The following is a 72,089-nucleotide window of genomic DNA, read 5'->3' as shown; positions in this document are numbered from 1 at the left end:
GTCTAGGTGGGGCTTTGCAAAGAAAAAGGAAAATTGCAGAGAGTAAAAATAACTTCCCAGTGCCAGACAGTAGCTTGCTGGGAACTCCACGATGCAATGCGTCTTTCCCTTGTGCTGTTGGTAGACCAGCCAGTTCCTATACCCTCATATGTATGCATATACAATAGTAAATATTGTCATAAAAAGGTGGCCAAAGAACATGTGTGTTTTCTGTCCTCTCTTGAGAGAACATATCACAAGTGACAAAATGCACTTTTGATTATTGCTAGAAATTATTAGGCAAAAAAAAAAAAACCCAAACCCAAAAAGCCAAGAAGTCTTTTAGAGGCTTCTTTGAAATTGTAAATATTCTCTTCATTTCCTCAGTTCTTTTTGCAGAGTAGTAACTTGTCATTTCCTAGCTCTGACTGTCCCAAGAACAGAATAATAAAGGGTCTTTTTTGCTTCTAAATCAGCAAATAATTATTTTGGCAGTGCGCTACCTGCTACTGTGCAAACAAAGACTATATCTAAAGCTATCGAGTCTTTTAGAGAAAGAAGAGGCAAACCATTGATGTCTTATGCTGCAACGTCACCCGTCTGGAAGAGTCACATGAAGAAAGCTGAGTATTTACCCTAGTGAATGAGGACAAAAATTCAGGTCACTTGAATCCTAGTCCAGGCTCTGCCACAGAGTCACTCCTCGCCCCCGTCCAGCCCTTTGCCTCCCACAGTCTCTCTTCTGTTCACCTCCAGTGGGAATTTCTGCTAGGTAGTAACCAACTCTAACATGCCAGTACAATGTTCAGCAGAATAAACCTTTCAGTCCCAAGGGCCCAGAGCTGTTGTCGTATTACAAAAGCACAATACCACGTCTCAATGCTGAGGCACATCTCCATGTATGCAACCGCCCACCCTGAACAGCCCTCAGGACCAGGGATTTGCAGAGGGTTTCCTGGCTCATTGCACCCTTCTGCAGCCCCCTGACAGACACAAACTTGGGCTGGTGGATCTGTTTCCTTTTCTCCGTCTGTACAGGAACCAGCAACCTCTATGCCCAGGAAGCCATTATCATGTAACATTTTAGTATCTACTCATCAGTGCTGGGGGACTGAGGAGCCCCTGTTCCCACACAGCTTGGTGGTATCTGACTTGGACCCAGCAGAAGTGCAGACACTGCTTTCATCAGTTCAGGAAACCCCACTTGCAGCCAGAAGCCTTTGCACTGGAGGGCATCTTTTATCCCTGCAACGACAGAAGCTCAGTACTAGTCTCAGTCAAGCAGTCTTAAAATTCCCTGTCAGTTACAGGAATTCAGAGCAGCTGGATATGCTGTTTAATTGAAGTTACCCAGGGAAGAAGCACACCTCCATGGGTGCAGGTTTCTCCTTAAGAAGTTGAGGAATCAAATATTGTTTATGGATATCTCAGCGTTTTTGATAAACATGGTTTGAGAATAATCAGCCTAACTTATGACATTCCCACAGCTGCCTTATTAGGAGGCTGTGGATCCACATCTGGATTCATCTTGAAGTAAAGATTCTTTTATTTCCACCCCTTGTTATCCTCAGGAGTAATGCCACTGAAGTCAACTGAATTGCAACTGTGTAAAGCCAGCGTAAGCAAAACCAGACAGAGAATAACTCACTAGCTCGGGAGCAGACCAGTGCCTTGTGTAAAAACTGATAAAGAATGAGGAACAATGCAGAGATACCCAAACTAGTTTGGGTGGTGGGAGCAGCTTACTCAAGCAGAGAAAACTGGCCAGAAGGGAGCCCTGTGCTGCACCGGCTGGGCTATTTCTGGTACCAGGCGACCTTGCTTGGAGAAGGCTGGGGGATCCCTGCATGAGCCACTGCCATGGATATGCCACAACAGGAAAGTGTGAGGGGAAGCAAAGTAAGATTCTCTCTAAGCTGGGATTCAGGACTTGGCTATTTTTTTCCGGTTTATAAATGTATCTGGAATGAGTGATAAGGCAAAGCACATTCCAGTCTTTAGGGCATCTATTTTAAAGCATCTGCCAGAGTTTTTTCTGACCTAGAAAGTGAAAAAGAATAAAACAGGACTAACTATCCCTACTGCACAAGACCTTCATTGGGTTGAAAGTATCCATGTTCTCAGGCATTCGGATGAGGATAATAGTATATGAAGTAAGAGAAATAGGCAGAGAACACAGCTTCTCACATCTTTCACTATACGAAGCTCTGACATTTTCCACTACATTTTTAATTATCTGTTTTTCAAATATTTATGTTTACCTTTAACGCCAAATCTGGATTTTGGAACGGCTCATTTTCAAACGAGTCTGAAATCACCTCATAAAACAAATAATGATGTAATATAAATTCTGCATCTCCCTGAAAGTATTTATAATTCCAGGGAAAAAATCCTGTGTTTTCTTGAAAAATGTAAAATTGCTTTTGGAAGGCAGAAATCCCCTCTGCTTATTAAGGAATCTTGTAGAAACACTTTGACATTGCACATGCTCCAGTGACTGATTATGCTGCAACACCAGGGTATTATCAGTTCCATGGAATTCTGATAATGAATTAGCGTTAGGTCACTGGTGCTAATGTGCAGATTTTCCTTTATGAAAATTAAGGTGTGATATATAACTCCAAAATATGTACCAGGAAGGATATGCTAGTTACAACTGAAAGTATGGGAGGAAGAAAGCCTGTCACATCATTCTAATATTTTCTGATACATATTTAAAGCAAGTTCCTATTTTTAGCAAGCCTCTGGAAACTACCAGTTTCCCTGAAGGTATAGTAATCATATAACACAGCCAAGTCATGGAAGAAAACATGTTATTGCTCTTAGCTGGCATAGTTCATATATTTTACAGCAAAGGAAGGAGTTAAAATCGCAGTATCAGAGCACAGTAGGAGTTGGAAGGGAAGGGACCTCTGGAGATCATCTAGTCCAACTCCCCCTGCTAAAGCAGGTTCACCTACAGCAGGTTGACCAGGACTGCATCCAGGCAGGTTTTGAATATCTCCAGGGTAGGAGACTCCACAACCTCCCTGGGCAGCAATGTCACCCTCAAAGGAAAGTTTTTCCTCATGCTGAGGCAGAACTTCTTGTGCTCCAGTTTGTGCCCGTTGCCCCTTGTCCTGTTGCTGAGCACCACTGAAAAGAGCCTGGCCCCGTCCTCTTGACACCCGCCCTTTAGGTATCTGTAAGCGTTGATAAGATCCCCTCTCAGTCTTCTCTTCTCCAGGCTAAACAGCCCCAGGTGTCTCAGCCTTTCATCGTAGGGGAGATGCTCCAGTCCCCTCATCAACTTAGGAACCCTCCGCTGGACTCTCTCTGGTAGTTCCCTGTCCCCCTTGAACAGGGGAGCCCAGAACTGGGCACAACACTCCAGGTGTGGCCTCACCAGGGCAGAGTAGAGGGGGAGGAGAACCTCCCTCGACCTGCTGGCCACACTCTTCTTAATGCACCCCAGGGTGCTATTTGCCTTCTTGGCCACAAGGGCACATTGCTGGCTCATGGGCAACTTGTTGTCTACCAGAACTCCCAGGTCCTTCTCTGCAGAGCTGCTCTCCAGCAGGTCAGTCCCTAGCCTGTATTGTGCATGGGGTTATTCCTCCCCAAGTGCAAGACCCTGCACTTGCCCTTGTTGAACCTCATTACGTTCCTCTCTGCACAGCTCTCCAGCCTGTCCAGGTCTTGCTGAATGGCAGCACAGCCTTCTGGCGTGTCAGCCACTCCTCCCAGTTTAGTATCATCAGCAAACTTGCTGAGAGTGCACTCTGTCCCTTCATCCAGGTCATCGATGAATATGTTGAACAAGACCAGACCCCTGGGGAACACTGCTAGCCACAGGCCTCCAGCTGGACTCTGCACCACTGATCACAACGCTCTGAGATCTGTCCTTCAGTCAGTTCTCTATCCACCTCATTGTCCACTCATCTATCCCACACTTCCGAAGCTTACCTATGAGGATGTGGCAGGACAATGTCAGAAGCTTTGCTAAAGTCAGGATCAACAACATCCACTGCTCTCCCCTCATCCATCCAGCCAGTCATGCCATCATAGAGGGCCATCAGGTTGTTTAGGCATGATTTCCCCTTGGTGAATCCATGCTGACTACTGATGACTTTCTTTTCCTCCACAGAATGAGCTTTCAAGGGACGGAGGTGAGCCTGACTGGCCTGTAGCTCTCCGGATCCTCCTTCTTGCCCTTTTTGAAGACTGGAGTGACATTGGCTTTTCTCCAATCATCAGGTACCTCTCCTGTCATCCATGACCTGTCAAAGGTGATAAAGAGCAGCTTAGCGATAACATCTGCCAGCTCCCTCAGCACTTGCAGATGCATCCCATTGGGGCACATGGATTTGTGAGTGTCCAGTCCGGTTAAGACATCTCTAACGCAATCTTCCTTGACCAAGGGGCAGTCTTCCTTCCTCCAGACTTCCTTGCCTACTTCCTGGGTCTGGGAATCCTGAGGACCAGTCTTAGCAGTAAAGACTGAGGCAAAGAAGGCATTCAGTAACTCTCCCTTCTCTGTATCCTCAGTCACCAGGTCACCCACCTCATTCAGCAGGGGGCCCACATTTTCCCTGGTCTTCCTTTTGCCACTGATGTATTTGAACGTCCCTAGCCAGACTTAATTCCAAACGGACCTTAGCCTTCCTCATTGCACCCCTGAATACTCTGACAGTATTTCTATATTCCTCCCAAATGGCCAGTCCCTTTTCCCACATATTCTAAACTTCTTTTTTCCCTTTGAGTGCTTCCAGGAGATCCTTGCTCATCCAAGCAAGCTTCCTGCCTCCTTTGCTTGCTTTCTTCCTCATAGGGATGCATTGGTTTCAGGCTTGGAGAACCATTGCATGCCTATATATGAAAAAAAATCCATCGATTTATGTATGGTCAGATCATGATCAGTACACCTAGACTGTGTGCTTAACAGAAAACATGGTGGAGAACAAAAGAAAATGACAGCTGTGGTTGCCCATGCTGAACCTCTGCCTTTCACTCGTGAGGTGGGTGCCTTTTTCTTGTCTGAAGTGCTGGGATGTGATCGCTTCAGCAGCGTCACCTTATCCTGCCACTGGCTTCTTGCCTATGGCAGCAGGCCTCCCCTCTGGACTGTTCACTTGCTGTACTAGAGACTTTTCGTTTCAGAGCCTTTCATCTCTAGGCAGACTTCAGCAGCTAAGTTTTCTACCAGGTTCATTTGCATTAAACGCTAAAATCCACCAGCTGTTATATAGTAAAAAAGTCAGCAGGACAGTGCAACTAACTTTGTTGAACTAAGTGATTTCATAGGAGGCTTCCCCCTGAAGAGTTAGCACAGAAAAAATATCAAGGAGAGTGATCAGCTGCCCAGAGGGTTGTTTTAATGGATAAGACACATGATGAGTGGCTGGGAAATTGTTATCTCATCCTGAAATAACCCTTATTGGACTACATACTGATCTCAAGCTGCTGTGGAATAACCTGTGAAATAGCACAGGAACTAGACTCAGATCTATTTTCCCAAAAGGATAAAAATACACCTCTGTGAGATTCAGGTCTGGTACTCTTTCTTCAAGCTGGAGGTGATTGTGAAGGCACACCTTCCTGAGGCTGAGGGAGTGGACACTGTCTTTTGTGGAGAAGAACTAACACAGGAGATGTTAGGACCACATGCACATGTGCAGCGGCAGCATGGCTGGTGGCTGACACACGGCTTTTATACCAGAGACAGGAGAGGAGAATAATTTCATCATTGAGAAACGGACTCTACCATGGACAACATACGGTCACTCAAGTCGACCAGCACTGTGATCCTGAAAGCTTTAGCAGTAGACAGGCTAGTGTGCCTGGATCCCTGGGCTACAACAGGCATTAGACACAAGCTAATGGAAGCGGCGGCTTTTCTTCTGGCTGAATTAAGAAGAAATTAAGTACTTTCTCCTTTATGGAGTCTGAACTGAAGAACTACTGCAGCCACAAGGGTCTGGGCACAAAGTGTCTCGGGGATAAAAGGCAGGAACTTCTTCAAGCACAAACTGCAAAGGCAGGGGTTGGGAACTGCGTGGATGAAGCCACATGCAGGGGAACAGAGGAGTCACTGAGAGGGAGTGGACAAAGCACTTGGAGAGGACCCAAAGGAGATGGCATGACAGAGCTCTTCCAGGCACTGGCAGCAGCAGAGGCTGGCTCAGACCTGAGAAGCAAGGAAACCATCCTCACTTAGTTCTGTCATACTCAGGGGAAAGGATATTTTTTGCTAAATAATACATTGTCTCAAGAAATACCTGACTGCTGTTACCTCCACAAGAGAATCAGCTGGGGCATACATACTGAATAAAAACCAAAAGTTAATAAGCTACAGTTTCATAAAACTGGGTAAAGTTTGTGCATTTTAGCAATACTTAAAATACTAGCTTCTGCATTTTTTAGACATGCCTTCGGTGCCACAGCTGCTGAAACTACCTAAGCACTGGCTGCCATGAAAACAGACATACTTAGATTGTTACACAGCTTGACAAAGAGTCATGGTGTCAGATTTTAGTTTGTATAAATTGACATCTTTCTATTAAAATTAATGGAGCTGCACAGCTTTGCACCAGTTGAAGATGTAGCCCATTAGTTTCAGTTTCTAAAGAGAAAGAACAGTGCTCTGGTACAGAAAATGTCGATCATGGGCTTTTTCCATATTGCTTTCTAGTATTTTAGAATAACATGGTAAGGACAAAGTCTTTTATAGAATAACCAACATTATTTCTCTACTCTAGCACTAAACATTAAGACAGTACTGGACCATGTATTTTTTTCTATAGTAATCAAAAGAAGCGTCTTAAGTCTTAAGGAAGAAAAATACATTAAAGAAGACGTGCAAGTCCAATTGTACAATGAAGTCCTTCTGTTTGCCATAACACATACATTTTTAAACTTATCTATGTGCAGAGATCCTTTTTAACAGTGCAAGGAGCTAATCAGAGAAACCACAGGGGCTCTTTCTCAGTGAGTTTCTTTTTGAAGAGTTTTATTTTGAGCACCATGTTTTTTTCAAACTCTGTTGGTATCTTCCCGAGGATACTGATGCTTTGCAGAGAGAATTTGCACCAAAGTGAGATATGGATCACAAAGAGGAACACTATTTTATAGTATGCAGCTCAGCAACACCATACTCGTCCATACTTAACTGGCTGTATCCAAAACCTTATTTTTAAAAACTTGCTATGTTCCTTACACACGTTCCCACTATATCAAGAATCAGGAAGTGAAACAGTGCTCTGAGAAGGCAAAAAAAGGTATACCAAACCTGAGCACTACTTATGAGCCTTCTAAGTACGATCATGAAATGCTGCAAAAAAATGTACGTGTTTTGTATTTCATGAGTTTGTATGTGGAAAGTTTAGCTGACAAAGGATTAAGCTGAACTACTAGACACAAAGCAATTTTGTTCTCCAAAATACAAAAATATATTGGATATGGGAGCATATATGTTATAGGTATTTCTGCCTTATTAGTTCAAGATTATTTTTCTATATATATTTTAGGGTGGTGTATTAAAGAGTTGATATCTGCCTACCACTTTTCTACCTTATTTCGAAGTCTTCTGATACAATACACCAGAAGAACACCCCATCATACCTATATTTCACAGGAGATAACCTGGCGGGGTGGTATAAATTAGAACCACGACCCCTTTGAAATGCCAGCGCACTGTTTTTTTTATCCAGATCAGTGGAAAAGTCTAATTAATTTGGCAGAATTCTTGGGTCCTCAATTACAACATCTGCTCTGCTGTGGAATGATCCAGCACAACCATCTGTCTTTCACCATGCAAAGCAAGTGGCTGAGAGAAGATTTAATATTTTTCGACAGCAAAGGATAGAAATGCACACGATATCAAATTTAAAGCCGTGTTCTTCAGACCGTCAAGGTTAACTGCTGGAGTTATGCACAGACCAGCATATTGGATTGGGGAGAGGTGGTTTGTGCCAGAACGTTATTAAAGGACGAACAGCAAATGCACTCTATTGGAGCTCACAGGGTTCATTACAATTTTTGTCTCGACTAACTAATCAGGATCAATCCCAATATTATGCCTGAGGCATTCCTTTTTGAGGCTCGCTCAAGCGAAGTATAATCTTGCCGTCATAAATGTGGTCTTCACTGTGAAATTTGCCAACAGCTCAATATCAATGAAAACAGTGAGAAAAAAATCCTTCTCCCCGTCATGACAGCCATGCCAGCACCCCCCCCAGTGTATATCTAATTATGCTGACAGAATAGTACTTCTGTCAGCTTGAATAACCTTGTTCTGAGAGAGAGCTTTACCCCTACCAATTTAGGGTGTTTCTCCTGTGGCTGCCAAGGTTGCATTACCCAGCAGAGCTGCATGTCCAACGGACAGGACATGTCTGAGAGACAAGCCCATGTCGCTCCTAGCTGTGCCCTTCCAGAGCAGGCCTTGTGGCTCCCTTGTCTCCAGACACGAGTGGTCAAGCGTTGTGGTGTCAGTGCATGCAGTTTAACAGCCCATGTCAGAATGAACAAGTGTGCTTATTCCTTCTTTTAGAGGCCCAAACCCCAGTTTTCAGGGGCTATCAAGATCTAATGTTTCCAGTGGGAAAGTGGTGTTTGCAGTCTGGCTGGAACAAGTCCATTGTAAAATTACTGGTGCAAAATACCTCTCTGACTGAGGTGAAAACTTCTGCAACCTGTAGGGCTAACTTTCAAGTGGATCCATTCATTTCACTGATAAAAAATGTTGACTGTTCAAAGGGCAGCAGCATCACAGACAGGTGTTCTGCAATCATTTCATGACTTGCAGCTCCAGTCTGGCATTGGATAGCATATGTAAAATGCATTAGTCTTAAGGAAACTGCATCTCATTCTGCCTGTCCATTGAAGGTGAACAGTGGCTTTAGTAATAGTACCTAACTTTAATAATGGTGTCTTCTTTACCGTGTAAGGCTGGTGACAGCCAACTGTCAAGACACTGTGCTATGATGCCGGAACAAGAGGTAAAGTCGGGCTTAAGGTGAGGGAAAGCAATACGACATAGCTCCCTGGTGTATCAGTACTGACCAGAAGGTACTGATATGGAAGAACAGCCTGTGGCTTATTTTGTCCATAGATTCAGTACTGTAACAAGTTCCACAGAAATATAGATCCTGTGTCCTCCTTTGATCGTTCTACTTTCACATTCAATTTGCAATAGTGGGAAATTTTGTCTATGTAGTTCATTGGTCTTTTTCCACGCATCACATTTTCTTTCCTCTTCTCATTTCACAGTTGTGCCTGTCTGTACTTTACTCTCTTATGCTGTGAGATTTCTTTGGTTGTTGGAGATTTTCTTTATTTGTTTGGCTTTTTAAGAGTGCTAGCAGCTTTCCTCAGTGGCTGCAGGGGAGGCAACATGGGAAGATGAAGGCAGCAGCCTGCCATGGTGTGTTTGCTGAAAGCCATTGGATTTTTTTCCTACTCAGACACCCACTTTCTTGCATTTTGGCTCCAAAATGGCAGTTCTAGCAGCCATTTGCTGCTGCCCAGACTAAAGAGAGACGTGTTAACTGGCATATACTGCACCTTCCTAATCACATTATAGACATCATCCAATGCCCACTGAAGTCAGCTCCTACTAACTTCATTGGTCTTTAGGGCACACGGCAAGGTTGTCACACCCAAGAGCGAGAGATGCGCACATATGTCCCCTACATACTCAGCCTCACATTTCCCCTCCCCTTCCCAAAATGAGGGAGACCCTACAGGCCTTGCTGCGTGTTAAAGTGCTGGGTTAACATTCTGTGGTAATTTGTTTGGCCTGAAAGGCAGCTACAGTAAATATGTTAGTGGGAACATGCTCCTTTTATTCCCTCCCTCCCTAATGCCTCTGTAGAGCTGTGGTTTGCACAGACTTTAATTAGAAAAGAGGAATTTTGCATGCTTTCCAGCTGGGCTTTCTTGGATTTAATTGTCATTTTAGCTTTTATTTTTATTGATTTTGTAGCAAAACAAATTGGTGTAATCCTCCAAGCCAAAACAGATATAATCCTCCAAGTCAGCAGGGAATGTACTAGTGGAAAGAGAGTTATGATAAAAATAACCCACTTCAACCTGGCAAATATCTCCATCATTCAACAGAAGCTACCTGCTGTCATGAAGACCAAAATCCCTTATTTCCACAGCACTATTTTGATTTCATGAGATTCAGAGTTTTCTAAAACTGATTGAATGACACACTTTATTTAATTTTTTTAATTTATTTTTTAAAAAAGTAATAACACTGGTTTCAGTCCAGACTCCAGGGTCATTGCTGACAGCCACAGACTTCACCAAGAACTGGGCTTAGCTCTTTTGTTCATTCTCAGATATTAAAATTCCCCCTTATCCCAGATGATCACTGGTCTTGACCATCAAGCTACTTCAGTGGAAGAGGCTGATGTCTGCATCAGTGGCCCATCTGGCAAGAATGAATGGGCTTCATTAAGGAACATCGTCTGACAGGTGACATGCCAAAGCCATGACACATAGATTAGTTGTGCCCGATGTCAATTCTCTACACTGCCAGTTCAAATACATGTCCTCCTCAGGATGGGGGTGATGCACATTGACGTCTGGCATATGGCAGCAAAGCTTCTGCAGTCCCAAGGAAGAAAAGGTGAAAACGCATATGTCAGCTATGGTGGAGGTAAATCAAAACTATTGGGAGAAGACATTGTAGCACTGACAAAAAGGAAATAAACCTGATTTTCTAATGTGGATGAGAAACGTATCTTTAGTGGGCAAGATCTTGCTCAACAACATTTCCCCTTGCAGTGAGGCTTAGGAAGAATTTAGGCACCTAGGCCCCAGGCAGATTTCCAGATCACCCAAAATGCACTCCTTTAACCACAGTGGTTGCATTGTGGGTGTACACACACATGAACACACACAGAGTCATCTGTCTGTCCATCTTGCAGCCCTGGGTACCTGATGGCCCAAGTTGACACGAAGAGTGTCCACTGTCCCAACAGCCCAAAGCCTGCAGACTGATCTTCTGGGTGTGGGATCTGCGTCTGCTTTGGTTCAGGAATACCTTGGTCATAGTATCACATGTCTGGACAAATCCTGCAGTCACTAGGGTATTGTGCAAGAGATATATTGTTGGGGTTAGGAGTGGGCTCATTACAACTGAGGTTGAAAGGCAAGGTTGTTTAGTGTGTGTTGAGTCCCTCAGCCTACACAAAGGCTCTAATACCAAATAACACCTCCCACAAATCCAACCGTGGGACCCTGTTAACTAACCTACTCAATCCCTTCCACCCCCTATCCTAAGTCTGACTGAAGTTTAAAGACTCATTAGATCTTTACTCAAGGTGTTCAGAGACTTATTGTACACCTTAAAGTGTTGAGATTTTTTAAAAGATCTTAGACCAACAAGTCTGAGTGGGGTTTTTTAATTATTTTTAGCCAGATCCTGGGAGGCAACCTGAGCTGCAATGGCAGGGGTTTTTTTCAACAGTGTTTCAAAGATACCAGGCATGAAGCCGTCAATGATTTATGGCTATGTTTCTCATTTCAATCCATGGAGACTGCTTTTTTATGAGTTCATTTGAGACTAGTACTGCTGTTACCACACACGGTTAAATATGTCTTGATTTTGGTGGGATTTAGGTCACTATTCAGGATAAAAGGACCTGAAGAACAATTTCCTTTGTGACTCCTCAAATTTTGGCAACATGACAAATGGAATAGTGTTGGGTTGGAGTTTTCTAGATAAAACAGTAATGTTGCAAGGTTAGAAAATGGGGAAACAGGGTTAAATAACATGGTACTTAGTCATGTTAGGGTCTATAGCCAAAGGCTGTGGTTAAGGGAATATTTTGAGAAAGTATGCACAGAAAAGCAATTCTGATATTGTTCAAGATTGTTCAGCCCATTAGGGCAGGCCAGGGGGTTAGTTTTCTATGGGTCATAATAGAAGCACTATTTTAAGATAAGGTAGATTTCAGATTCATATTTAGACTTGCTTTTGTTTGAACAGCATACATCAATATTTTTTGTCCCCTAGGATAAGGCAAAGGGCTAGTGCTGGCAAGGGTGAACAATGTTTTGGTAACCTGGCATTGACTGTAATCTGTGGTTTTGCAGTTAGGTTTTGATTTGGAACTTCGTTTGAGATATGCTACTAACCCTTGATGGCATCATGTCGCCTATTGCCCTGATCATCTTGAAGGATAAGCTCTGAACACTACCCCTAACCCTAACAGTGACTAGTGTCCGGTGGAACTGCAGGCCTGGGCTGTTAGAGCAATACAATTTACTCTTCAAATTTATCTTGCCCTCATATTCCATTCCATTCCCTCCTGCAAAGTCTAAAAATTAGGCTAGCTGTTATACCTCACTGTCCTAAACTTAGTCCTAATCCCAAAGATGACTCAGTCACAGGACCACAGAAGCACAGAACGGTAAGGGTTGGAAGGGACCTATGGAGATCGTCTAGTCCAACCCTGCTGCTAAAGCAGGTTCACCTAGAGCAGGTCATACAGGATCATGTCCAGGTGGGTTTTGAATATCTCCAGAGGTCTGTTGGCTTCTTTGTATTATATCACTTCAAAAATCCTTACTTCCTTATTCTGCATGTATAACCAACACCAAAACTAATTTCCATACTCTTTCCCCGACATATGATTTGCACTGTTAAGATGTATCTATAATCAATCCCTTAAGACCAAAGAAGGAATGGATTTGGGGATCTTGCTGTAAGCATCCTGTTAGTTAATGCCTAAGAAAGCTTTTTAACTTTCAACTGAAGGGGAATCAGTTCAACGATGTAAATGAAATTGTAGTAGGTTTGGGCTGCTGCTATTATCTAGCCTAGATGCTTGTTTCCCAGGTGAATAAGAAGTTGAATCACTGTTCACATTGCCTAATGACAGCTGGGAAATAGGCCTAGGGCCTTTATGCTTTAGTAAAATAAGATTTCAATTTTCATCTTTCTTACCTAATTTTGGGGACAAATGACTGCTGCATGGCTATTGTGGAGAATATTCAACAAAAAGCTGCTTAAATACTCTCACTCTGGACTGATAAACAATTTTTGAAAGACCAGAGGGAGTCCCTGTGGATTGAAGACCAGGTGGCTGGCACTGGCTGAAGTGCCTAGTACCCTTGTGGTACTGAAAGAATATGTATGGTACCAAAAGGGACTGCTTTTCTGTGTGCTGTATCTTTCAAATTAAAACTATCACTGCACACTGCAAATGTAATGCACAATAGATATCACTTCTTACTCCAGTTCATATGCAGAGGGGTTCCAGGTGGCTATCTTCTTTCCCTAGAGATGCTTTGCATTTTCTCTTTGCTTCAAACTTTATGATTTTGAAACAAAAGCTGTATTTTGTTCTGTGCATCTAAAATGGGAGACAATATTGCTTGTAAAACAAAGAATCAGAGGAAATCTCTGTGGAGGACAAGACATCCTCCTCCCCTGTTGTGGTACAGGGTGTACGTCCGGACTCTGTGTGCTAATGCGTATGGATGGTAAGGGATGCTGCTGTTGTTACAGTGATAAACTGCACATCCACACAGTTCACGTGCACCTGGTTCGTGAAAGCTCGTGCCTTCCTCAGGGAAGCCGCGAGGCATGAGCCACACTCCCTGCACACACAAGTATCTCTTTGCTACCTAAGACAAAAGCACTTTTTAGACGAATTGTAGTGCCTGTTTCCACTGGTGGTTTTAAACTGTTGAACACCACCTCAGCTACTGTGTGGTGGGAAGCCAAATAAATCATTATACAATTAATGTAAGTCTGACACTCATGGGAGAAACAGTGTAATTAATTGTGACTAATGCAACTGTTACACTACAGAGGAGAAATTAGCAATGTTTTGCCATTTATTGTAAAGAATTACCAGAAGGCAGCTTATTACCGTACTAACTACTGTCATTTAGTCATCAAGTCACAAACTGTCTGCAGTCTGGTTTAGACATTTTCCAATTTAATGCACCAATCCCGCTATGCAGATGCCAAATACTGTTTTGTAATTATTTAGATGAAATTCTTCAAAACTCCACAGATTACATTATCATTGAGGACTCAGTCCCACATAGTTCTCTCAAGACAATAAATTAATTTAATGACATTTTCTATCACTAGGAGAACTGACTGGAGTTATTAACCCTTTTATAATAGGGACACATTCAGAATTGGGAACATTTCCTGTGCATGAGCAGGCATTACCCACACCCCAGCTTTTCTGTACTTACTGTTACATGGATACTTAGGTGAAGACATGGAAATTTAAGCACACCCCAGAACCTTCCACTCAGATGTATTACTTTAGCTAACCTTTAAATTAAGTTTATTGGTATGTATACTAATGATAGCATGGCTGAATATGGTAGTAACTGATGAGAAAAGATCTATCTCTGTAATAAGTGATGAGTAAATGTGAGGTCATCACCTGAGGAGGGAAAGAGAGAGGAAAATGAGGAGGTCAGGGCACGCCAATATGCACAGCTGGAGGTGAGAGCTCCGAAGCATTGCTGTGTGCCCCTCTGCACTCCTCTGGGGATGTCCCAAGACACTTCAGCTACTGGAAAAACTTCTGCTGGTTGATAACATTTATTTGTTGCTCCCATGGCTATGCTGCTTCTCTCACTGAAGGGCCTAACAATATCCAAACATCTTCTGATATAGGAAATATTAGAGAAGGCAGAAGCCTGTAAATGAACAAAGCCTTGCAAGACAAGAGCAATGGGACTCAGTCCTAGTGTTTCCACTTAATCACCATGGTATCTTATTGTATCTAGTTATTGCAGGTTGTCAATGGATCTCTGCCGTGGAGAACTCCAGTTACGCAAGCATGAGCATGCTGTTACAGTTTTAAAAGACCCCTATTGTGTGTGTTTTCTTTGTATTTTAATAAGATCTTTTCTCCTCCTCCCTCCTCACAAAATCCTGTGCAGATGGAGAACTCCCTATGCACGGAGTCAGCTGGCCTATGACAGCACATAATATCTCATTTATATCTTCAGCTACTTGTCCAAATCCTCTACTGTGATTAGTAGTGCTTGAAACCTATATCTTCATACACAGGGCACAATTCAGTTGCCAAAACACAGGCTTCATGGGGTCCCTGCCTGGCCCCCAGCTCTCTCTCCCTGAGGACATGGGTGTCCCACATGACTTCTGTAATGTGTCCCCATTTTGTGCCACAAAATCCTGGATACCTTGGCTCATCTCCAAGAGCATCCTCATGTAGTCAACAGACTCTCACCAAAAGTTTTGGTGTCCCTGCGCTGGTGATACTATGGCCATGAGCAGCAGATGCTGCTGGGATCGCAGCCCAGCCATGCTGGGTAGCTCTGCCACTCATGGAGGTGGGACCCAGCCTCCTTAGATGGCCATGCTTGCCTGGCTCCACAGCCTTGCCTCACGCTGCCTTAAAAATGTTGCTTGCATGCCAGGCAGCCATGATGGAGCCCCAACTCCCCCTGACCAGCTGCACTTCCCCACCAAGGGTGCTGGGACCATGAGCCAGGCAGAGCAAGGTGACTTGCAATGCTGCCCTACAATCTGTGTGCCTTGACCTCTGTATACTGATTACACAAGAGCACTTCAAACTGAGTTCCTGCACACATCTGTGTTGCACCTCACAACATAATCAAAACCGAAGCATCATTGTTACAACATACATTAACAAAATAAATGGATATAAAAAACCCAATTATCAATAGTGTGGGTAGAGTTGTTATGGTCTAAGGGTAAAGGTAAATCTTTTTAGACTGATTCCTTTAAAGCAATAGCAATACAGTTACATCAATATTTAAAAAAATATCCTATGACTTTATTTTTCAAAATCTTAAATATGCCTTTATCAATGAGGTGCAACTTTGCTGTTGGATGAGCTTCCTGTTATAAAAGTTTCCTGTGATTTTTCTCAAGTCCAGTAGTTCATTCTCTTATACATTTTCCTTACCATGACTTCAGGCCTGCACATTGTTGAGGAAAATATCCAATATTAACAAAATTTTCATGCCCCTAGTTGTGCATACCAGATGTTACTTCTACTAGATATAGCACACATGTTTACCATTGCATGCTACTAATGAATAGAGTCTGTTTGATCCCTCATGATCAAAGGACTTATAATATTTTTTTGAGTTTGTATAACGTCTAACCTACCTCTCAGGAATATTAAGGAGCCATGAATGGGTGAGACATTTGTCTCTCCATTCTCAAATTAAGCTCATGTAACGACTGTCTGGATTTTTTTAAAGATAACAGTATTAAAAAAATTAATTATGCTTAGTACTTAGATACACAGTGATATGATGAGCAGTGCATGCAATTTCCAATATTTTACATTAAAAATAAAATTAATTTCAGTTCTTTGTTACTACATATGAATGAGTCATTGACAAGTTAATCCAGCCCAAAGTTTCACAAATTTTGTTCTTTGTGTCTCCTTTTCTTTATCCTCAACAGTGGACAAAGTTACTTCAAGGTGTTTTCACTGAAGCCATCAAGGCTTTTTGCAGGCATAGTTTTGTGATGACAAAGACCTGCAGTCAAGAAACACTGACATTACAGTGTGCAGTCATTGTTATTTACCATCTTTGCTGTAAGCCTGGTGAAAGCAGCTCCTAAAAATGATAGCAGTTGTTGTTACAAAAGTCAGTGACATATCCCACAGGGTACTGCCTAGGAAAACTCTCCCTCTGATCCTGTTAATATAAATCAACCTGACAATCAATGTCAAGTATGACTGTCAGTCACAAACTAGCATACAAGGGAAAGAAAGTCATCTTAGGAAAAAAAAAGGTTGAGATGGAAAATTTAACTAATCTTGATACTATACCTAAGGACAGTTATTGACAAGGCTAAGGTCAGGCATCTTGAGTAAAAAATATTGGGAAATGCAGCTTTTATTGGTGGTGTCAAATCTTGCTTTTTCTTTAGGGAATAAACAGATTTTCACAGATAGAGTTAAAACTGCATGACAGCTAAAATGTGGGAAGTAGCAAAGTTTTTGTTTATATTACTATGGGTTATTTGGTGTTTTTATTGCTAGTTATATAATAAAATAACAAAGTGATATCACTTTATTTGTGTTCAGTTGTCAAGGAGAAGGAACGGTACTCACCAAACCATCCAGCATGCCTCCCAGCCTTTGTGATTAACAAAGCCAATTGCCTTCCTCAAGATTTGTGCAAACACCTCACCACCTGTTTTATGAAATCTCACCCTATAAAAACTTCCATTGTGAAACAATTTCCATTAAGAAATACATTCTCCCTCTTTTCCAAAGAGATTGAGTTGCTAAATGAGGACAGGTTGCAACCTTTGTTCTGTACCTTGTGCACTGTTTCTGCTCCAGAAGGTTTTCACTTCCAGTTGTGAGGCTGTTTATGGCTTGTGAACTAGATAACTCTGTAGCAGCACAGATTAGTCTGCTCCTTTGCCATCTCTCAATACTATAAAAAATAATATCATTTGATAATAATAAATGCAGATCCTTGGTTTGCAATACTGTCAAAGATTTATTGTGAATGTCAGCCAACAGAGATTCATCCAGATGTAGGACAGATTTCCAAGCAACAAGTCACAAAAGGCAAAAGTGTACAAAGAAGAAATTATGGCATTTTTCACAATGTAGCTAATAAACAGAGGGGATTTGAGCTTTGAAACTTGCATTTCTATGCCATTATCTGAAATCAAATGGCTGATGCTTGTATATGCCTGTATTTTCATATTATGAGTCTACCTTTTGGGCTGTCCTTGTAGAAGACATTGGACCAATTATTCATCTGTGTAACCATGAAGGGCAACAGCTGCCTCATATTTAGAACAATGCAGTAAACAGGCCTCTAGTCTAGGAACCAGGGATCTGTGGGGCAGGTGATTAGAGGCAGCGAATAACTACAGTTCCATTGGCTGTGACAATCTACAAGTGTCCATCTCCTAGAGACTGTTCTTACCTCTTACTTTGATCTGGGACAGTGGATGTCACGTCTGTAAGCTCATCTCAGTCCTTTTCTCCTTTATTGACAAGAGGTCAAACTGCATCCCGGGGTGCATTAAACACGGCATAACGAGCCAGTCAAAAGATGTGATTGTCCCGCTGTTGTGGTGCAGCCTCACCTCCAGTACTGTGTGCAGCTCTGGGCCCCACAATTTAAAAGGTCCTTGAGTGCATCCAAAGGAGCATTACAAAGATGGTGAAAGGGCTGGAAGGAATGTCCTGTGAGGGGCAGCTGAGGACTCTGGGTTATTCTAGTTTTGGAGAAAAGGAGGCTGAGGGTGGACCTCATTGCTCTCTAGAGCTTCCTGAGGAGGGGACGGGGAGAGGGAGGTGCTGATCTCTTCTTCCTGGAATTCAGTGACAGGACATGTGGGAATAGCTCAAAGCTGTGCCAGGGGCAGTTTAGACTGGGAAAAATTTCTTTAACTGAGAGGGTGGTGAAACCCTGGAACGGGCTTTTTAGAGAAGTGGCCCATGCCCCAAGCCTGTCAGTGTTTAAGAGACATTTGGACAATGCTCTTAATAACACGGTTTAACTTTTGGTCAGCCCTAAATTAGTCAGGCAGTTCGACTAGATGATTGTTGTAGGTCCCTTCCAACTGAAATAGTTCTATTCTATTCTATTCTATTCTATTCTATTCTATTCTATTCTATTCTATTACCATAGCTGAATTATCTGAGTTACGGTCTTTTACCAAGCAGCTGGCAGCATTCTTCACAGTGAGGTTTTCCTATTATGTGTAAAGATATTTCATAAAGGAGTACAGATCTGATGTTAGCTGTCTTTAATATGCTTTTTACTGTGGTGCAATTCAGTCAGGAAGCCTGGATTTTGCTTCCTGCTGTCTTTTACTCAGTGTTTGAAGACTGCATTATTGCCACAGTACATGATTTTTCAAAGTTATTACACTGTGAATTTTTGAATTTATTTTCGTCTTAAAGATTTTAGAATATCATAAAAATACTTTGCACAACTATCGTTCTCACTTATTTCAAAGTTAGATAGACTTTGTGCTACTTCATCACACACCAAAGTTATCTGCACATCCTTCATGCCAACAGGACAGCGGGCAAGACTGGCATCGTCAGAAAAGGTTGGGAAATTCGCCTCCACTTATGCACTGAAAATGGAGTTCAGCTTTAAATTACACTCCTACTTCAAGCTTGTGAATCCAAAAATCACCAATGACCATAAAATGCCTAAGCAGTTTGCAGAGCAGACCCCATAGACCAGTCCCTACTGAGAGTTTAGGGGAAGGGCTTTCCATAGTACTTTCACCATCAAGCTGCCGGCAAAGACTTTAGAGATGTTTCTCCTCTGTTTTTGTACTGCAAAGCTGGAGATAGATACTCTTGGTATGACAAGGGGGCTTACTCTGTCTGGTGCCCCATGAATTTAGGGGGCCTCCTTTGCAAATCTCAACAACTTGAAATAAACCTTCTTGACTAACTACTCTAGATGCTCACAATTTCTCATCATAGGAAGATCTGACAGCACCATCTTTTACAAATGTGTTTCCTAAAAGAGAGGATTTATTACCAAGTTTCAATCAATTAAAGTTTTGCACTTTTCAAAAGATTTCAAAAAGATCTAGTGACAAAGGTGATATCCAGGAAAGGTGGAAGCCGGAACACAGAGATGAAATAACCTCAGGAAGGTCTCACAAGGAGACAAAGGTAATAGGTGCAGAGGTTCCTGATGTGCAGCCCTGTGGTCTGATCTCTTGATGACATTGCATTCATCTTTCTTGACCCGATGTCATTTTCAAAGCACCCTATCAGTTCCTTCTCTTCTAAAACTGAAAACTATCGTATCCTACACAAATCAATTAAAATTAAGATAGGAACACAAGACAAAGCCTTACTGATACCCAATGTATATTCTTTTTTTACAAAAACATGGTTATCCCGTGCCCAATGAGTTGTTCCTCAGTTTACACTTGTTATTTTTAAAAATGGTGTGTAAAATTATCCTATTTGTCTGAGTCATGTTGCCCCAGCCTATAGTGTTGTCTGGGCTAATAATGTCAACTGCATGTTTTTATTGGCAGTCCAGACCATACATCAGTGACAAATGCGAGCCTCTTAAATAATTTGTTTCTTAATCTTTCTCTAATTCTGCATATAATTCTGCATGTATAACGTGCTTATTATTTTCTATATTTTGACACATGTAGTACATAGGGTACCTGGACTACTCTTTTCCCTCACTTTTCGTGACCAGAGAGGGTTATACACATATCCAGGTGATAACAAAAAATTTATTCTATAGCCTCCTTTCCCTTGTTGGCATCCGTTTTTCTCATATTGTTCATCTCTGATTTTATATTTGTTACCTGATAACTTGCATCAAAACCAGTACTTTTAAAAGGCTGTAAGATGTCTGAAGTATGAGTTATATGCATCAGGATATAGAATTTTCCACTATTTTACTAAAAAAAGTAAGAAAATATAAGTGTGTTACACAATTTACATCACCTTACTCTTTTTGAAGCGCTGTTTTGGGAAAGTGTTAACTCCTTTAACCACTAGCTTGTTAATAGCTCCTGTCATCTGTGATTTCCGCCTGCGCAAAACATGGGCACTGAAGAAAAGCAATACACTATTGGACTTACTTGTGTAAATACAAGTCACAGGCTGTCAGCCAACCAATACAGATACTGAAGGATCATTAAAATTATCATTAAAAGGATCACTATAAACAAGCTCAAGTAAGCACCACAATTGCACCTTTATATTAAAATTCAAGTTTAAAATCTTCTTATCCAGTAGATACTTTCCACATCTTTTTTATCAATTTAGTTCTTGTATCAGTAACAAGTATTTCTAAATAGAAAATTAAATATACTTTTCTTTCACTCATCAACATAAAATTCTGCCACATTATGAGTATCAGCAAGGGTATGACTCGTCCCCACTGCATTTGACACAGTTGTCGTTCTGCTGTGCTTATACACACACACACACACATGCACACACACACACACTCCTTTTATATTTCTTTTCCTTTCCTTTTCCCCATCAACTCTGAGCACAGGGGCTGCTTTTAGCAGTGCTTTTAATGATTCCTTTGAAGTCTGACACTTCTATTATACAAGCTAAATTGGGTGACATTTAACACCCCCTATTTCATTTTCACTATAAAAAATTGAGTGCTAAATGCAGGAAAGCACCAATGAAAACCGTATCTAGACCCACAGGGGACTGATTTTATTGATGGCTGCTCTGTGAGGTGTCAGTTCACCACCCCAACTCCCTCCTGAACCTGCTGGGGGATGCAGGAGGCAGCTCTGGCCATATCCATTGACTTCCTGCAGCTTCTGCTGCCCTAGCTGCTCTACTGTTTTGTCCACACTAATAGTAAAAATATTTCCCGGTTAAATTTTTTTCATCCCAGGTGGCCTAGCACATTGTTTGTGACTCCTTCCCTGTCTCAGACCATGTCCCACAGCATCCTTCTGTCTGCAGTGAAACATCCTGCTCCGAGCAGCCAGGCTCTGCACCTCACTCTGATGCTGGAGACAAGCCTGAGAAGAGGCTGCTGCAGTGCAGCACTGTACACCTCTTCAACTGACAGATCTTCTGTGATCAGTTCAAACATCTGATGCTCAGTTTTTCCCAGTAAATCCTCACTTTAGGGGGTGAAATTAATGACTATAGTGATAATCCTGCAGCTGCCTTATCCAGAGAACAGTGATGAGATTGTAAATGGAAAACAAAAGCAATGCAAAAAGTATTATCGAGTGGTCAGTAATTTCACCAAAAAGTGCTATGAGCCAGAACTTTTATAATTACAGCAAGCAAGAGGAAAAACCTCATTGAAGAGTCATAAAGATTATTAAAACACCCATAAGTAGCTGGATGTCTCTCAGTAGGAGCAAGATCTTCTGAAGCCTGTCTCAAAAGAAAGTCTGTCTAGCAAAGATTAAAGATTACTAGGTAGCAGCAAAGAGCTGACAAGGACTATAGAAATGATTCCTAAAGAAAATGAACCTTATGTTCCTGAACTTACAAGTGATAAAGGATGCACTGGAACAGTAATATGAAATAACTTCTAAGTACCACTGCAGAGGACTCTGCTGTAATTTTCCCATCCGTTGCCAGGCTTGGACGGGGTCATTATGCTGTTACAAACATTGCTGTTTAAGAAACAGCCTTGAACACAACCTTGAAAGGAAAAATACACAAGGATGTAGAGGAAATCATAGCTTGTATTCAGTTTGCTTTTGGCTGGATATACTCTTCTTCAAGTACCCTACTTGCCAACTGAGGGCAAAACATCACAGGACAATCAAAGCGAGAAAAGTCTTGTGCCTATTAGGCTACAGAAGCAAGATAGACTCAGTCATGTTATGTCTTTTCTAAAACAGGTCAAAATACAACTTCCTACTGTTGAAAGTTGCATTTGGGCAAAACCTCCTGATGAGAACATTCTCTAGAGACTGAAGCAACCTGCTTGATCAAGTTCCAGGATGAAAAATGTCATGGATTTAATATTGCAGAAACCATCAGCAGAGTGCAGCTAAAAAGCAGCATATATGATATACACATATCTCCAAAATATATGGAAACACAGAAGAAAACTAACAAACATGTCCCCTTCAGCTGGCAGAAAAAAAATCAGAAGGTACACATGGCATGACTTCCAGTTTCATTCAAAAGGAGAACTAGTATTGCACTTTCTCTGAGTTTCTACTAATACCAGGGCAACTTTTATGAGATTTGTGCTTTCTGGCTGTCAGACCCTTGCTGACTCCTGTCAAATGAAGGTCATTTCTTTGCTAGGAAGACATCACACATGTCATCTATCCTGCCCTGATGGTTGTGAGCCTGGAAGGCAGCACTTGAAAGCTTTCCCAAAGACGTCTTGAGCTTTCTTGCTTTTCTGAAGCAACAGAGAAAAGCTCGTATATCTGTTTCTGCATGTATCTGTTACATTCACATTCCCTAGTAATTTCTGCTGGTGGTAGTGCTAGGATTTGGTGGCCTTGGCAGCATTAGGTTAACAGTTTGGCTCCATGATCTTAGAGGTCTTTTCTAACCTAAATGATTCTATGATTCTATGATTTTAATCCAGGAGTATGGAGCAGTGGTGTAATAGCAATGTTGCAAAGGGCGAAGCATTGCTGTTCAGTGAAAGTGGCCGGTTATACTACCTGATGTTGGCATTCTAGACTAAAAACCTTGAAAAGAGGTTTGAAAGAGGCTGCTCACATCTCCTCAGTACATCCCCAACATATGAAGTCTTCTTACTTCCGTACTGACAATGGAGAGGAGAGGAGAAGGAGGAAGAAAGTCAGAAAATGAATCTTGAAACTTGAAGAGTTCACCACTTATCTCTGCTGGAGGAGGAAAGCAGAATGCTTTTCATGGTTTCTCCAGCTTTGTCTCTGCTCATCTTTGAAGGCTTTTGAAGGCTGTATGTCTCAGTACTACACACAGTGCAGGGAAGGCCTCTTGACTTCAGTTAATGATATAAGGTGAGAGTGAGTTGAATTCTTACTAGAAAGCTGCTTATATCACAGCAAACAGCAATATGAGGACCATCTTCTTAGAATCTCACAAGCTTGCCAGGACTCTGAGATCAAAATGTTCTTCAAGCCTACAGGAAAGGCACTAGTGAAGTCATGTTAGGGAGAGAGCCTTCATATTGCTTTAGTGCCATTAATGTTATCAGAGACTTATGTAGTTAATGCAACATCTTGAAAAAGTCCAGCTTTTAATGTTCCAGCTTGAGCAGTAAGTTCACTATTTCCTCTGCTGATTCTTTTCAGAAGTACTATACTGATTTTTTAAGAAAGTGACCAAGAGTATTCTCAGGGAATAACAAATGCCTTATGAAAGATATAAGCTGAATAATGTAATGTCAGGATTAAAAAATTCTTTGGGTACTCCCAATGCTGCACAGGAAAAAGAAAGGGAGGGTGTGGGGCATCCCTTCCATGTTGTATGAACCCACGCAGGGGAAGGTAACTCCTTTTGTTATGAAGGGGCCGAGAAGAACTCCTGTAAGTACCTTGGGAGCTGTGATAGGGAAAACCCAGGAGACCACACGAATGTCGCACTCAGAGGCAGACAACAGTGATGGGTGTGAACTCCCCCCACCTGCTCTGCCCTGCTCTGAATCCGTAGGGCGGGTGCTGTACCATGGTTGGGTGCTGCTAGGTCATATGGCCAACCGTTCAGAGTCCTTCCAAGGGATGCTCATGGATTTACTCATGAAGGTTGACCCAATCTCGCTCTGGCAGCAGGGCCTTAGGAAAAGCAATTCAGTAATCAGAGGTCCCCTGCAGTAGCCCAGGGCTCTCCTAACCCTGTGCCTGGCCTGACTTCTGGCAACTTTGACTATTGTTGGCTGTGATCACTAACAGTCTAAATGCATTTCTACATCTGTATTTAGACTCAAGGTCTGAAATAAAATAATAAATTCACTGTTCTACATATTGGCAGGCGATACTGGTTGTGTTAAGCTCTGGCTGGACTTGCCCTTCTTTTTTTCAAATATATTATTTCACTCTGAATCACCTAGCTCACTACAACCTTAGCCTCAGGTGGAGAAAACATACTAGCAAACACTGGTTTTAACCTGTGTATTTGGGTACTTCCAGAGGATGTAAAATGAGTCACTGCCTTCACAAACTGGCTTTGTAGCCTATTTGTAGGAGTTGCTGGCAGTCTGTCCTGTGCCTTCCATGTTCTGCAATACCGTATGGAAAAAGCAGTGGTCTTTCCAGTAAACAATGGGCACTACTTTCTTTTCAGTCAATTAGACTTCTTATTTTGACTCTCTCATGTAAATTTAATAAGAAAATGCTAAGCCAACATAGAATAAGGAAGTCAAGATATAAATGTGCTTTTTTTTATTTGTTATTTTTAGTAATCATCTACTGGATGTCTTATTACTCCTGAGCTATAGATTATAGGAAAATCAGCGTGGTTTTCTTTGCTTGGTTGACTGTTTTTATATATGTTTGCTGCTACTGCTTGGAGCCACCTGTGTCTGATTAGGACTGTCAAGTAATCACGGCATCCAAATACATTCAGATAATACGATACGCGTGGCTTTGTAAATAATGATGTCAAGTTGTCAGAGAAGAAATCATAACCCCCAGAACTGTAATATTTCCTTTTCTCAATGTTTTGATTTTATTTTGCTTCCACACTGTTATTAAATTCATATGAACTTGGATGATATTTCAATTTGATGAAAACTTAAATTATAAATGAATTCATGCAGCTGGAAAGAAATCATCTCATATAAGTGTCATGTTTGAAGTATTGAAATAAGGGAATTTGTACCCCCTCTCAAATGAGACAAAATTATCAAGAGATGTTCAGCAGTATTTGTAATACATACTAACATGAAGAGACTCTCTGTGGCTCAGGCCTTTCTTCACATCGCATTTGAACTTGCTGCATTCTCCTTCCTTGGATTCTACCCAACTGGATTTAGGTTCTCCTGTGGAAAGAAAACCCCAAACTTGTGCTCATCCCCATGTACCAGACTGATTTATTGACCTGAACTAGCTTTCTAATTCAAAATGAGAATTTACCAGGCTCTTTTCCACTGCTCACTAATTCTTTGTTCCTGTCTCATAGGCCCCCACATGCTCTGAAGGGCTTTAGATCCTGCCAGCTCTGGGAGGAGCAGACCACATAGTGGGCAGTAAACTGTCCATGGCAAGGCTACATTTCTTCCCCAGCACCCTGGGTCCTCTTACTCAAGGAGGCACTGTGCTTTTGATGGCACAGGAAGGTCACATTAGCCTGTCCTGACACAGAGGCAAAGCACTACAGAGCTGCTCTCACACTTGAGCGTGGTTACAGTATCAAGTAAGAGAATAATGGCCATTACTGGAGGAAAGAATGTGGAGAAAACACTAAGAAAGACAGAGGGATGGATGGATGGATGGATGGATGGATGGATGGATGCATGGATGCATGGATGGATGCATGGATGCATGGATGGATGCACGGACAGACTGTTGTTTTATATCAATCTGTCAGTCTGTCCATTTGTAATCCTGCTTCTCAGTTTTTGCCTCTGCCAAATAAGAACAGTACTTTTATCTGGGTCTTGGGGGAAAAGAAATCGTCCAGAATATTCAACAAGAAGAAGGCTTGATTTGCTATTTTTAAAGTAAATTAATGCCTTTTATGACAGGTGGACACATTCCTTCTTCTTTCAGAAAGCCGCTAGTAAAGATTTATTTTTTGTATAGTCACCTTATCTGGTGAGATATTTTTTCAAGAGTGAATGCAGACATGTAACAACCTGCATTACAGCTTAAGAAATGAGAATTTGAGTGTTCCAAGATTTTGGAGAAGGATGAACAAATCTTCCCATTTGTCTCAGACCCTCATGGAAAGCACAAACCTTGCAGCCAAACCTCAGTACCCTCTAACATACCCATCCTTACCCACGTGGCCTTGAGAGGAAATCTCTGGGTTGTGATTGCCCCAGGAGAGAGGGGGAAGCTGCTATTGTTAAACCAGGCATCACTGATGGCCCTTTTGTCTGTTGTGAATTTATCAAAGTACAGGAAAATAGCCTACCAGTAGTGTTGCACCAGTGATTTTAAGGGGTCAGATAGTAGCAGTAATAATAAAAAAGACCCTGGGTGCTCCAGTCATATGCTATTCTACATTTTAAATCCAAGCCAAAAAATGCAAAATGCCAACTCAATATACTTTACAGAAGGGGGAAGTCACTTTGTGTCCATGCCCTTGATGGCCAGCCCTCCCGCGGGATCCCACCAAACCATCCTTGAACATCACTGCAGAACGAGCCCAGCCCATAGTATAAAATACTTGCATTATATTTCAAGATGCAGCATTCAAAATGTCCATGTTGTAAGGAACAGTACTCTCCTTCCTTTCACAATGGCGCTGTAATTTAAAAGGCCTGCCCTGATGCTGCATACCACCTTTCCTTCTCATTTCAAAGGCCTGCCAATGCCCACAGTGAAAATCGTATTGGTAAAGGAATGACACTGTGAGGTTGCGTGGTACCTGTGGCTGAGTGTTTCTATACGGTGTCTGAGACAAAGCAGTTTATGTGGCAGCAGATTTGATGCTGTGGGACTGCATTTGTCAGCAGAAATGTCGTAAAATAGGGAGAAACATCCCCAGAATTGTTTATGATGTGAGACACAGGATCTATACCTCCCGTGTGTGTGGTGCTGATGCATTCTTGGAGGGATGCACCAGGAATCGGGAGCATAGGTCCCCGTCAGCCCCTGCAGGAAAGGCAGGTCCGCAGCTGGTGGCAGTGAGAGGACGCGGGAGCACAGGTGGGCTGGAGGCTGCTGCTCTGCTGGGGTCTGCCAGAAACAGGAGAGATTGACTTCAGCACATTTACAGCTGTCTGGCTGATGCAAAAATTCCCTTTGGAAGGTGAAGTTCAGACAGAAACCACTAATTCGAAAGCAGCTGCTAATTCAACAGCATATGTTGTTCTGCTGATTGCATCAGATTTCCTCGCAACACCCGTAATAACACTGGCAGCAACTGTGAATCCCAAGGGAAGCTCAGTCATTATATCCAACTCCTAACTAGCCCTGCTTTGGTATTTCCCTGGGTCATTTTTCTTCTCAGCCATTTTGTCCAGATATTTTTTCAGGTACCTCCTTTGTTCTCCTGCCAGCTGAGGAGCCGCTGGTCTTAGCCTGCACCCCGGGGTGCCCAAAAAGCCCTCGCCATTGACTGCTCCCTGGGCTGGACTCCTTGGTTGCTGCTCCTCTCCCCACCCTGTCCACTATCTCATCTTTTGAAGAGAAAGCATTTTCACCTTCACGTAAACCCCCCCACCCCCAAATCCCTTGAACTTTCTTATTGCTAAAGCTGTCCTGCTAACGCTATTTCTCTCCCTTGTGTTCAAATGGTCCTTGCTGCCTCTTGAAACAGCAGGTCATGCAATATGGGGCTTCAACTGCGGGCGCAAGCATGTTACGAGTGGAGAATTGTGACTGTCTCCAGAGGCTCCAGCGTTGCTTGATCCCCCCTCATTGCTTGATCCCCCCATCATTGCTGCAGCCCTGTTGCAGTTAAAATATTTAAGGGATCCATTCCCACTAGACTTGGCATGGGCCCTCAAGCACAGACACAGTGGAAACCTGCTGAAGCTGCTGACACACATTTCTGAGCTGGTCTACAAATCTCTCCAGATGCTTGGGGAGAGGCTGGTTTACATCTGACAAGAGTGAGAAAAGGTCATGTTTTGTGTCTGGCGCAGTTTGCATATTTCTGCACCTCTTCGACAGCAGCAAGCCAACGTGAATCTCAGTTGAGTCTCTTGAAAAGGGATTTGAATGCTTTTTTCATATAACAACAGCAGAAATAGAAAGTGATATCGTGGCAAAAGCATATACACAGAGACTGCCATTTCCCAGCTTTTCTTTCTCTGCTAAAAGACAATGCCAAGAAATCACTGACATTTATGCTGCAGAGTCTGGTGAATTGGGTAAATGGGTAAAAATAAAGTACTTATGTAAATAGAAGTGTATAGATAAATAACAGATAGACAGAAAGATATACAGACAGACAGACAGATGGATGCATATGTCCATGTATAATCATGAACAGCATGTATGTAACAGCCCAGATGTTACTCTTGATTTCTGGAAAACTGTGAGGTGATATGAGAATGGCAGGATTTTTTGGGGGGTCGGAGGGAGAAGGCACTCCTTAGGTGCTAAAATTAAGACAGGGTAAGCAGGATTACTGGGAGGTGCTGAACACCCCCAGCTCCAGTAGCAACAAAGCATGCTGAGATACGTCAACCTCCATCCAGGGCCTGAAGACCTCTGTGGGCTGCTTCGTTCTGGCACAGGCACCAGCAGTACTGGTCACAGGCAATGCTGTTTGCAGAAGAAATGGGAGCTCCCTCTTGTCTCCTGTCTCTGCCAGGAGCACAGGCAACATCTGACACAGGAAGAGGAAGAGGTGCATTGACCTTCTGTGAGTTTGGGGCAAGACGCACACGTGGTACCTGGCTGTCAGGGACACTCCAACAGCTTGTGCACAATGGGAACAATGGTGCCTGTTGGTGTCAGTCACTGAGCAGGACAGCCTCACCCGAGAGGTGCATCCCTCCTTTGCTGCTGCTCCCCTGCCCCAGCAAGCCCCTGCCAGACCTGCTGGCAGAGGCCAAGGCTGCTCCTGCTGTCTGAAGGCACCACGAGAGGAGGCTGGCCTTGGGCTTCTGCAAAGTGTGGGTTGTACAATATGGCAACAGTCTAATATCACACTTGGTGCATCCATAGCATGGTGCATCCATCCCTGCCGTGTATATAAGTCTCCTAAAGGTAAAGAAAACCACGTGCTTTCTTGCAGTAATCCAACTTTAGTTTCCAATCAACTGCAGCAAGTTTTTATTGTTTTTTAAGTCAATTGAAATTTGCTGATGATACACAATTTCATTCACTTGAGTACACCCAGATTCTCCAGCATCGAAACTCCAGGTAATACCACCATGGGCCTTGTCACAGTGTGCAGAGACACATTATGGCCAAGAGTGCTGCAAGCAAATATGGTAAAGAATATAACTCCTGTTAAAATATGGAAATTACCAGCTGCGCAAAGCTACCTTGCACAGGCTACATTTTAAACTCAGCTTCTCCTCTCTGAATCTTAAAGGCCTGTGCTCTCTAGCACCTCCTAAAATAAGGTCGACTGATAGTCTCAAATACTTTGCTTACACAGGCAAATGGTACCAGGTTCTAAACTTATCATAAGGGGAGATAGATACCTACAGACACCAACTGCATTTCTTGCAGTTTTTATGGATGGTTAAGTAAGTCAGGTATAAAACCTATACAAATGTGTACACCATGAAAAGAGAAAACAAGTTAAGTTGAGCAGTTACTTCACAAATTCTAGAGATCTTCTCTCAGGAAAAGAGGAGCTTATACATAATGGCTTGTTGCATTCCAAAAAGCTGAATTAGCACAAAAACACCCAGAAGATGCTTTTGTGGAGCAGACTCCATGGCACAGAGGATAAAATCTGTCACACAACACACGGCACTAGGAGGGGAGAGGGATCTCCATCACCCCTACGCTTCCTGCGCTGCTGCTCCAGGGTGGGTGGGAGGGGACGGGAGCCCTCCTAGCACCTGGAACACACATCCTGCATGTCCCCACAGCACAAGGCCCAGCAGTGTCCCCACTCTGTGTGCACCCCCCACATAGGGCATTTATTCTTTCTTGCTTATTTGCAGCCAGATTTCTGTGCCTCAGTGTCCCCACAGAGGTATGCATAAGCCCTTTACCACAGCCCATGAGTGGCTCAGTTCTTAGGTATTGATTCCCCCAGCTCCTGCAACTAGGACTTACTAGTCTCCCCTCCAAACGTATGCACAGAAAGGCTAAGGGAACTGCAGGTCCTCTGGAGCAGAGCATGGACTTTAATCTGGTCTCCATAGACCAAAGGCCAGTGCCTTTGCTGGTGGGTCAGCTATCCATGCAGTAAAATCTGTACATACTCACTCCTGACTTCGCAACCCAAGCTCTCAGGGATGGCCACAGTTGGGTCAGACGGGTGGTCCCTCCATCCCAGCACCCTGCGTTTCTCAGCATCTGCATCTGAGGCAGTGAACAGACTATTATTTTCTGCTTCAAAGTCCTCAGGCTTGGATCTATATGAATTTAAGAGAGAAGAAGTTTAATTTCTTGCAGTTTATGCCTCCTGTAATTACCTGTTGTAAAAAAAGAAAGTGGTTTATATTGCTATGTGGAAGTCTACATGTTTTTCACAAGAGAGTAAAGTACCTCACATACAACAGCAAAAGGCAATCTTTTCCCTGGAGACTCATGCTGAGCTCACAAAGTAAAAAACAAATATCTGTGAGAAAAGCCATCTTGCTTATCCGCTCTTCATCTTCAAGCAGCTTGCAGCCTTCAGCGTGTTCACTCCCCATCAGAAATTTTAGCACTGGTTTTCTTAGTTTCTAGACTTTCCAAGGGCTTTTTTCTTTGGCAATCAACAAGCATTGCAAAGGACCACTCTCTTCCCCAGCTTGTCTTCTTTACAAATCTCTCTGAAATGAAATGTCTTCACACAAACTTTGTTGATACAGCAGAAAGCAGTATTTAAAACATCTGTGAAACTCACTTGCTTGGCACAAGGAATCTCCTGGTGGGTATTGCAAGAATACTACTCAGATTTGGGTTTAAAACATTTCCAGTAAAGCAACTGAGTCATATTTGCCAATGACACTGGGTGTCCCATCTGTGCAAATCCCATCTGTCTAATTGAGATCAATCAACTTAAATAATATTACTGGCAGTCATGCCTTTGAGAGATTTTGTCTGTTCTTCAAACATATCAGAGCCCGTGGTCAGAGCACTGAGCAGTGGGAGACCCAACATTTCTTCCATCGTACCACAGTTTTCAGTCTCACACTGAAGAATAAGCAGGTCTGCACTCAGTGGTGTCATGGTTTTTATAAATTATATAGTGCTTCTCCACAGTCAAGAAATCTCTGATTTGTGCTGACAGACCACTCAACATCATATTTCTAGTGTATGGGCGAATATAGTCCCAGTCATTTACCAGGCTTGTGAGAAGGGAGAGCTGAGGCGCACTAAAAATGGAAGATTCTACTTCACTGCTTGAAAACTTCACCACCTGCAAAAACATTTTCTCTTGTGGAAGTAAAATGACTATTATGTGCAATATCTGCATATAATGTTTCTAGATATGATATGGGTAGAGCTTAATCCTTTTTTGTTTTATGTTTTAAGACTTAAACCTTTTCATTGTTTCTTTTTCCTATATAGTCAGGTTGCAAAGCGGATCTGATAGGACAGTTCAGATTCATTTCAGCATGGATTTGGGAAAATTGCTGCTTTTCACTACAGCAGCAATGTTAGGTACAACCTAATGGTCTGGAGCTGCTCCCTTCTTCCAACAGGCACCAGCTTACCGAGGCAGGGTAAATAACCTCCTTGTAATGTCAGCCTTGTATTTTTAAGCTCATACGTTTGATCAAACCTTCAGTGTTTGAAGATTACCATAACTAGCAAGTACAGTACAATTTGCATAAGTAGGATGCAGAGCTACCAGAAAAAAATTTCGCAGGCAAACAAACCCTTGTCTGATTTCTGCTGGGCTCGTTGTTCCATGCCGCCTTCTGCCTTCTGAGTTACAGAAGTAGCCAGCAAAGGCGCACTCAGTGCCATTTATCCCTGTCCTCCTTGGCTGCCCGCAGCGCTTGTACCAGCCCTTTGCTTCAGCATCACCAAGTGTCCCTTGACTGACAGCCATGTAATAGAGGTGCTTATTATTTTTGTTTCAGCTACTAGGCAGTTAAGTCCTTTAAATTCAACAACCTAAAATTGTTTTCTACCCCTCCAAAACTCCTGGAGTACCACCTTTACCCAGGGGCCTTCAGGTCTAAATCCTAGCAACATACTGTCTTATACCAATCAAATATTTTCTCTAACTCAATAATATTTTCCTTTCATTATCCTCCAGCACTATGTAGCAAACTATATTGGGAATTGTTTATCAGTTTCTCCCACAGCTTCTGGCAGAGTGTACTATGAGATTTCAGATACATTCTGGAAGGAAACCCCATCGTAAGTAACAATATATTCCCAGCCCCGAAAAAGATATAGATCGCTATCCCAAAGATGTAAATTTCTAGATAGAGAGTTTGCAACTCATCTTTGTGTTACAGAACTCTGTTTCCTGGAGGAGAAATACACCCATCTAGAAATATTACTTAACAAATTTTAATTTTAAAATATTTATTCTAACATTTTAATATAGAGTAAAATGCTTGACATATCATTTGCTTACAATTTTGGTCATCAGTTCAAAGAAGATAATTGAGATTTCTTTTTGGTATTAAGTTCTTTACCTAAGAAAAGTATCAGTTTCAGTCATATTTCTCTTTTCAACAAATTAGGCTGGTTTTGTACTTTATTTTAAAATTGAAAACTCCCATTCATATCAGTAACTGGACAAGAATAGCATCACTATAAGCACAAGCAGCTTTGGTAGTTACTACTAGTTACTACTATTTTCTTTTTAGCTGAGATATTAGGTAGAAAGCTCGTGCATCAATCCAATTTGCAGTACTTACAGTTTTTGTATGACTTATTTTTCCTTAGCTGATACATTGCAACCAAAATTGTAGTCCTCTACAAACAGGTTTTGTATCTCCTCAGTCTCTTTGCTGATGTCAGGGAAATACTGACAAAAATGGCAATTTGATCACTAAATATTCCCCTATTTCTTGTTTTACTTCTCTTGAGGATCAAATCACTATTCAGCCTAAAAGTTGTCCAGCATTATAAATGCAAGAAGGCCATTTTTGCTGGCCTGACAGCACTGTATTTGAAGCATTGTCGCACTTCCAGACTTAAATTTGTTTGGGAGACAATATGAGAGCAGCTATACCTCTGGTTAAGCCAGGCTGTGTTTTCAGAGCAGCATAAGCCAGGTGTCCTGCCCGCTGGCCCAGACAGGCCGGCAGGAAAGATCGTTGCATTTATGAACATGGTTGAAAACCTCTAACGTATTTTGCTTTGAGAGCTGCCAAATTCACCTGCAAGGGCATTCACATGTACATCTGCTCACCATTACATAGAGATGACTTGCGAGTGACTTCGCTAGTCAAGACAACACTGTCACAGTGTGGTTTAAAGCAATTCGGCTACCAAAGCAATTTCCACATTTTTGTGTGACTACTGCTTCCTGGAGCGTGTTTCATTTGCTCCAGGAGGAGAGCAAAGCTACCTTATGCTTGCACACAGCAAACGTAAGAAGGCGTCTGTCACTCCTGAACCCCATTTGAGCAAGCTGGAGGCCTCTGCCTCAGTCCTGCACAAGGCCATCAAACACACGGCACATACTGCCTGCACATGGTCCTTGATAAGCTGGGCCAGACCGGCACATCTGCTAATGGTTGTCTTTCAAATGGAAATTTCACACATGCAGGCAAAACAGTACTTGGAAAAATACCTGCAGACAGGAAGAAAAGTATGAACTCTCTTCCACTGTACTTACCTCATCTTGCATGTCATGACTGAATACCAAATCACCTAGAGCTTTGACACAAGTCTGTTTATGTCTCCATATGGTCACTACACCAAGAACCTCTGTTTTCAGGATTTTCAGTCTCTATTGGTTTATTATAATATAAACAGAAGAGGAAGAGTTTTTAGTTGAGAGAGATGAAAACAAAAGCTTCATCAGTGACTCCCTCCCCTGAGTCACTGGCTTGCAGGGCAGGTTCTTGCCTCCAGTCTATCTCTCATTGGAGCAACTTTTTTTCATGGGTTTTTTTGCACAAAGTCTCCTTCCAGTCCCCCAGCTATGTTTCTTTCCTCTCCCCAGGAGTCTCCTGTTTCTGGTTTTCCTCCCTTCATGCCTGTCCCCTTTTGCATTCCAGAAAACCCCTGTGGCACACGCAGTGCTGCTCTGAGAGTGGAACCATCTCTCTGGAGGCTACCACCTGCCCCAGTGAACAGCAGTCAAGCAAACCAGCATCAGCAAGGAATTCCACCTCTTGCCTACACTTTTTATTTTAAACGGCTCAAGTTTTACAAAACATGCTCAAAATAAGCCAGTGAACCCAAGATTACAATCCATCACCAATATTTTAATCTGTTTCTTCAATTAGGTGTTTAGGGAGTTATTGGATCCAGTGGTCACAGCTCTGCAGGTCATGCAGGAGGATGGCTCGGGCGCTCTGGGGGCTGAGCAGACCATCCCCTTCAAGACCATGGTGAAAGCTGGCTGGTTTCAAACTCTCTGAAATAAGGAATTTATAACTCCATGTTGGCTATAGACTGCAAACTTCAGACAAATCTGCTCTGAATATGTTTTGAGCCTCCAAGGTCTGGAAGACTTGTTTGAATATTTTTATGATTTTTTTTTTTTTTTTTTTTACTAGGAGAAGGAAACGTTTTTTGGCTTAGCACGTGTTCATCAGTCATTGTTACTATATGAGAAACTCTTCTTTTTTCATGTCACAGTTGTTTAAATTTACGTTTCACAATTTAGTCCCAGGCTGCAGATTCACTGTCAAAGCCCAACACACATAAGAGCAACAGTCAGCTGGAGTAGTGTTTGTACTATTGGAAATAGGACTGATGGACTTTCAATAATTATACAAAATACAAGATGGCCAACACAGCATTTGGAGAAAAATTTCCTATGCTGCCAGACTGCCTCTGGTACCAGCCTGAAAAACACCCAGCTTTGCTGTGTTTGATTTTGTGAGTGCCTGGGTATCAGCTGTCTCCATGTTGTGGTCTCGTGAAAAATAATGCATCAAGAAAAATAGTGCGTGCAGGTGAAGCGGCCACTACCCGAAGCTGAGAAATAGCTTCAGCAACAAAAAATGAAGCACTGGTCAGAGCAGGTGAGGTTGGAAGACTTGCAAGAAAGTCATCAGAGAACATAAAATAGCAAGCCTCTAGAATGGCCTTTGTGCTGCTGGAAGTGATAACAAGTAAGAAATGGAATCATGTTTCATTTGAGATTTGAGATAACTGCATAATTTCACTTCATATCAGTGCTTCCTTACAGGAGAAAGAACTTACAGTACTGTCACAGGGAAGTTGTTCAAATCTGAGTGCCCTGACATCCCCCTCCTGCACCTTTCCAAAGCACACTGAGCAAGGTGAGGAGGAAAAGGTTTCATTCCTCCAGACAGCTACCTGCAGTCTGTCCTCAGGAAGGAGGATGCACTGTAGGCATATTTCAAACACCTATCCTAAAGAGTCTGGTATTACAAAATGAGTTAACATTTTATTTTCTTCAGAGAGTTATCTGTGCACCTGTCTTATTCCTGATGATTCATAAGCAGCAACCTGATGCAAAAGACAAGAACGCTTCAGTAGCAAGACTGCAATCCTGTTTTGCTAAAGCATGACTCACATCTAAAAAACTCTACCAAAGAAACAGATGCTTTGGTAAGCAGATAAACGGCTCCCTGAATTTCAGCGGTTGGAACACATCAAAAAGAAACTGGAAATTTATTTCCTTCTGCTTGAGTAGACTGTAACCTAGATATGAGATTTTCACCCAAGACATAGCACCTAATCCAACTGCAAGATGATTGCATTTTTCCTTTATTCTTTGCAAGTTCCAATGTACTTAAAAAGAGAAGTTAAGAGGACCTGAACCACAACATTGAGTACTACCATGTGTGAAAATGAAATCTTGCCGCAGTTCAAGCAGCAGAGATGAAGTTGGGAATACTGAGTCATATAACACATATAAGACCATATGGCCTAATAGTCTTAAGTCTGCTTGGAAAGCTCAAAATGGTGTAAAACTGTAATATTTTGTAGAGTGATGGGGAGCCAAGGACTGAGAATGGGTTTGCTGAGGAATGGTGCATGATCAACTAACAACAGCCAAACTAGAAGGCTTCACTTTAGCCAGATGGTTTTTTGAAATGCCCGGGTTTGCTGACAAACTAGATGATCACACATCATACTGCTAAGAAGACAGTGCTGCTACAGATCTTGTGCATTTCTTCTGTGCTGGTCGGGTAAAATCTGGATGTCAAGATTTGGAAATCAGACTTGGGAAATAAAGTGGGGTTGATCAAGCCCAAATAGGAGGTGAAAGAAGAATCTTGTTCTTACTCCCAGTTGACTCACTGCTGTCTTTCTCTGCTCTAGCTTGCTTGGAAGAGTTTTGATTACATGACTTTCCAATTCCACATTTCTACTGAAAAATTATATACAGCCCAGAAATTAGATGTTGCAAGGTCGTCCCTTCCCCAGTAGCATGAGCTTGAATCCTTGCACGCTATCAGAGCCACTATCATGCTGCTATGTCAAAGCCATGAGAGTGTGTGAAGATAATGTAAATTGTGTTATATTTATGTAGTCCAGTTAAAAATAACAGCATCAGACCTTGAAAAATTTCTCTCTCCCTTGTCCTTCTTTTAGAGCGGAGCTTACAGGATCCCAAGGATTTTGCCTCCCATAGGGCCCTTAGAGCTGAAATTGCTGCTTTGTCTATATTAATCCCTCCTACTGTTTTTAATTCATCCTACTTACCATTCAAAATAGATGCTGGAAGGTGGATTTTTGCAACAAAGTTGGTAATAAGTGTACTGACATCTTAAAACCTCTCCCTATTTTGTAACTGTGAGACTTCTCAGAATCCTAATGACTTAATTATCTGACCTTATTAGCCCTCTACAGCAGTCATTCATATTGGAGTGTTAGCAGAAATCATGTATTTTCTTTGAAAAACTTGTGCAATATTTAACCTTTTACAATGTCGCTGAAGACCTGAACTCTGCTTCTTAAAATACATTAGAAATACTATTAAGATCCAAACAAAAAATTTAACATATTACATTACAATCAAACTGCAAAGTAACTTGTTTGGAAAGTCCTTTCAAGTAGAGTGTGTCACAAAACACTAAAGTGCTTTTTAATTGTATGCAACTTCCCACTGCTCTTGTCATCTGAGCAATACATACAGCAAATACCCTTGTTTTGACACCATAAGAAGTGATCATTGAAAGTTTTTCTCTTTCATTCACAGAAAAAATGCAAACACTGCAATATATGCCAAAACACATGAATACTGCCTGAAATGCAGACTGTGTCATGCCATGTGCTGTACTTTCTCAGCTCTATACAATAGTAAGTCACTTCGGTAGAGCACAGAAGCCCATGAGAAGACACCACACCATGGGATGCATGGCTCTGGCTCTTGTTACCCTCTCTGACTCATTCAAAATGATGTTCAAGGAGAGAAACTGTTTCTGAGTTATAAATGATGTTCTTTTGTCATAGAAAGGAAAGCTTCTGTCTTCTCTGCTGGCTGGTCCCAGCTCTATTTTGATCTGTGAGTAGATTAAAGTAAGTAAATCTGCCTGGTCCAAAAGTTGGCAATCCGTTTTGATTCACCATTTCATGTAACATGTTTTGCTTCTTTTGTTTTTAAACACATCACAGTCATCATAGCTGGAGTGGCAAATATGATCATTTTGGACTTAGTTTTCCATGTGTTTAACGGCAACAGGACCAACCTGTTCTAGAGGACTTCTGTTATGATAAATACATGAAAAGACAGTGAAGTACTCAAATGCTACAAGGATAGTACTGAAGACAAACAGGGACAAAGCTGAAGAGACATTACAGCATGAGTGAGTTCATTTCAGTCACTGGAACAGGCTCCCCAAGGAACTGGTCATGGCACCAAGCCCATCATTGTTCAACGAGCATGTAGACAACAAAGTCACATGGTTTAGTTTTAAGCAGTCCTGCAAGGAGCAGGGAGTTGGACGCAATGATCCTTATGGGTCCCTTCCAACTCAAGATATTCTATGATCCTGTGGTTGTCTGTGAACCTCCTGCAAACACTGGGTGGCTTTTCCACACATTCTTTAGTTTTCCAGGGATTAACAAAAGCAACATTGTATTTTCAATTACAGTAAATAATTTCAAGGAGAATTTCAAAAAGGAGACGTATTCCTGTGTTTTAATGTTCCATATCTGCAAGCTTTGCCATCCATTGGGCCAGACTGCTATGAGATAGCATCTATGTGATTAAGGAACTTCAGATATGTTTCTAAAGTGAAATAATTAGCCAAAGGTAAACCTCACTGAAAATGGACAGAGCAGAGAATCTAGTTGTCTACCTTGTTTTTTCAATGTGCAGCTTGGAGCAGACAAAACCAAGATACAGCTCCTTCCTTGGCTACCATACTGTAATACTTCTCAAGGTTTCCAGCAGACGCACCTGCCCAAAGTAGTGAAAAGAATTAGATACTCTTCCTCTGATGCTTTTGCAATTTCTCCTCAATTTGGGAACTTGCTGCAGTAAATGGATGCTCTTTCTGAAGACTCTCAGAACAGAGTGGCTGTACTGGTTCCCCATCCATATACGAGTACGGGACAGCCAGCATAGGAATCTTGGAGTGTACTTTCAGTATGGTCTAGAAATAAATGGCTTAACACCTACTCCAAACACCAACACATATCCAATGTGAGGGGTAGGAAGTAGCATCATGTCAATGACAATGTCTTCTAGAACAGCAACATCTGGGACCCCTGGAGATCACCTAGTCCAGCCCCCCTGCTGGACCACCCCCCTGGCTAAAGCAGGTTCACCCAGAGCATCAACACATACTTGTTCAGGATTGTATTTAACATTTGAAACAAACTAGCATGAATGAGTATTGCTTTCCTGAGGTTTCCCACCCAATTCCAGACCGGACTGAGAAGCCATGTCCATACATCCTCTTTGCAGAACAAAGCCCATTAGACTCTGAACTCAAGAAGAAAACGCTACTTTCCTTTAGAAAGTACTACAAAAGTCTTTTTGTGAGTCATTACCATCAGCTGCAAGTTTAAATTCTGAAAAACTTGTAAGAAAAAGCAAAATATGGTAACTACTACTTGTGTACGGGAAAATGCACTTCAGGGTGTGGGGATTATAGTAATTCAGATGCCAGTAGGTTAAGCGTCAATCTGTAAGTGTTAGTTGTACCAGATTAACGAAGCATCTGTGGTGTTTGCCCAGATTCACTTTTCCTTTCAGCAATTTATCAGTTGTAGCATTTTAGAAAATAAAAACTTAACAGAATTTGTTTATGCTTCTTTTTCACACTACTGTTGTAATCTATATTTATTTAAATGGTGCTCCTCATTTCTGACATTTTCCCTGGGGCTTGAAGAACAGGTGTTCAGATATAGCTCCAAGCTGTCAAAAATTAAACTGGCAATGATTCTAACAGATACAGGGCTGAGGAAATACAAGAAAGTTGTCATTTCGAATAATGAAATACCGCACAGGATTTGTTAGGCTACATCATCATTACCCAAAGGACATCTTAATTCATATCTCATTATAAACACCAAATGGGATGATGGTTATGGTGGGACTGATACTGGAGACTTGAATTCGGGTTCTCATGTCCAAATTCTTTGCAAATCTAAGAAACCCACAAGGGATTGCTTTTGTTCCTTCTCCCGGGCCCCAGACTAGTGACACATTTGCTCCAGGGAGACCACTTAGATAGCCTGCTGTGGGAAGAGCACATCGTTGTATAGCATTGCTCCCCCTTGCCCGCCTGACTTTCTGGATAAAACGGGTATGTGGGGTGAATCTTTATCACTTGCTTTCTCATCAAGCAGCAAAGTCAGTTTATTGTGTGGCTACTTCACAGAATCCGCACATGTACTGGAATAACAGGAGTAGATGTAACCTGTTATTTGTAGTTGGGTCTGTAACGGACAGTAAATGTTCTACTATCTGTTCATTCAGTTAAGTTCCAAAAGGCCAAGTCTTTTGCTCCTCAGTCAAGTAAGTTTGCTTAGACGTATTTATTTCAGGAGCAAGGTCTGATCAAGACTAAAGAAAAAAGAGGCACAGTGACTTGGTGTTTTTCAAAAATGGGAACAGAATTCCTCGAACACTTTCAAGGAAATCACTGCTTCTCGCCAGCTGAATCATCATCGGGTGTTGGCATATCTCATAGGCTAATCAAGATGAACGAAACACATAATTTACCATTCTTCTAACCAGGTATTTTTAACTGGAAGCAAAACCTCCAAAAATATTTTGCAAAAAACCACCAAGTGACAGTAAAATAATGAATACATTCCACTGCTGACCAAAGAAAATGAAAGATAAATAAACAGAAGTTACAGCCATTTTTTTCATATTCAGGTTTTCCAACATTTCAGCCAACTCCCATAAAATGCTAATATAGCACAATTGGTATTAAGAGAATTAAAATAGAACAGAGAAAGTGTTACTAATAGATGAAGAGACCCTGAACTGTCATAAGGCAGAACGCAGCAGTTCTTCGAGTGGGCTACTGCTGTACTTTGGACTATGGTGAAGACTACAATGACTGGCAACTGATAAATGTTTGTTTTTTTTCCTAAAGGGCTTTGTGTTTGGACTTCATTATTAACTTCAGCAATACTATCAGAATGAATTGCCTACTGCAATCTAAAAAACAAGTGTATCAGCTGCAATCACACAGCAATAATGGAGCACTCTTCAGCTGTTAGCCCAGAGCTTCTTTCGGTGTTTAGGAAAATAGAAGTGACTTAGAGCATGCCAAGTAGGTAGGCTGACGCGCCGGTCTTGCGAATGAAGTAAACCAGGGGATAAGATACCTTCTAGTAAAAATCTGGCAAGCTGCTTACTTTCTGCTCATACAACGCAGGAATTTTGGTACTTCTACTCAGAAGCAGCAGAGTAGTAACTGCACAGATCTATTAGGGAACTACCTAAACCAGTTTCAAGCCAAGCAGTGGCATGTGGAACTTCACACGCCTCCTCTACAAAGGAAAACCTCTCACCACTGCCAGGCTTCTGCAGAGGTGGATTTTCAGCACTTTATTTTTCAAGTCAGGTCTATGCATACTACTGTAGGCATTCACTATAAAAGTGGCAAAAGCAAGAATAGTGAGGTTCAAGTCAAAAAGTGGGACTCAATTGAGAAAACCAAAACCGGGAGGTCGCGCTTCTCACCAGCTGCAGGAAACACAGAGCCAGAAGCTGCTGATGCTGAAATGTGCCCAAGAAACAGGCATACTGAAAAGCACTGTCAATTTGAATCATTAACTTACAATCACTTACCTGTGCAAATGCACACATAATGGAAACGTAGCTGAAATACCAAGTCAGTAACTCCTCCACAGAGTCAAGTAAGTCCTCTGTGAGCCATCTTCCAGGGAACAGGGAACAGTAAGCCATGAACTTCAGAAACTGACTTAAAATGTGATCTTTAACCTCAGAAAAAAAGCACTCGGCCTGCTCTTCCTGGCTAAGCAGAACTGGTTAGCTCTTCCTAAACTAATACGTACACGGTAGATACAGACATCTTCATGCCTCGGACACCACACCCTATGGAGCTACAACAAGATCTAAACCAGTGACTTCCTACAGACACCTGTGACGCTTCTGCAGAACAGTGTTGCCTAGTCAATTTTCAAATTTGTTCTGTTACTCTGGTGAGTGTCCACTTCCACAACAAAGCAACAGAAAAAGAAAGAACTAACACTGTCCTTTAACAGAACAGCATGTGTACCCTTGCACTGCCAGTCCAACTACACAGGAAGTATGAGGATCGCCAAGACAGCACAGTGACTTGAAATGCCCTCTACAACACCACCACTCCCCCCGCCCCCCCCCCCAGTCAGCAAAAGCCACATAAACTAACATCTGGAAGCAGGGACAAATATTTGAGGGAACTTGAATGCAGACACTAGAGACAAATCAGTTATGGCAGGGAATCACTGATGAAATAGAAAGGCAATTAAAAAACCCTGCTCCTGTGCCTGCTGTCCCTCCTTTTTTTTTTTTTAACAAAATTTCTGAAATATGTTGTGCCTATTAAGTGTCTGTTTTTCTAAAGAAGGTGGAGAATTATTTGATATGTTAAAATATAATAATGAAGATTTTATTTTCCCAAATTAGCCTACTCCAATGTGTTTCTTCCTTAAGATACTTAGGTTTTGCATCTAATTAAAAAACTTCAATATGACTGTGTCCTTACGCAAAAAATTCTGTTCTCACTACTAAAAAAGATGCTTCTCATGTCAAATAGACTTTTGATACCTCTTTGAGCATTCAGATATGCTGTAACATTAAATCACTGTAAATAATTTCAGGATGAACATCAGTGCCAATGTGAATGGCGTCACTGGACACCACTCATTCCTATGGTTCAGAGCTATCCCACAGTAACACTCAGGAAATGGAGAAGAGATGATGAACAAAGCACTATCTAGGAAGTCTTTAATATTTTACTCAATAAAGTAAAACACTAAACTCAAGAATAGAGCATAAAGATTGCTTGCTAGGAAGAACACGTGCTCTTTTGGAGCACAAATCGCCAATTTTTAGGATTACAGTCACTGCTGTCTCTTGTCTGTAAAAGCAAAGATTAAATGCTAATCTACAATGAGGGAAAGGAAAATTAATCTTCTATCTTAATAGTTCATGTAATCAAATCCTATTTTATGAATTGTCTAAGTTCTAAAATGCCCCAGCTTTATAAACCGTTCCACATACTGCAAAAAAAATAAAAATAAAAATAATTTGAAAACAACCTTTTGTCTGTTCTCTCAATGTTGGTATCACATCAAACAATGCTACTGCTGTGCATTTGGTAACTTCAGTGTGAGTTAGAGACAAAATCTTCCAAAGCGGACTGACTGAAATCTGTTTTTCCAAGGGCTGGCAACTGAAACCTGAAACTAACAACCAAAAACTGGATCACCCTATGTTTTGTGATGACAGAAACAATGGTTCTCACAGAAGAAAAACACAAAGTAGACTACTGTCAATTTCTATTTAAGAGAAAATACTGTTACTTTGCCCTTTTTTTCTTATATATATTTTTCCATTTACTGTGTGATGTTTAAATAAGTTATTTTTACCAAGAAGTATGTGTATATATATTGTATTGTGTGGATTTGCATTATTTGTGCCATGGTAGTGTTTACACACCAATATCATGCGCTATGTTATTATGTCAGGCACTCTAAGAATTCATGATCACCTGTTTTGCATTTGTCTGACAAGTATCATCACAACTTTTATTATAGAACAGACTATGGGTCATTACCATATTGACTGCTCCTTCATATTAAGTACCTGCAGACTAATGAAAGAACCAAATCCTCAGGAGATTCAGCTATTTTTAAAAGACCAAACATTCAAGACTACATTATTTACTCATATTTATTTTGTAACTGTATTTTTCTAAAACATATTAAAATAGAAAAGATGTTTATCTGATTCATCATACAAAGAAAATACCAACATAGTAATAAAATACTGAAAATATATGAAAGCACCAAAACATTATTCATATTGGCAAAGACTATTTTTTGCAATTTTACAGTAAAGTGCTATTCAATCCACTCAAATTAAGGAATCAGTATTTTAATAGCATGGTATTATTATCTTAAGGTTACAAATTACTTCCGTTACCTTTCTCAACAAGACAAACAACCCATTTTCATGGAAGCAAAGCATTTGAGTTGCATGCCTGTGAAAATAACTTAAATAACAGCTTCATAGTAAGCAGTGAACAATGTGAGTTGCCAACTCATCAAGAAAACAAGATACTAAGAAGCAAACTGAACAGAAATGAGATTAGCAAAAAACCTAAGAAAATGTAGATGTGGTAAAACATTGTATAAATTAAGAAAGGACAGAAGACTGTATACCAAACAGGCTCTGTAGAGTTGCCTTTTACATGGTAATGTTTTTAGTAATCATATTGGGGCTTTATTAGTTAAGCTGTTTATTAATGCATTTTCTTAAATGGACCTTTTCTATTTCCTAGAAATGATACTACATACACAACACACTGGCGAGATACTGTAAGCAGAAAGACAGAAGCAGAGTTATGACCTTTATTTTTCCTCAATAATCTCTTCTCATCTATCGAAGTCAGCAGATAAAACTAAATGATCTGTTACAAAGCCAATTTGTAGCAAAAATTAATTCTAGTAAAGACACTATCTTAAATTTTTAGACCTCATCAAGTGAAAATTTTAAAAGTATGAAAGATACCATTAGTCTCCTTTTAAGTGTTTATCATTTTAATATACATATTTACAGCAACGAGTACAAAGAATCCTTGTTAGTGTACGTTCTCACTCACTAGCTTCATACACCATTTCCACACAGTTTCAGAAATGGCTGATATAATGCTTTTCTGTTGCCTTCAATGATATTTAGTCTTCCTGACTTGACTTGCTTTTTTCATAAATTCACCTGTAGTCTAACCATATTGCACATCTCGGAAGAAGTTCTTACACTGACTATTTATTAGCTTTTTTATGAACCAGTTATGGGTCATCTGTTATTTCGTAGGAAATATCTACAATAATTTTGAATTCAGAAAAAGCACAAAAATAAGGAATTTAACCAATGAAAGCAATGAGCCTGAATTACCAAAATAATTACTAACAACAAATATCTTCCTTTATATGTGTACATACATAGTTTATATAAAAAATCTGCCCGTACTACGTAATTTCTGTCAAATTTCCTGAATGAACCAGTTAACCTTTAGCATACACTGTTGACTTCTTGTACCTTCTATGAGAGTAATTCAGAATGTAAGAATGAACATGACGAAAAGAAATTAAATACTGTATTTAAAGCAGTTGAACAGAAGAAAAAAAACTAAACAGCTTTAAATTATGTTGTATTTCATTTCCTCCTTCCAGTTCAGTAGTATTTATTCAGTTGTACAGTGAAAATAGGTCCTAGCTCTAACATCTTCCTCATGCCCTGTTCCAAGTGTCAACCTTCAGTAATTTTTTTTGCTGGTCATTCATTTCTTTTCTTTTTTCCCAGCAAACTGTATCATTGTTCATTGTTGTGGGCTCATCCCCTCATTTTGGCAGTTCCAGAATCCGAGTGCAGCACTGCAATCTCTTCCACTCCAACCAACCATGACAGGCAGCACATCCCGTGGCACAGCAATTCTTTTTAGCTTCTCTGGGTATACGCCAGGTAGAAGCAGAAGGCAACAACAGTAACTGACAGTAATGATAAAGCAACTGACAATTGCTGGAACCAGAGGCAGCGATCAATCTGCTCTTGAAGTCTTTTATTAATTTGCAGTAAACGAGTTAGCTGAAAATAGAAATAGTATAATTAAATTAGAATTACTGCACATGAAAGTATTTGTCAATTTAGAGCTATTTAGCCAACAACTATAAGCACAGAAGAAAGAAAAAAAAAAAAACAACTTCTCTTGGTGAACTATTTGTGCTATCTTCCCTATCACTACATACTTCAGGAATCTGTTCTGCTAAGGAGCTTCAAATCTTAAGTTATGGATAGCCCATATTGCCTAAATCAAGCAGGTGTGACATCGTCACATCAGGAAGCAAAAGATACCACTGAGGCTCATTGATACCCCAGATCTGTAATATACACAAGAGGAATGAGCAAATTGCATTGGAAGTAGTATTTTATTAAACCATTACCATTCAACAAAATCATTAAATCACTATAAGTTCTTTAGTTGCTTTCAATTGCTGAGCTTTTAAAATAGTATGATTTATGAAGTACCAAAGAGGTTTAGTACAAATTCTTTTTATCTCTACCATATTTTATAATTTTATTCAATATTCAGCACAAAGGAATACATAATTACCTGTATATGTAAATCTTCGTTGTTTTTTGCCGGAACATTAAATGCGTTCTCTTTTAACGTCAAAGAAGAAGGCTTACTACTTTCTACAACATGACACCTGAGCCTGTGAAAGGGGAAAAAAAATACACACCAAAACCCATCAATCTAATGTAACATTGTGTAATTTACAGTAAACAGTCTATCTAACGGTTATGATATGTGCTTTATCATCTGTTCTGGTTGATTAATTTTCTAAATGACTCTAGCAACATAGTCTAAAAAGATTTCCTCAGTCCACCAATTATGTTTTTACAGCTTTTGATATAGAAAGCAAGATCAAAATTATCTGCATGCCCAGTTAAAATAGATCGTCATCGTTTTAATTTCATAGCACAGGGTGCACTGGATTATTCCGTCAAATACTTACTACCAGAGATGCAACAACTTACTGAGCAGCAAACAAAATCTAAAGGTTTTCTTTGCATTTCAAACCTTAGGAACAACATTTTTCATAGAGTCCACCTCCTCCACATTTGAAAATGCAGGAACAGAATTTCAAGCCACAAGTGAAGGTAGTGGGATCCTATGCAATTTATAAAACACAGCAGAAGCTCCTCTGGTAACATGCAAGTCAATTAGTGTGGGAATGAATGTATTTGCTAAAGAAATGGTTAGTTTGAGGCTGTGGCATTTTTATATTTTAAGGGAAGAGAAACGCTAAAACTTCTCCAGCATGACAAAACACAAAAAGGGACAAATTACATGTAATAAAATCTAAGTAGATTCCTCAGATAAAGGACTTGTACATAAAATATTAAAGAGACAGTAATTACACTCTCCACTACTTTTAATCTAGGTTTAATAAAAAGTGAAGGTCAGTTTTGTATTCATCAGTAACACACACATACGGTATGCTTAGCAGGTGATACATTTAATGTCATCAGATAATCTCTCCCTATTGTTTCAGGGTCTCTCAAAAAAACTTTGCAACATTCATGCAAGGAAGCTCAAGGTCACTCACATGATGTAGATTTTGTTTAACAGGGAAGTAAGGGATGAAACAAAGACAGAGCAAGACTTAGGCTTCGAGTCTTAAAAACACTTTTTCCGTGTTAATTTTGGCCATGGAGGGGGTAAAGACAGCTCAAAAAACCCCCAAACCAAAATGCCAAAAAACCCAGGAACAATCTAAAGTAAAAGTACAGTCAAATTACTTTTTTTTAAAGACAAAACAGCATCTCAGTATTATGGCTCCAAGGCTTCTAGATAAAAGAACAGCAATGAACTTTTCCTAGAAATGTACAGCAATGCAGCTAGGTGTGAACAGAAGAGAGCGAAAAGTAACAGGTATATTTGAGTGTGTGGGGAAACGTATTTTCCTAATGGTATTTTTTCACCATTAAATATGGAAAACACATGGGAACATGTGATAGGTTTTACAAAGTTTTCCACAAAATTATTATTTTTCCCTAGCAGAACAGGAATATTTTTAAATATTGTCTAGAAAACAGTTTTGCATTTAATATTCCTTCTTTCCTTGTTTCTTTGTAAAAAACTCAAGTGGCACATTCTTATTAAAAAAAAAAAAATCTACTGTCCCTGTGTATTGTCACATCCATTCACATTTTTTCAACTTAACTTTTAATCAGCACAAGATCAACAACAAAAAGAAGAGCATGTGCAGAATACTGTAACATCTTACACATTAAAAACACCTCTAACCAGTTAAAAGAGAGCAGAAGCCTCAGCAATATACTGCAGTGAGTAAGCATGCAACTGGGTCTCGAGAAGCCTTCACTGATTATGATACGCAAATGTTATAAATGAGCTAAATGGTAATGGATAAAACAAACCCCTGTCAACAGAAAACCATACGCTCACCTATGTTCCATCACTTTGGTCCTAGGGACTTCTTTCCAAAACTGAGTCAGTTCTGGCACACCTGCGCCAGAAGACTGGTCCATTTCTGCTGCCATTATAAGGAAACGATCCTGCAAAGAAGCTGCAAAACCTGCCCTCAAAGAAAAAAAAAAAAACAACACAAACAGAAGTATGCTTAGACAAAATGACAATATTTCAAAGTGTATAGAAGCATTTTTGAATGAAAGTGTTTCAAAATGAGAGCTTATCGCAGGACATCAGACACTGACTCATCAGAACTAAAAATAATGAAATAATTCTTTTAAGTCCAACAATTTCGATCAGTTTTCCCAAAATTCTACAGTTTCATTTCAACAGAATCAGTTTCATCTGAACGATTAAAGGACAACCCAGAATTTTGTAAAGAATACACCCTCCAGCAAATTCACCTGTCCTTGCAACAATTTTGGAAACTGATTTACCGCAGATAAACACACACTGTAATAGAGCACAAGTGAGACAGCTGCCACTGTGACTTTCTTGTTTTAAAGACAAGAAACAGGACAGGCTGCAGACAACAGCTGCTTATGCCTAAGTGGAATAGTAAATCAGCACAAGCAGTTACTCAAATGCTGTCTGACATCCACGCTTTTTTTACAAATCGTAACATTCTCATACAACAGTCAAGCAGACGTGGGTGTCAAGTCAGTCTCACACCCCAGCAAGCACATATAAAGGTTAGTACCTAGAACATCATCCTGTGTAATAAAACTTGTCCAGACTTAAACTCTATTGTAAGATTTTACTTACCACCATGAAGAGAGACTATTATATCCAGTGATGTGCCAGGTTCACAGCTGCTGTTACTGGGTTTAACTCTGTATTTTTCAGGAGCAGTTGTTCTCACCTATAAACAACACCAAGAAAGCATATAGCAAACACATGCACAAATTATGATTTGTTTCATAACCTCCCTCGTTCTGTAATAACCAAAATCCCCAAAAGCTTAAATATTAAAACATAGTAACACACAGAGTCTTTACAATGCTTCATTTTGTATGAGTAATCAGACACTGGTATTTCACATTTTCTTTTCTCTCAAAAACTTTTATCCTTCTTTTCTAGCATATGCTATTTTTCTCTCTTACATACATATTTAAAAACAGCCAAAAATATCAAATGGACTATCTATTAAATTTTTTAATATGAAAGTATGGAAACTTTGGTCATCTGTGTGTGCAGAGAACACAAAAGACGTGGTGGAAAGTCAAATCAAGACACAAGTCAACTCGGCATTTCTGAAGCAAACATAATTGCATTAATTCCTTTGACAGTGACATTTGCAGATGGAGCTGCGCCATTCTGGAGCATTACTAACTTGTTCCCAGCCAAGATTTAAAAGAAGAAAAATTCTGAAAAGATGACTTTTCAATACTCAAGCCCTTCTTTTTCAGGAAATACTAGACCCTCACTAAAGAATTAACCATCACCATAGCTCTTTTCCAGTCCATGCGCCAAAGATTTGTATTACTGATTATCCCCTTTGGGGTGCTATGTAATAGGCACAAATGGAGCCAGAAGATTTCTTTTATCTGCTTCAAACATCACAACAGAATAAAAAAATTAGACTGAAAAGTAGGTTTAATAGTATTTCTTCCTCCTTACCCAAAACAAGAAACAGTTACGCATTTAGTAAAGTAAACCAGGCCATACACAAAATCCTTACCTTAAAAGCCACTATGTTTTTAGTGACATTTGTGAGAACTATCAAACATTTTTTCTCTCCAGTTTCTTTGGATCCAAAATATAGCTCTTCTGCTGGGCTAATAAGAAATTTGAAAAGGATTAGTTTCTTCAAGTTATCTTTACAACATATCATAGAAAAAAAACTTGACCACACCTACAGGAAAATAAAATACTTTCAACCTGCAGCTACAGTCACTATAAACAGCTTTTGATGAAAAAAAGCTGTGAAAAGAAATCGCAGAAATTTTACAGCGAAGCTCAGGGTTGACTCATGACCACAAGTGGACCTAGCTCCCTCAGCTGATTACTGCCCTTGGCTTCTTCCATCTGGAAGAGCGTGACCATCTGCAACAGCAGGAATAGCCAACACATTTATACAGTCACTTCAGCCACTGCATCTTAGAGCAGTACGTTAAGGGAAAGCATCATTAATTTTAGTTTATGCTGATATTAAAGAGTATAAGGTGTCATGGACATGGAATAATTCCTACCTCATACCTCTACCCTTGTAATGAGTACAGCGCACAGCTAAGAGGAGCGGGCAGATACCTGCGAGTGGCAATCATTTCAACCACTACAGCTAATTCACTTGTACTTATGAGTCAGTCTTCATATACTTCTGGTGACACATGCATAAATAAAGTTATCACTTGTTTTAGTACTCTTGTGCAATTAGGACAGTCATGCATGAAATCTTTTAAAACCACTCATTTTGGAATAATCATTCAAATGAACACTACTAGGCAAAAAGCAAGGCATGCTCATATACTACAAGTTGAGAGGAAACTCAAGTAACATGTGGAAAAACTGTTTTCTTTTAATATATCACATTAGGAGTACGTAAAGAACTGCCATACTATGCAGTACTACAGAACTGCATATTCTTTTGACAGAAAGCCTTTTTTGAAAACTGTTACTTTCTTTCCCCTTTTTAGAATGCCAATTTCATGTTAATTTGACCTCCTCCTGAAAAGACTTCCTTTTACAGTACTAATCCTTCTTTCTTCTCTCACTTCAAACAAACCAGTGCATTAGCCGAGAAGAAAAAAAATCCTTGGTGCTGTGGGGCAAGCCTGAATGTCCATGCTAGAAGTGGAGTCCAATGGCAACTACATAAATGTGGGGGTACCTGTGTTTTACAATGCATTATAGTCTACATCAGAATTTTTATTTCTTTTTGGTAGGAAAGAAGGACATGTACTGAGTGAGGCAGAAAGCAAAGAAACTGATGGGTTTAAATCAGATTAACAGGGTAACCGTATTCGCTGCTTTTTTTTTTTCCCATTCCCAAATTCTCAACTTAAGTAACCAACAAGAGTAGGGAAATGAAGGAGTGTAGTTACAAAGTGTTTTGGTTATCTTCATATCATACTATTGCAGCTGTGTGTTACAGCAATTGCAGGATGAACCATAAATGAGACAGGAAAGCATTGACTAGCATCAGAACAAGCCACAAAAAGAGCTCAAGGAAAGAGCCTGATCTTTCTTTTCTACCACCATGGCTACTAAACCAAAAAAATGGGGCTTGACGACTACCACTGTATGCCTGTTGCTTGTGAAATCAGCCCATTCTGTAGCATTGGGAGGAAGTGGTATGTAGTTGTTGAGAAGGTGGGGTGTTTTATTAAATGAACACCCAAGCTCTTTAATTTCCACAGAAATGGTACTTTCTTGACTCTGATGTGTGTGGGATAACCATTTCAGCTCGTACTAGACATTCTCACCTCAAAATACACCATAACATGAGCTAGTCTTCTGCAAGATGGTGCAAGTGAACTGCTGCTTTCATTTCATTTATAAATTCATTTATTGAGGAAAGTCAATAAAGAGCATTCTTTCACAGTAAGGTATGCAAGGCAAATGTAATAGCAGTCTAAACCAGGCCAACAGATGACTAGTGAGTATGACTACAGTATGAGAAACAGAAGAGCACACATACCCAGTTCTGTTCACACACCAGAGCCAACAAGTACTGAGCAGCTGTAGGTAAGAAATACCCCTGCAGGGGGGCTAAGGAGGCCTCACACTTCTGCAGCAGCAGTTGAGAGGCACAAAAGGCTGCCAGTTCTTGGTGATTTCATGGTGTCAAAGCTGCTGTGGCTCAGCTTCCCAGTCAGGGTGTAGGCTGCTTCCTTCACTGGGCAATGCTGGTATCAGCAAGGATACGAGCCTATTATACTGACAGAGCTTAGAGTCTCCAACATAAGTGCCCACGACTAGTTATAAATGGCATTATATATTATCAGTTCAATAAATTTCAGTTCAGTGTCCTGAGAAAGATTCCAAGGAAATGAAAACTAGTTCTAGCTTCTACAGAGGTAGAGTATTAATAAAGAGCAACAACTGCACATAGAATTTGCAGAGTTTACTTAGAGTCTACTTAAAAACAAACAACAAACAGCAAGGACAACGGAGACACCGGTATTTTATTTTTCATGACAGCACGACTACAAGTATTGCCATCTCTATACTTGACTAAGTTCACTCTTTCATGTAGTTTACATGAACTCCAACTTCTACTCCAAAAGTAGAACTTGAAATATTTCAAGAGAAAATAAGATACAGTTTGTGTGGGGGTTTTGGGTGGGTTTTCTTTTTGCATGGGTTTTTTTTGGTGGTTTGGTTCTGTCTTTGTTGGATTTGCATTTTGTTGGGGTTTTTTTTAAGTGGATGGAAAACACACAACTGATTTTGTAATAAGGACAGAAAATTTTAAGCAATCTTAAAATCACAATTCTGCAGTCTATGCCTTTGTCCTGCCATACAAGAAACTAAGTCTATACAGAGGAGGTTTTTGCACAAAGGACTATAAAGATAATTTTCATTTTGAAACCAGGAAAATTTGACACATACAAAATATTTTTTGATGCTAATGAGCATGTCGTTATTCAAATTCATTCCAAAACTAATTCAGTACAGCACTTACAAAATTAGCTAAGGAATTACCTATAAATTAGATATTTTCTTCATTCAGCTAATAGCAAACTGGAAGTGAAAATAAAAGTTAACATCTAAATCAATTTCTAAACAAGCACCTTAACCCCAAAGGCAGTGAAAAAAAAAGTGATACTGGCTATTTGTTTGTTCTTAGTTTAATGATAAAAAGCAGATTAACTGCAAGATGTAAGCATCCTGGGTGACAAAATCTTCTGAGCAGGTACACCATTTATACAGAGCACTTCCCACACAAAATAAGCCGAACCCATTAAGTTTAATTGGTGCAAACTACTAGTGTAGACATTTATACCATCTTAAGTGAAAAGAATTCAAGAAAGATTGAACAGTGAAAGCTGTCTTAAAGGCACTGGTTTTCTTAAGCCAATGCTATCAGTGTCAAACCACTGCTCTCATTATAGATAAGCACAGGTTTAAGTACATCCAATGAGTTTCCTAATACAATTGAAACCATGAAATGCTTCTACAGTCCTATGAAATGTACACCTACTAATTAGTACAAAAAGCATGCCAACTGTGACACCAAAAGATTCACAAAAAACATATAAAACCAGAAAAATTCTTTGAGCCTTGTATAAACATCCTTTTAAGAACACTTTAACTTGTTTTCCTCTAAGAGTTTGAAAAAAATTTATTTTGAAAACTGACTAGTTCAGTAATTAAGTGTCCGAGGCACATTGTAAAATATAAAGAAAATTATTATTACCTGATATGTAATAAAGGTCCTTTAAAAGTGGTTAATGCTTTCTTTGCATTTTTTGGTTTGATCTCTGTTTTGTCAGTTTCCTCTGATTTGGTAATTTGTTCTATAGAGTTCATCTGAGTAAAAATGACAGTTACAATGATTAACTAGAAACCTGGGTTACACATGTTACAGAATCAAGCAGGTATTTCAAAGACTGAGGAAGCTTATTTCAACAATTTACATATTACAGACCAAGCTTAATATGTATTCTTTCCCTGATGCTGCTCCAAGTCCACCAAATGAAATGGATGAAACAAAACTTCTGCTCCTCGACATGTATTTTCCTGAAGCCCAAGCTGGTTATTTTTTGAAAACTTCAGACACATTAAGTTATAATACTTCAAATATTTAAGATTATTAAGCACTGATCTTATTCTTCCACTGCAAAACTTTTCAGTTAAAATAGACACCCCACTGCAACCCTGAACAGAAAACACAATAACAATTCCACGCTACTGGATTGCAGAGATGCCAGACATCTTCACTGCTTTTAGACGGAACTCTGTGAAGTCTCGGAGAACTTAAAAGAAATAATGCCGATTGAATTGGTGCATCCAAAACTGCGGGTATCAAGTTCTGAGGGTTTTCCTCTTACATTAAGGAAATACATGTCATCAGGCCTGGACATCGCTTTATAAAAAAATGAAAGAACTCTGGAATTCAGTGCGAAATGGGGCTGGGGGGGAAATACAGAAGACTGAAAGAATTAGTGACATCATTACTCAAGATCAGCTAGCTGAACAGTTTTCTTAGCCTTGATTTTATTTCATTTAAAATACAAAGAAAACATATTAAAGAATTCAGTTTATGTAAATATGAAGTATGGGAATGAAAGGAATACAAAATTTTATAGAATAGAAAACAGATTTTAAAAAGAAACCACACAGCAATTTTATTTTTAATAATTAGTTATATTAAAAGGTTAGTGTGTAAATACACTGCGCTACATAAATCTACTTAAAATTACCAGAGAAAAAATATTACTATAGCACATATTAAAGGTGGAGGCATCTACAGGACAGGCACTTACTAATCAAGTTCATCACTCATGTTCCCCCTACTCTGTGGAAAGAAATAGGCCCTTCTATGGGGTATGAGGAGTCACACATACATAAAGATGAATTCATAAGATGAATTCTTAGTGGCGACAAGTCTGCATATAAAGACTGGTACTGCAGTAAATAATGAAGACAATATCTCACAGGTTACTTGAAATCTGTTAGTTTGGATCCCAGCCTTATTAAAAAATATTTGAATATTTTTAGACAGTCAGGAAAAAATAATTAACTTGGAAATAAGAAATGCCAACCATTCTGGGATAAGGGAGTATTTCTGCAAAACACATTTTGAAAAAGAACGTAACATTGAAGTGGCAAACAATGGTGTACTTGCTGTGGAAGAAATACCAAGTAATATTCTCAAATACGTGAACAGAAGAATAGTGAGTTGAAGCAAAATAACCTACTTTTTACAGAAACAGTACCAACAATGAGATATGGTCTGAAATTTTAAATGTATGTTAAAGGTAAGGCCTTAAGCATGCCTTAAGATTAACTGATACAAGATAAGCATAAATATCAATCTTAGTTCATTGAAAAGATCGAGTAGCAGCTTGATTACACTGTGTAAGAGAAGATACCATAAACCAAATCATTTTAACAATGAAGTAAAAAAAAAAGAATACCTTAAGTATAAAACTGAACTCAGCCAAGCAAATAAAAAAACCCACAAAACCAAACACTGAGGCTATCAGGCATCAAAGCCAACTCGCATACTGAACAAGAATTCCCCATATACCTGAGAATCAGAGCCTGGAAAATGTGCTACAATCAAAACAAGCTACTGAGTTTAACGGTCAGGAAGTCACCACTGTTATGTAATGCTTCCTTTTGACCTTAAGGTCAGTGAAATTATCTTTTTTTTGAACAGCCAAGTTGCAAAGAACAGCCAGGCTACTTAAAGTAGTCAAATTATTCTGACAAAAAAAACTTAAAATGGTAAATGAAACTGGAAGTGTAATATTAAGGTATTCTACTCTGTTGAACAGCAGTTTTGCAATTCATATCCAAAATTAATTATGGCACTAAAGTTGTGAATTTCAGATTTTTCCTACTATTTTCAAGAGCAATATCCCCACTGACTATCACTGCATATTCCTAAATATCCTTTCATATAGGCTTGTGTAAAACAATGCCTTTATATTCCTGGATAAACACCACTGCAGGAAGATTACATTGTAAGACACCATTGACGGATTAGGGACACAATTTCTCCTGAGACTAAATGAAAACTTTACATGTTGAAATTTCATCAATAATTTAAGAAAACAAATTAACATCCAGTGAAGTATAAATATTTAACTGTTAATATTCTCATGTACATACTGATTTAAGCATCTGAGAAAACCAGATGTGTTTTAAGATCTACAACACTAGATATCCCAAGGTGAAAAGATAAACCAACTAGAAAGACATAATCATCGAAAACAAAACACAGAAACCTTTTAAATTTTACTGTGCACTCCACTATTCCAGACATCCACTAAATATTTGGTACACATTTTACTCATTCAGAAGCATGAAACTGGTCTTAACAGACTAAGAAGCAAGGTTGATACTGCAAGAATAATTTTCAGTTTTACTGTGTTCTTTTGTCACACCAGAGGGCAGAAGAAAAGAGTTTTAAAAAAATCAAAACAAAGTAAAGCCAGACAGGACAAAAATTATATGCCTCCTGTCCCACTTTGTAACCATTTAACTAGTCTTGGCTTGTGCTTGGCTCAAAGAGTTAGATACCTTTTTCTGATTAAGATTTTGTTGTTCTTCATTCAGCTCCCCAGTCTCCTTCGTGTCCGCATCTATCTCTTCTTTACTTTCATGCTCGTCTTCACTAGTAATGGGCCCATTTTCACATAAAGGAGTTTGAAAGTCATCATCAACCAATGGAGGATAACTGTACTTGAAAGAATCCTAGAACATAAGGAGATTTTTAAAGGACCAGTTTAGGAGGATGAGAAGTGCCTTCTCTAGTATTTTTTTAATGGAAATACTATTAATTTATTTTTTTGCACTTGACTTGTATATTTCATTTATTCATTTTAAGTCAGATCCCCATGCAGAAAGCTGACACTATCAATAGTTTTTATCATCATTAATAGATAAATAAATACAGCCACCCAATGAAGCCACTCAATTGTAACCACTGTTATTTACAGTCACATTAGAACTGCAGAATCTCTCTAGGAACAGCATCCAGAGTCTTAATGCTGAAGTTTTGTTGTTAGTTCTAGAAAATGGGGTTTAAAACTTGTGACAGCTATTTCTAAAGAATATTCCAAAAGTGATGAAAAACTTCAGTTCTTCCTTGCATTTTAGTTTCATAACAGCCACAGTTTAAAAAAAAAAAAACAAAACAAAACCCCAAACCACAAAACCACTCCAAACAATCCGTCAAGTTTAACCTAGTATGTGGACCTTTAATATATCCTGCAACTCAGACTTCAGTCTTTGGAATGCCAAATCAATTTTAAGACCACATTCAAGACACCTGCATAACGCAGAAGCAGCACACTTAAGTTCCCAATCCCACTACAGTAATGTTATCTTTTCTATTGGAAGACCAGTAAAAAGCAGTTGTGGCTAACCACAAATTCTCTTTAACATTCTCAAAATAGTTTTATTACAGCTAACGTTAGAAACAGTGTTTAAACAGGAACCTCTGTTCCTACTGCATTTTCAAACAGTTTTAAACCTCAAGTGAACTAATTTGTCAGGTTTTCCAGTGGAGGAAAAAAATAACATAGCTTTGACTCCTAAGAGGCAGGCTCAAGCCATGCCCACAGTTCCCAAACCATGCTACCAGCAGGGAGTTGAAGAAAGGTGTTTCAAGACACCTCTCCATGAGCAAGTATGTTTTCCCAAAAACAAAGAATAATGTGACATTAGGAAAAAAAAGAAAAAGACTTAGACAGGGGTATTCAAAGAAACCCCAAACAAAATGGCATACTGCCTGCTAGTCTATAATCAAGGCCTAAATCTCTCCTATTCTTCAGCCTGAAGCAAGTCACAGACCTTTAGGTGAATGAAACAGGTATCCACTGGCTCAAGCATTATCCTATTAAGGGCCTAAAGGACAAAGTTTTAAGTATCAGTAACAAACTAATTCACTATTAGAAGAAAAGACTCCAGACTGTTAGAAACATTACAGTAGGCTTGCAGAATATTGACATACTCCATTTGCAAAGACAAGGCAGAAACAGTCAGCTTACCCTTAGCCAAACTGATAAGCCTTTCCACTCCCTTCCAGCATATGATGAAGGGCATATGACAAAGTCACCTTAATAAAAAGGCATTAAATTTGCTGCACATTTCACTTGGCCACAGTCATTTACGATGCTGGATAGCTTCAGCTGAACAGAATCTCGTCACTGGGACAACTGAAAGCCCCACACTTCCCAATCACAGTCTGTAAGTTTCAGCGACAGGGGTTTATCTACCAATAGGTTGAAAACCTCAGACAAGTAAACAAGACAGATTTATGTAATGCTTGATACATCCATTCTATAGACTAATGGCTTTCTTTTGTAAGCAGATGTACAGACTTTACACTGTCTGGCAATTATGGTAGAGATATCTTAATGATGGTAGTGATATTTTCTAGTATTACATGTACACAGTGGCCATGAAATCACATGAAATCAAGGCTTAACTTCAGGCCACTGACCTACAAAAGGTACTTTAAAGAAAACAAGTTATGGGCTATCAGTTCAGATACCCAGGTGAAAAGCACCACATTATAGTTGCACAGATTGTTCAATATTGGCACCAGTGGAAGGAATCTTGGACAATTCATCCATGTAAAATCCATTTCCAATTGCCCAGGAAAACCAAGCAAATACAAACGAAACCCCTACTGTACGTACACATCTTGCATCAATATGTACACACCATATGTACATCAGTCTCGCACAAAATGTTAAGAGGCAACAAATCTCCCTGGCCATTTGGAAATACATATGTCGTAAGAACTGGACTGTTCCACCATCAATATCAACAGCCAGAAATGGTAGAATGTGGGATACAACAGATCAGGAATCCAGGAAGACACTGACTTAGTATATATTTACTACTAAGTGAAAGCAATTAGCAAGTGGCTTTTGAGCACTTAACCCTAATTTTCCAGACTGCCTATCATTAGCTTGCTCCTAGATCTCTTTTGGGCAATTCTCCAAGACAAACCTTCTAATAAAGAGAGGGACCTCTGTGCACTGTGGAAAAGAGCAACTCAAAGCCAGGTACATGGTATGCAGCCCCTCTTGATTAGCAGTACAGCAATATTCACAGCCTACAGACACTGATGAGGATTTGAATGGAACTTAAGTTTATATTCCTGCAAAATCCAAGTCTGTTTTCCATGATTACTTTTAATGCTTTTAACACTTTGGAGACACCTTTGTTCACTAGTTGTCTAAAGTCAAGTAATCTTCCTCCTTTCTCAGCTAACAGAGTTGATTGAAGGATTTTCATGCTAAGGAAAGCCTCAGATTCATCCTTTGAGTGACCCTTGGCCAGAGTAAAAGCAAAACATACTTGGAGATAAATTGACTGAGATATTGAAGTTTGAAGGCTTCCAATAGACACACAGAACAGTTCTTTTGGTTAATCAAAGTTATCATTGACTCCAAGTCCAACATTATTAATTTTATTTTCAAAATGGATTCTTTTGTTAATGCCAAAAACTAGTCTAACTTTCTTTTTGGATACCTAGATTCCACTGCACCCATATTCTCTGTATCTCCCCAAAGTAACTAACTAGGCAAATGACCTGCTCCACTAGTCGTTCAGATTGGCAAGACCTGGCTCTTCCAAGATGGATCCTAGTAGGGGACAGCAGAAAGGATGAGAGTCTACTTATGGCTGCTGTATTGGAGTACAAAGTATGAACAGATAAAGCTGTGCTATTCACCTGCGTTATGCTAGTTGCAAACATGATGATCAGTTCCTAAACATGTGGAAATCGAAGACAACAAAGAATTGGAAGGAGGCAAAAAAAACCCCAAACATTGAGTGGAGAATGGAGGGAATTAATTTGTGCAAGACAGATACTGCCTCAAAACAACAGGCCTGACAACACTGATAATGGTGGATGTACTCTATCTAGTTGCCCCAAGAGGACTCCAAGGTTAATCACATCAAGAAAAGTTAAATTCTGAGAAAGGGTCAGGAAGTTGTCTGTCTTCCAGTCACTGAAAAACTCCTTGCTGTTAGAGATGCAAAATCCTGCTCTACTGTATGCACTGAAGAAATCTGAGGGAAGATTCAGAGCATGATTCTGGAGTCTGACTATTTGCTAACAACACTTCCAGAATAACAGTTCTGAGGCTGAGTTCAAAACACCCACCAAGTGGCTAAATACTAAAGAGACTCAGTAGTTAGACAAAGCATCTGCTGGTTCAAAACGTAGGGCTTTTAATATGTAGAGATCTAACTTCTTCTGAAATTGCCAAAACCCCTTGGAGTCTTTATCAAGCAAGCTTACTCCTGTGTGCTACTAGTTTATTTCTGTCACTGCAACTTACTACCACAGACAAAATGGTTTGGATAAGCTGCCTCTGTTATTCTGGAACTTGTTAACGCCCGTAGAAGATAGGCAACATAGAGCCAACTTGGTCAACTATTGCTAACTGGTGATGAGACCTTTCAGGACCAAGGCATGATAATGAGTAACTCTAACATTATGTGCTTACCCAGACACTTCAGGAGGTTATTAGCAAAGCCACAAGTTTGTTTTAAAGCTCTAATTAGGTATCAGGTAAGATGGGTCTAAAAAGCAGATGGGAGATACTCAGCTTTAGGAAGGAGGAAAAGAACTTTCCCCTCTATTGCAACAACACGATGACAACCTGGGAGCTAGGCCCAGAACCACTGCTATACTCCATTCAAATCTTACTGAAGCCATTTCATACATCATCACCCTTCCCTCAATGTCTACTCCTGAAGTTCAGGAATTTCAGATTTAAGACAATAAAGTTCTCATATGAGACGGGAGATTTTGGTCAGTGATTTTCCATGAAGAAAGAGGGTATCTTTTCTTCAAGAATCTTGTGCAAAGCACTTTCCAAAGGCTGTTACTTTCAGTCAAATAAAAATCAAAGTAACTTAGTCTTTTATGTTCCCAAAGTTTAATATTTTCTGGCAACCAGAACTCTACCTTGAGTTTATACACAAAGGAATATGGCCTCCCCTACTTTTGCCAAAGCAATTTTCCTTTTCTCCACATTGCCGTTACTGCCACAACTCCAAAAACACTTCAGAAAAAAAATGGAAAACAAGTAAATATAACTCTTCTACAATGGAGTTACTTCACTACCATAAATGGTCTAACAAAGATTTTAAAGAAAAACATCCTCTTTCTGAAAATTCTATTATAAAGATTATGCAAACTGATTTACCAGCTTTGTGAAAGTGAAACCTGTTGTACAAGATCTCTTTTTAGAGATTGCACTAGGACAGTCAATTCAGATTCTGTTAAAGTGATACCGGATTTTAGCATACTCTTTGAGCTCTAATACACTCTTAAAAAAGAATCTTCTACAGCCATTCTTAAAATGCAGCTCTAGAGACAAAGGAAAAATAATTGCAAATATGATTGCCTTTACTGAATCATAACTTTGGAGCAGCATGAAAACTGAGGGCCCTGAAGCCTATTTTCTGTTCACAGAACTTGGTTCATAAACCAACACAATCTTGAAATCATCAAGTTGGAGGAAAAAAAAAGTAGAAGGAAGAACGACATTTAAAATGGATTTTTTTTAAAGGTCTGAAAAACTAAGTGGTTTCCAATGACTTCAAAGTGGATGAATGACTCAAAAATAATTTCTGTACTTAGGACTGCCAGATATCAAATTATCATGAAGTTAACCTATTTTATATTACTGTGATTTACAAATTATTATTGGCAGAACGATTTCAAGAAATCTCACACCCATGAAGTGCCAGCTCTCAGCCCCACATGTCATTTATATAGGAATGTCTCAATCTATCACAAAAGGACCATGAAATGTTAATATACTTACAGTTCCACCCATGTGAGGTGGCAGATACTCTCCACTGATGTATTCCTGTACATCACTCTTGTTTGTGAACTTTAACATGCTTATTGCATCTGGGCCAAGCCAACCCTTCACAATTTTAAAAGCAGCTTTAAAAAAAGACACAAACAAAAGGTACACATAAGTTGTCAGGAAAGGGTTTTTTTGCAGTGTATTGGTAGACGTTATAGAACTCAAGTGAGCTATATCCTGCAAGATATGGCAGGACATGCTCTGAAAGTATCTATTATAACAGGGATAAACAGTGCAAGGAAAATTATTTACAGAGAAAATATTTTATGGATGCAGGTGAATGCAGATAGACCACAGACTTTCATGGAATGAGTATCTTTGATTTAATAAATGACAACTTTGCTGTCTTGGAATTCAGCCCAGGAAATACTGAGTGGGTAAAACCAAATTTGTTTCCAAATCTAAGTGAGGGAGGTTAGGAAAGATATGTATATACCCTTTCTAGTTGAAATGTTTTGCTGCTTTAAAGGACACTTTTTCAGATCTACAGAGTATTTTCAAACACCATACTTATTTCAGTAATGGTAAAACATGAATATGGAGAAAAATATAAAGCCAGCATAAAAATATGTATTCATACAGTAAAAATACAGGAACAACACATTAATCCTGTACATTATAATTAAAGATATTTAAGTACACACATCAAAACACCTGTAACGATATTAGCATCCAGTGTCAGGCATCTATCTTAAATTGTGTATTCTAGTTTTTGGTTGGTTATAAGAGTTCATCATTTCTTGATGATAGTATTCCCAAATCATGAACAGATTTAGCTTTGAAAGAACTACAGTTGGTAACATTCAAGGAATAGACTATATATCAAGGTCTCCCAGGCTTTAAAGATAACAGGATGAATACAGACTCCATTTAAAGCATGATCCAAAATACAATGCTAGAAGGAAAAACAAAAAGTGTGCAACCTACAAATTGACAGATTTAAAGAGGCATGTTTAAAAAATGCCACCATTCAGCTGTATCTACACAGAACAGAAAAATGCTTCCTATTTATGCTAATAAGTTTGAATCATAGAAACATCATGGAAAAGACCTTTAAGATCATCCAGTGCAACTGTTAACCTAGCACTGCCAAGTCCCCCACTAAACCATGTCCCTAAGCACCATACCTACACATCTTTTAAATATCTCCAGGGTCTGTGACTCCACCTCCCTGGGCAGCCTGTTCCAGTGCTTGACCACTCTTTCAGTAAAGAAATGTTTCCTAATGTCCAACCTAAACCTCCCTTGGCTTAACCTGAGGCCGTTTCCTCCCGTCCTATTGCTTGTTACTTGGGAGAAGAGACCAACCCCCACCTCACTACAACCTCCTCTCAGGCAGCTGTAGAGAGCAATCACGTCTCCCCTCAGCCTCCTCTTCTCTAGGCTGAACCACCCCAGTTCCCTCAGCAGCTCCTCATCAGACCTGTTCTCCAGGCCCTTCATCAGCTTCGTTGCCCTTCTCTGGACACGCTCCAGCACCTCAGGGTCCTTCTTGTAGTGAGGGGCCCAAAACTGAACACAGTATTTGAGGTGCGGCCTCACCAGTGATGGGTACAGGGGCACGATCCCTTCCCTACAAGTTATCATAATCTAAGAAACCAAACAAAATCAAACAACTCACCGTTCATTATCCATGGCATTTCAAAGATTACTATCTTTGCTGAAAAGGCAAAAAGACAAGGAAATAATCTGAATATCAAGTGTTACTTATTTCTCTGTTTAAGGCAAAGCGCAGCAATTATGGTCATGTAAAAAGTGAATACTCATTTTTAGAAACCTCCATGTTCACTTTCCTGTAGAAGCACTTTTATACAAAGGTTTATATGTGTTAAAAACAAATTTCTATTATCATATAAAAACATGTAGCTGTTTGCTTGGAAAACAATTAACAGAATTCTAAGATATACACTGCTTATACACTTCTCTCGGATACTACTTTTCCAACATACTGTTACTAGTAAGTAATCTCCCCAAATAAGGCAGAGAAAGGTAAGATCTCAACCTGACCTAGAAAAGCAACTACTGAATGTAAAAAAGTTTATCAGTTATATTTTCAGCACCTCTTCTTCCCAAAGAAACAAACACCAAGTCTTTGTAAATCTGCATTTTTTTCTTCCCAAGCTTTTTTTTATTTTAGGAGAGAAGCCTAAAAAGTTAGTACTTTGACTCAGAAGTGTCCCAAAATTTCTCTTGAATACCAAAAAAACAAAACCATAACGCTGCACTTGCCTTTAAGTTTGATATTTGACCAAAGTTTGAACTTTGATCAGCAAGCTGAAATCTAATATTCAGTGCTTAAGCTGTTGCTGTACAGAATTTCAATATTCAGACACATTTCCACCTAAAATTTGTAACTCATTTAAGATGAGCTAACAAAAACTACTGAGAGTTCGCACTGCAAGTATGCAGGTTTTTCCAAGTGTGCACACAAACACCCCTTATTCCTGTTCAGAGTAAACACTTGTTCCCTAAAATTTACCATAGCCATTCATTCTTTGTCCCCTGCAGACTCCTAAAGGATACAAACTGCCATGCAATTTTGCAAAGCTTCTGCACAAGTAACAAAGAGCAAAGGAAAAAAACAGGCCAATTCAGTTCTACTAGATGCTTGTATCAATTTTTTAATGCACAAAAGCATGTCTTATATTATTATTTCATGAAGAGCCAGTGGATTTTTGATGAATGTAAAGTTTATTTACAACACAAAGTTGTGCTGACTTAAGAGCACAAAAATATTCTGAACCTGTAACATCCACATGTTCCATGTAGTTACCACAAAGCACATGCAAAAAGACTTAGCCTCCCTCATGATCTGTAATATTATGAAAACCTCTTATTATTACACAAGTCCACAGTGCTTAAGATTTAATACACAATTACTTACTGAGGAAGTTCGGGTAATAATCTGTAAAACAGTTGACAATGAACCGAACAAAATCCAAGTCCTAAAATGAAAGCACAGTAAACAATGTAAATCAAAACATTAAAAATCCAGGCTTAGTTAAATCAAGGCATTTATTGACTAGCACAAGATTTTTATATTGCAATTATCTGTTTTCAAATCTTACACATACTACAAACATCATCCAAACTCAGTGCAATGCTTTTCACTTCACTAAACTGCTGCAGGATTGTGGTCAAACAGCTTTATTATCCAAGAAAGAACCTGACAGACCTATTATCAATGCAGTAAGTTACGTCTCAACTGCTGCAGAGTACTTACATGATTTAAGCTGTACGGGAAAGATACAGGAAAACCAAGCCTTTAGGACCAGAGAAGCTTGAAAGATTATCTTAAAGCCTTACAAGGGAGAACACTAAATATGCTGAAATTTCCCTTCAATAACTTATCTTGCATATTGTTCAATATGCTACTGCACTCAGGATCTTCCAGAGAAAAAAGGTAAGTTTTCCTTTTAAGATTATTTTGGGGTTTAGTATTAGTTTGTGGTACGCAGAGAAATTGTGGACACACGCAGCACTCAGAGCTCCTTGTATACCACCCATTTTCAGTGTGCTTCCATCCAATAAGCAGCTGCACAGAAATAGCACAGCTAAGTCTGCATTGTAAAATCCAGGTATAATAAAAACTGACTATAACGTAAAGGGCAAAAAAGGGCATTTTATGAAACAGTTATAGATAATAAAGAGCTACTTCACCACAATAAGATACTTTGGTTAGGTGGGAAGCCTGCCATGAGTACTGTCTACATTCAGCCTGTACCCAGAGCTAAACAGTAACAGTCACTCCACCATCCAATGACCCCTCACCAGCCAGGAAGGGGAATCAGCAAAAATGAGAGCAGACCCACAGGTAGAAGCAAAACAGACTTTATGAAACACCACCAACACCAACAGAGCTACACTCCATCAAATGAACATCCAGTCATCACAATCAGAGAGCAGTCCTTGGGAGAAGCCACAGAAGGAGCAGGAGGAACCCACAGGAGCTCCCCTTCCTCAGCAAACCTCCCTTTATGATGACCATGACATTATGGTACAGACTACGCCTGTAGCTAGCTCAGGTCAGCTGCCCTGGCTGGCTTGAGCCTGCCTAGCACTGCTGGCCTACGATTCTACCCCAGCCAAACCAGGACAAATACTGGTATTTTCCCCAGTCCTTCTAACAGAATGATCACTACTACTAATTTCAGAAATAGTACAAAATACATTGCTGATGGAGGATCCAAAGCCTGTCATAACAGCAAATATGCTACGGGGAACTGGCTCCTAGGGTTATGTAAACGCACTATTACAATATTTGCAGACAGACAGAAAAAACCCAACACCCTGTGTAAGAGGATTATCCACAACCTGAAAGCGTTATTAGTAGCTTCAGTAACTAGAAACTAACAAAAAGCTTGATATCTTTAGAGGCAGAAGGCAGCTTTTAATGGAAGCATTTATCTCAACTGGCTGTTCCTTGTACCAAATGCAAATTTTTCATTTAATAGCCTAAACAGTGATAGATTCCTAAGCAATGACAGAATGTCCTGTCTGTTAACAAGGACGCTGCTCTTTATTCCGCTGCCTATCCAAAAGCAGCACTATCAGATATTAGGAGAACGGATCCATTATTTTGATAAAGTCTAGAATTAGAAGTACAGATTACAGCAGACCATTCAATAACTGCATCTATTCTAGTTACCTGAACTAGTGGCAACAAGGCATGAGCTATCAGAATCACCTGGGTGCATACCAGTGATAAAAGCTGACATAGATGTCCATGGCAATGGAACAAACCAATGAAACACGCTTTGGAAACAAACTTAGAAATCCAAGTTTTTAGAATAAAGTTTATTCATTACTCCACGTGGCTGCAAACAGCCATTAAAAATATTCCTGTTCTGTGATAAATATACTAACTACAAAGCAAGACTGTACTGGGACACTTCTGGACAGCACTTGAGATTGTAGCTCTGGGAGTCTCAAAGACACTGGAAACAAGTTGCTTCAGGATATGCTCCATAAAACGCAAACCAAGTTGCTTTTTCACAAAGAAATAACAATTCTTTATTCTTGTTATATAAAACCATGGCTGCAGTATTATCTTTAGGAGTATGGATAGACAGCTCTTAAGGCACAGGTAAGAGCATCAATCCTGCCTTGCAAAATTGAGTTACACCATATTTGTCAAAATAAATCTTCTCAAAAGCTTGTGGCCCTGTACTGCACAGCTGCAAGGTCCTAAAGCAACATTAACCACCTTGCCTGGAAAAGGTAGAAAGCAAGCGTTTTTGGCTTATTTAAATGCATTCCTACCATACCACCAACAAAAAAAACACAACAAGATACAAGTTTTAGCCATTCCTGTAAGAATAACAGGACAGCATGGCATTTGGCAAGAAAAATTTCAATACTCTATAGAAATAATTTTTTATCTATAGACAGATTTTTAGTTATTAGATTATATCTATAAATATGTAACAATAGGTAAGATCTCCATCTTGCAATCTAAACTAGCTTAAATACTGTTCCTGAAAGCAGGTGCTAAAAATGTACTTTACTGAACTCAGCTGAACAGAATGACAGAACTCTGTAGATTTTCATCTGTCTACATCAAAATTACCCAAATGTCACCTCCCCCCACCCCTCCAGAAAAAAAAAACAACAACAAACTCGATTTTACATTGTCTAAGTTGAGGATCAGTAAAAATGCAGCAGGTGATATTGTTCTAATCTAAACAAGCTTCTACAAAGCAAATCTTATAGATGCCTGTAGTAAACTATGGGTATGCATTTATACTAAGATACTAATAGAAATCTGACCTAAAGGAAGAGATACTACAACAACAAACCTTCACTCCTAGATCTACTTATGTTTAAAGAAAAAACGCATTTTTATCTCCAAATTTCAGAAGAGGACCTCGACCAATACGTAAGCTGCAGCTTCTTTCTATGCCATTAATCAGATCAAGTTCTACTGGTAGTAGTAGTATACCATTCAGACTGAATTAACAGCAACTGTAAAGCTGTACATGTTACAGGAAGAAGCTCTACAGGCCAGTCAGTCTCACTTCTGTGCCCGGCCAAGATGATGGAGCAGATCCTCCTGGAAACTACGCTAGAGCACGTGAAAAATAAGGAGGTGATTGGTGACAGCCAACATGACTTCACAATGGGCAAATTGTGCCTGACAAATTTGGTGGCCTTCTACAATGGGGTTACAGCCTTGGTGGATAAGGGAAAAGTGACCAATTTCATCTACCTCTAGTTGTGTAAGGCGCTCAACGCTGTCCTGCACAACATCCTTGTCTCTAAGTTGGAGCGACATGGATTTGATGGATGGACTGTGGATAAGGAATTGGCTGGATGGTCACACTCAGTCGTGGTAAACAGCTCAACATGCAAGTGGAGGTCAGTGACAAGTGGCATTCCTCAGGGACTAGTGCTATTTAACATCTTTGTCAGCAACATGGACAGTGGGATTGAGCGCACCCTCAGCAAGTTTGCCGGCAACACCAAGCTGTGTGGTGCGGTCAACACACTGGAGAGAAGGGGGGCCATCCAGAGGGACCTTGACAGGCTGCAGAGGTGGGCCCAGGAACTAGGCGATCTTTAAGGCCCCTTCCAACCCAAACCATTCTACATTTCTATGATATCACTGATGTGAGCAGCTGTTATTTAAGTTATTTAGGTTTCAAGGACTGCACAGGTATCCCCTTTTCCTGGGGACATCAGTTAAATAATTCAGAAAGCAATCAGAAAACCACAATAAACACACTTACTATGTGACTGATTCCAGTTTCGGCCATGTCAAATACCACTGTTAAGGGCTTTCCATGATCTCTCTTGGCATAATGTTCTAACCAAAAAGCTACCAGTTTCTTTTTCTCAAGTTGCTGTTTAGGATCTCTTGCATGATACTTCACTCTGAACCAAACTTGTGAGAAGAAACGAAAAGCACACACATTGAAACAGATACAAATTAACAGAACACATTAAGTAACTATACAGGATGCACTGAAACTTATTAACACCTCTGAGTTTGTATTCTACATTGTCACATATTTTGTGGCCATTGAACAGCCAGAAAAACTGCATAAATTTCCACACATCCTTCTTTCCTTGCTCATATTTTTATACTGAAACTTTTTGAAAACTGAAAATACAAAGCATTATACCACAGAAGAAACAGAGTGGAAAAATACTTTTCATGTATTTAAAGGCTAATTCTTATTTAGATTATCATTTCATAATTTCAAATTAAATCATACAGTCCTCAGATGTTATTATGTTCTGCATATATTCTAAGTATTGTTGTGGTTGTGGCAACAATACATAAATGAAAGCCTAATACATACCCTTCTGGAATAAGAAATGAGTGACTCAAGAGAAGTTTTCCCTTTAAAAGTAGTGTATTTCACAGTAAAAGACTTTATAAAAATGTCTGAAACCAGATTACTGGTTATACAATGAAGTGATAAAAGAAATATCTGGGGCAGCAACATGAAAAGCAGACTTCATTTTTCGTACCCCTACAATACCAAAATTAGACAAGACATGAAAACAATTGCAGCTATACTTTAATATTTTTTCCCCTTGAAACTTGGAAAGTCTTACTAAAAAAAGATATTTATACTCCATGTCTTTTACTTCCAATTTCAAATACAAAAATATTTTATGGCTCATAAAAAAACAAACCTATTTTTAAACATGACATTAACTAGATGCTGTAAATTCAGAATTTGAAAAAGATACCCCTATTCAAACACAGGACTCTTGTGAAAGTAACCAATAATCCTTGAAGAACTTCTTTATACTTTAAAATGTTTACATAATAGAATGAGAATGGAGCACATAGCCCAAGAAATACGTTTCTCAAATATTAACTAGCCAGGAGCTCTTAACTAGAACACAATCTAAACAGGCATACCAAGTCAGATATTCTGACAATTAACATTCACAGAAGAAACATTTTAGGTATGGAAAATTGAGGCATTAGTTACGTTTTGGCAACAATAAAATCAGAAATCATTTACCTGACTTACGCCTTGTCATGAAACAACTGCATAATTTTCTCAGTCCCAAGTAATGATGCAATAAATCCATGGTTTTTTCTACTTTTCCCTGCCCCTCAATCTCACCACCCAGTACAATCACGCTCAGCTGTCTATATGCTATAGAAGCTATCACCACCGCTTATCCTTGAATACTTACCTTGGAGGCTAAAAGAAACTCATGAAGCCTAACAAAGCAGCAATTCTTCATACAACACTGATATCTTACAAGTTCAAGAAAAGGGACAGCTCAACAAAACACAGCCACAGAATAAAAGCTGCATTTTTCTGGTCATGGTTTTTGGGTGGGTTTTTTTTTTTTGAAAGCTAGTATATTGATGCTTAAAACAGCCATTTCTGTAAAAGATTGGATGGTTAGTGGTATCTCTGGAAGTACAAACTAGCCCTTGTAAACCAAGGAAAATAGAGTTTCAGATTTAAATTTTCGGGGTTGTTTTTTTTTTCCAAGGTTCAAGATTACTGCTTAGAAAGCTTTATGAGTCACAAGTGATTTGTTTAAAAAGCCTCTTCTGCCTCATGGGATTTCAGCTTGATTAAAAGTAAATACGTGAGAAGTTACAACAGATTAATTTATAGAAAATACTGGACCATCTATTATACACAAAAAACCTCAGGAGTATTTCAGGCAATATTTACTGGTTCCCTACAAATCTTTAATTACTAGAAGTTAATCACACAACTTGAGAGTTCATTCTCCAACAATTCTCAGCTATCCACTGTTGCTGAACACTTCAATGACATCAGAAAAAAAAATAAACAAAACAAGAAAACCATTGCAGAGCTCCTGTGAACCACTGCAAGTATGCAAGAATGTGGGCTGCTAGAAAAGCAATGACAATGCACTGTAATAATACTAGTCATATTCACCACAGTAGATACAGAAACAATGCACTTCAACAGGGAAGTTAAAAACTGCATTATAATTAGGATAAAGGTTTGTTTTTTGAAAACTGCTGATAATTTCCTTATTCCACTTCTGTGATCCAAAGAGATAAAAGTTACAAACTTATTTTTAGTAAAAACAGTTACCAATATATACCTACATCTATGTTTAAAATGTTTCTTTTTCAAAATAGATGCTAAAATGCTAGAAACAAAGAATAATAATCAATGACTGAAAATATTATATTCTGTGTAACTTACATAATTTATAGCCCTCTTTATCATATCCATGCAGAAAGAGTGCACCGGTTTCAAATAACCATTTTGGAAGGACAGATTCTGTCAAGTCTGCAAAGCCAAATAAAAGATTATTTCAATAATCATAGTAATCGCATTGTAGCTTAACAGAAGTCACTAAAAATGAAGAATTCTAGAACAAAATATAAAAATGTCTCTGTAAACAATTTTCCAAGGCCTTCACTAAACTGATGCAAATGTTAAGCTTATTTGAAATATTTACTGTCTTCTTCCTCTCATATTGTAGAGTAGGATCTATTTAGGAAGAAATAATAAAAATGTATGTAAAACAATGCTGCAAATGTTTGTTTTCACTCATATCTGAAGCCTCTCTTGCTCTATCCTTTAATTGAGATTGTGAAGTCCTTTAGATAGGGCTCACCTTCAAAACATTCTCACAGCACAAAGAACAGGTCTATTCTACTTAAGGTGTCAGACCAGTGCTACTATGATGAACAACAGAACCTTGTTTTTTCATTGTTGCTTGCTATGGTTTTTTTTTTGGACTCAATTCTAGCAAATGCACAAAGACAAAACAAGAGATAGCTGCCTGCCTTTCTCTTAAACAATCTTTCAAATATACATATGGAACCACAACAAAACAGTGAGACAGCACTGGTCAACATAAAAAGCAAAAGGTCTAATTTTTTTTTTCTTTTTTAACTGAATAGAAGAGTTCTTGCTCAGGCTCTCTGTGGTACTTACAAAACCTTTAAAAGGTGCTTAGTGAAACTACATGTAAGTCAGTTGCTATTCAACAGGAAAGCAACAGACACCATCAAAATCATTACAGAACATAGCTTACCATTAACTGTATATTCTTTCCTCCACTGAAAGCTTTCATCAATCATCTTTAATGTATCATCCACAACATCGTGACGCCAAATCAGGTAATTTTCAACCCATCTATCATCTTGCTGAAGTCTTTCCACATCTCTAGAATCATATTTATCTGATTTATCTAGCAAATAAACCAATTATTGTAAGAATATAACATTTGCTATGAAAACACAAAAATCAAGTTTCAATATAAGCATCTACTAGGTACGTGAGATTTCTTTTACGTTTTCAAACTTAAGCAGATAAAGCATAGCATGAGAAATTGATTAAAAGCACCTATCTACTGTGACAACACTTAGGAACACTACAAGATAACTCTCATCAGAAAAATACCTTCTGTGATTCGTATTCAAAGAAAAACATTAGACAACAAGGTGCATGTAGGGCAGGTGTAAAAACAGGTTTCTAATTAATATAAATTAGTATATAGCCTAAGAATCTATACTGATGAATGTATATATTAAGCACCACTAGTTCAAGTTCAAGCTTAACAGGCATCAGCATGTCAAGCCATGAAATGTCAGAGACAGATGTTAAAATGACTATTTTTGATCACACA

General features: G+C 39.6%; 1 protein-coding gene across 2 annotated transcripts; it reads right to left on the bottom strand.

Moving 5' to 3' along the window:
• Nucleotides 1-45,130: 45,130 nt before the first annotated feature.
• On the bottom strand, nucleotides 45,131-71,651 carry MOSPD2 (motile sperm domain containing 2). Of its 2 annotated transcripts, none has more exons than XM_086477235.1 (13): nucleotides 71,496-71,651; nucleotides 70,655-70,741; nucleotides 68,219-68,373; nucleotides 64,375-64,435; nucleotides 63,112-63,150; nucleotides 61,443-61,567; nucleotides 56,164-56,337; nucleotides 53,330-53,442; nucleotides 49,649-49,745; nucleotides 48,733-48,829; nucleotides 47,944-48,073; nucleotides 46,066-46,186; nucleotides 45,131-45,557 (listed from the first exon to the last, which is right to left on the bottom strand). In XM_086477235.1, exons 1-13 carry the CDS (start codon nucleotides 71,539-71,541, stop codon nucleotides 45,411-45,413), a joined length of 1,392 nt encoding a protein of 463 aa, XP_086333361.1. In that variant the 5' UTR covers nucleotides 71,542-71,651; the 3' UTR covers nucleotides 45,131-45,410. The 2 variants fall into 2 exon arrangements, with proteins under 2 accessions (XP_086333361.1, XP_009950983.1); XM_009952681.2 differs by having other exon boundaries at nucleotides 46,084-46,186.
• Between the last annotated feature and the right edge of the window lie 438 nt (nucleotides 71,652-72,089).

This window comes from Leptosomus discolor, chromosome 1 (genome assembly GCF_034619465.1).
Source record: "Leptosomus discolor isolate bLepDis1 chromosome 1, bLepDis1.hap2, whole genome shotgun sequence".
Lineage (NCBI taxonomy): Eukaryota > Metazoa > Chordata > Aves > Leptosomiformes > Leptosomidae > Leptosomus > Leptosomus discolor.
The sequence above is the reverse complement of the archived record's forward strand: the minus strand, read 5'-3'. Positions and strand labels throughout refer to the sequence as shown.

What these genes read in the sequence shown, in the direction of transcription:
- MOSPD2 (XM_086477235.1), bottom strand. Translation starts at nt 71,541, where the DNA reads ATGATTGATGAAAGCTTTCAGTGGAGGAAAGAATATACAGTTAATG. An exon ending in TAAAGAGGGCTATAAATTAT is followed by an intron (nt 68,374 to 70,654) that starts GTAAGTTACACA and finishes TCTTCTCACAAG; the next exon opens with TTTGGTTCAGAGTGAAGTAT. An exon ending in ACCAAAGTGATGGAACATAG is followed by an intron (nt 46,187 to 47,943) that starts GTGAGCGTATGG and finishes CCCCTTTCACAG; the next exon opens with GCTCAGGTGTCATGTTGTAG.